Below are 72,089 nucleotides of genomic sequence, written 5' to 3' on the forward strand. Positions count from 1 at the left end.
TTATATAATATATATAATAAATAAATCTATAATCTTTCCTCAAACATTTCACCAAAATTGGACAAGTCTTTCTGTATCCGGGGGACCAATAGATTGCCAGGCCCCTGGACAAGATGGGGGTGTGTGGTCAGCTATGTGTCCCCAGAAGGTGCAGGGCCTCAGGAATACAGGAGGAGCTGGAGGTAACCCTCCCCTCCCAGGTAGTCTTCAGTGCTGCCTGGAGAAAGCCACATGGGGCTCCGAGTCTGGGGAGGTCTGGCTACCTCCAGTCACATCACCTTGGATCAGAAGTACAGGACAGAGCTAACAAAGGGAGTCTTTTAGCATTTTCTGATTCTGCTAAGCCTTCAGGATGATGAGAGGACAATGGTTGTACTCATTCTAGGGGGCTAGTAGCTTTGGCAGCAACATCCTGAACCTGTCCATGAATCTCACGGTGAATCTGTATTTGGGACTGGCCCCTGCAATATGGTAAGAAGGCCCAGTGTGCTCAAAGGCTTTTCTGTTACAAGCAGATTTTATAATGTAGGGAAGTCTTCCTGGCTAAGTGTTATGATAGTTCCCAAAATGAATGACTGCGATGGACAAGAAGAAAAGATTGACAAGAGAGAAAACAAAACACAACAGGGACCTAAAAGCCTAGTCATCCCGAAGTAAATGTTTACTTCCCTTCCACTGAATATTCAGCAGCAAGCAACTCTGGTGTAATGAAGCCTCAAATACCTTAGCTTGGAGGTTAGTTTAGACAGAGGTCAATTGTGTTAGTCAAATCGCTGATCTATTGTGTAAGCCTGTCAGGTCTGTTTTGGATTCTTTTAGCCAATGATGACATGATAGGCACACACGGCCCATCACAAAATTGATTAGGATAACTGACACACCCAAAATAACCTACCCTATTATCACAGGCCAAGCCACGCTGAATCTTCTAAATACTCTGGAGTGGGCTGGGACCACACAAAAGTGTCACCCACTTTATTCTGCAAAGGCACATATCACTTTTGCTATGGAGGAGTAGATTCTTGGCCTCACTCTACACCAGTGGTTCTCAACATATTTATCATTGTGCAGCCCACAATGTGTAGCCTGGGCTGCAGGGATCATGTAGCAGGGCAGTGGCTACCTGGACCCTAACCCACAACCTACTCTTGTGCAGGGCTGGCCACCAGCCACACCTCTAACCCTGTGGGGCCAGGCAGCAGTCCGAGACCCCCAACTCTGCAGGTTTGGGTAGGACCCCAAACTCCTGCCACATGTCTGCCCTGGACCCCAAGTGCATGGGGCTGCCCTATTGATCATTGACTGCACGGGGCCATTCAGCTGACCTGCCGACCTGGGACCTAGGACCACATGGGGCTGGCTGGCTGTCCTGCTGACCTAGGAACCCTGGCCAAATGGGGCTAACTGGCTGCTCTGGAGTTGGTGGGGCCAGGTGGCAGCCTCAGAGCCCCATCATGTGGCTACAATAGATCCTTACAGCTGGTGGAGCCGGTTGGCTCCCTGCTCCCTACCCTCCCTGCTCCCAACTGCAAAGAGCAAAGACTAGCTGCTGGAGATTCCCAATGTTCTTCATTGGGAAGTGGTTACCACTGTGGTGCTGGGAGTGTATCGGAGGCCGGGAGGGATCAGAAAGGTGGGCATGAGGAGCTCAATGTACTCTAGCAATGCCCAGCTAAGGGACCATGAAAGCTGGCATGGTTTAAAGCAGGTCCCAGGATGCTCCACTCTGTGCTCTGTGCTCAAGTCTCAGGATAAGGAGGGACAATCTCCCACCTTCCATGCCCAGCCTAAATTCAGTCATGTTTTTTCTTGGGTGACTAATCAAGGTATATAGAGCTCAACCTTAATCCCTGGCTAGAGTTCCTAGTGCCAGAAGGATAATTACAGTGCTTCCCTCAAGAGTTTCCACAACAGTTACAGCAAGAAGCTGCTATATGCTATGTCCTGGGATGTCTCACTCTTGAGTAAACAGAGATCAGACTAAGTGAACTGGGAGCACAGAAACAGGAAGTTAAGAGAGCTCTGAATTCTGCATGGGACTTTATATCACTAGCTGAAACATGGGCTGCCTTTTTCTTCCCTAGCATTAGTTGGATGAAAGTCAGTTATGGATCTTGAAACCCCAAAGGTCAGAAGTGTTTCTACCTGGTGTTTTGATTTTGGCCAATTCTTTTTCACTAACAAAAGTTGTATTTTTAAACAAAATGTAATTTTCCAGATTTACTTGTGTGATTAACCACAGGAAAATCAGTAAAATTACACTTGCAAAGGACATAGTGTGGAAAACAGAACTGTGTTAAATTAATACTTACCAGCTCCCTGAAGGAAAATGCAAAGAGGATATTAAGAACTTGAATAACAGCAGGATATTAAACAGGAGGCTTTTAATAACAGAGAAAATATAATGGCTCACTGAACAGAGACTGTGGCTGTATTTGGCTCAGACCCACCCACAGTAGAAAAAATTCCAGTTGGCTTGATATAGGTCTACATGAAACAGATGTTTGTCTAGCTTGTATCCTCTCTCATCTCATTCTTGAATGGTGCTGAGCACTCCTGCAAGATGCTGAGTGCTCCCAGCTCTTACTGAAGTCAGGGGGCTCACCACCTGGTAAGAGCATGCAGCAGCAGAACTGAGCCCTATTAAATGGTGATATATACTGCTTGTTTCACACAAGTCATCTGTTTCCTCTGTTTTGTTTGTTGTCAGTTTGTTAGCAAAGGAAAATGGTGTATTTCAAACATTTGCTGGGAAACTGACATGTTTTCCATCTCTCTCATTTTGTTATGCTGGGGGCACGTACTGGATTAATATTAATCACCACGGAGGCCAAACAGAACAAAAACAGGAAGGGCAGTTCTGTAAGCTACCCCCTCACCTCTCCCTATGAACAAGCCTCCCTCCTGACTAGGAGAAACAGCAGTCTCTGTAACTCCGTAATCCTTTGTCTCTTTGCTAAAATGCCATCAGGGCTGCTCAGTACCAGGGATACTAAGAGCTCTTTCACAGGGTACCTCAACTCTCTAAGGGTATGTCTACACTACCACCCTAGTTCGAACTAGGGTGGTAATATAGGCAACCGGAGTTGCAAATGAAGCCCGGGATTTGAATTTCCCAGGCTTCATTTGCATCTCGCCGGGCACCGCCATTTTTGAATGTCCGCTAGTGCGGACTCCGTGCCGCGCGGCTACACGCGGCACGGACTAGGTAGTTCGGACTAGCCTTCCTATTCCGAACTACCGTTACTCCTCGTTACTCCTAGTCCGAACTACCTAGTCCGTGCCGCGTGTAGCTGCGCGGCACGGAGTCCGCACTAGCGGACATTTAAAAATGGCGGTGCCCGGCTATATGCAAATGAAGCCCGGGAAATTCAAATCCCGGGTTTCATTTGCAACTCCAGTTGCCTACATTACCACCCTAGTTCGAACTAGGGTGGTAGTGTAGACATACCCTTAGATATTTGCCTAGGTTTACAACAGGCTACATAAAAAGTACTATTGAAGTCAGTACAAATTACAATTTCATACAAGGACTTGTTTATACTGCTCTATATACTGTACATTGAAATGCAAGCGGACTATGTATATTCCAATTGATTTATTTTATAATTAAATGGTAAAAATGAGAAAGTACGCCATTGTCCAGTAATAGTTTGCTCTCACACATTTGTATTTTTATGTCTAATTTGTAAGCAAGTAGTTTTTAAGTGAGATGCAACTTGTGGGTACTCAAGATGAATCAGACACCTTTTAAAAGGAGTACAGTGGTCTGGATGGTCGAGAGCCAATGCCGTAGAGGTTATAGAAGATCAGCTCGTCAGTTTCCTTGCTCCTCCAGCACACTTGCTTGAGCCTTGAACAGGACACATATTGTTATACTTGCATTTGCAAGGTGCGGTATGCTAGATTCATATGGTGTTACACCTTCTTCACTACAGAAGCCTCATACCACTATGATCACTTCCTGCATGTCACTGGGTATCTTGCTGTCATTTTGCTTGCGTTACATGCCTCAACTGACCTAAACTAATCTTTGGAACTGACTCCTGCCTTGGTGTGCGAGAGGCCAAGGGAGAAGTGCAGAGGGGATTCGCCCCCCCTTCCAAACAGCCAGTTAGAATGGCTCCCCAGCACACACAAATGCACAGGCAGAAATTCCTGGTTAACATTCCAAACCACATACCACATCTGAAAGAACTGAATGCTGTTGGAAGAGGGGGCTACGCAGTTCACAGGTGGCTAGTGGCTATGATGCAGTCAGCAAAAGTGCTAGCTGCAGCAGGTCAGGGCATAGTATACGCCTGCTTAAGAAGAGCACTAAAATGCAATCCAAGGTATATAATGTGGATCTTGTCAAGGGTATGTCTACACTTGCAGCCTATTTCGGAATAGAGCTGCAAATGTAGGCATTCGGAATTGCAAATCAAGCCCGGGATTTAAATATCCCTCACTTGATTTGCATCTTCCCGGCCGGGCGCCATTTTTTGAAATTTACAAGCCCGGAATAACTGCCCGCGTCTATATGCGGCACTGAAATGGACGTTCGAAATAAAGCCCTATTTCGAACTACCTGTTATTCCTCCTGCAATGAGGTTTAACAGGTAGTCCGAAATAGGGCTTCATTTCGAATGCCCGTTTCACTGCCGTGTGTAGACGTGGGCAGTTATTCCGTGCTTGTAAATTTCAAAAAAAAAAAAAAAAAAAAAATGGCGCCTGGCTGGGAAGATGCAAATCAAGCGTGGGATATTTAAATCCCGGGCTTGATTTGCAATTCCGAATGCCTACATTTGCCGCCCTATTCTGAAATAGGCTGCAAGAGCAGACATACCCTAACAGAGTTCCTGACGCAGAAGCACCTGCCGTGATCCTACTCATTCTCCCAGAACTGCTGCTCTCACCAGTCAGGATTGGGAGTTGGGTCCATTTTGAAATGTTTGGATGCAGAACTGGATCCAAATCTGAAGTTCCCCAATATATGGAGGTATTTGGATTCCACATTTTGGTTTGGTCCAATACAGAGAGAGGGCCCATGTGCTGAAGTTGCAATCCATATCTGGATCTTGGATTCAGTGACCACATTGAGATCCTGTTACAAATACCTGGACAGATAACATCTGGTTCTAGAGCTGCATATCCACATAGTTTGATGGGATTCAGTCTCAATGCAAGCCCATCCCTAATATGCTTGAGAACACATTGCCCAGACTATTAATCCATCAGTCCAAATATATATATTTATCTGGAGAGTTATTTTTAAATCTTGCAATTCCCATAGCACCTGCCTTTATTTTGTGGAAATCTCTTGAATTCACAGTGCTAACTGCACATTTACAGTCTTTTGAAGTGGGAGATGTGGCCAGAGCAACTATTTTCCTTAGATACCCTCTTGTGCATGTCACCCTCTGAAACCAGTGAACTTTGATGATGGAAAATATTTATGAAGAACACAGAGGGAGAACTGGTTGACTTCATAAGAAAGTAGGGCATCTCTTTTGCACAAGGCAACAGGGCAGTGTCTCTCATTTTAAAACTCATGCTCAAGTATTTTTTTCATGGCTGACTACCTTTTCAATTTGGTCCAATACTTGGGGTGATTGAAAAGAAACTTTGCTAATTGCAATTAGATTAAAATTCTAAAAAGTTTAAGTGAAGCATTCTACTGGCAAATTCACAGAGTAGCAAAAGATTCCCATTGGGTAAATACAATATTATCTAACTGGTTTTAATCAGGGTAAAAATGCTTTACTTTCAACCATGCAAAAACAGTTTTACTGCACAATGTAGCATCACTACAGAGCCTTACTGAGGCACTGAAAAATCTTATTAATAACTAATTGATTCAATTATGATGCTAGTGACACACCTGAAAGAATTGAGGGCATGACATTCAACTGTTCTACCATATGTTACTCTGTTAGAACAGAAAGCCAATGTGAAACACAAACACACTTAGGACCAAAAAACATCATTTTTTGAGGAACACGGGTTCTGTCGAAAAAGAGTTTGTTTTCGACAGATCCGTATCTAGACTGCTGCTTTTTGTTGACAAACTCCATGTAAAAAAAAAGCGGCAGCCATGTTTATGCTAATCTCTGCTTCATTAGCAATTTCGATGTGCCTAATCTGCATCCCTCTGTCAACAGAGGGATGGGGTCTAGACACACCCCGAGAGACTAACAAAAATATATAGGATAATGAACTTCCGTAGATAAGACCCACTTCATCAGATGAGTTGAAGTGAAAATGACAGAATCCAAGATACATATAACAGCAAAAGAAGTACCTGTCAATTGTAGGACCAGTACAAAGAGGTTTTGTTTAAAGTATTTATCTGCTGCCATTTCTCTAAACTCATATCTGTCATGTTAAAGAGAATGAGAAATGGGACAGATTTTTACAGCTCATAGGAGCTTTGACTGAAGATATATACCCTTCCTTTGGCAACGAAGGCTACAGAGTATTTTGAATGGATACAGCCCTTAGAAATCATTGCTCACAAGATAAATACAATAAATACAACAAAGATATTACCCATTAATTCAACACTGAATACAAATATTTGTATAAAATTGCTACCACAATTTATCTTACATTTTCCCTCCCATTATCAGGCCATAGAAACATATTAATTCCTAAGTGTAAACATTTGTCAAGTTCTATCAGCAATTTGCCTTTGCTGTTGCCTTCCAATGTTCCATATATCTCACTTCTGTATGTAACACATGTACCCAATTGACCACGGGAGGTTTTGTATGTGCACAGTATGGTTATCTGGCCAACTCCATGATTAGTTCAGTTCCACAGTTGAATCACTGGCAGTTAATTAGGCTGGAAAATGTCTGCACTTTAAGTCATTTCATTCATATATAAGCTTATTGACCATGTGGCTTTTGTGGAAAATTTGGATGTCAGAATAATGAACCAAAAAAAGCCATAGTCTTTATTTTCTAGAAAGGGTCAATCCAGTGAAGTATAATCATTATCATTTTTGGCTGCCAATAGTCTGATTGAAATTGGAGCTTTTGCCCCTTCCATTTAAAACACACACACCAGAAATGCTCCTTCTAGAGTGCAGATTGCAGTACCTATATATTCTATTTGGCTTTTTCTAGAAATATCAAGCAGATTCAGTAGTAACTCTCAGATTATCATCTCTGCTCATTGACTTTAGAAGGGGAGTCTTAGTTAAACCATCCATCCACCTACATGCCACTGCCTTAAGATTCATAATAACACTTTAAACTTAACTGATGGACTGTGTGTAGTCTAGTTCCAAACACAAGAATCCTGAAAAACTGCTAATTACAACTGAGCCAACACCTACCATCCAACGCATCTGCACATCTAGATGACTAGACTTCCCTGGAGGATAAGATACAAAGCATTTTTCATATAATGTTGTGATAGAAATACCAATCCTCAAAGCAGATTAAAATCTCAGTAAGAGGAACAAACAAGAAACTGAAGAAGTACTAGAAAATCCAACCAATAGGAAATAAGCACCCTTCTATGTAAATCCCACTTTCATTTTGTATTTCACATATAAACACTGGCCTTTGACATCAAATTAATACATGACATGTATAGGCTATTCTTGATTAAAGCTTTCACCTGCACATAATTTGCAAATGTGACCAAACTTTACTACTGAAGTTCAAGTTTAATAACCTGCACTTCATTTCCAGTACGGTGGCAGCTCTAACTACACAAAATGGGTCTACCTATATATATTTATATAGCTATATGTATATATACACACACACACCAACACACACAACAAAAACGCTTGTAACTGTCCACTCCTGCAGCATTCCATTCTCTGGTCTTCTTAGAATGTGAAGGCATACACCACTCCCACAACCACAATGTTTCCAATTGTTGCTATGATCGCAATCCATAACAATATGGCATCATTTGAGGAACGGGAGGTCTCTTCTTGCTGGTTCTGAATTGAAGCAGCAGCATGGACATTGGCCGATGAATTAAACAAGGAGTATTCTGTACCAAAGTCCTCATTGGGTGAGTCCATGAAGGCTCCTCCCATAACAGGAATCTGTGAAGAAGGAGTTGACAACATTAGATTAAAGTTTAAGGTCAACTTTTTATTTTTTTGGTCTTAATATACCTTTTCATACAAAGCACTAACTACCGGTCATTGTGACAAAACTGCACAGCTCTCACACGCATGACGTTGGGGATGCAATGATCAAATATGGAAGAATGTCCTTTGCCAGGCACACATTCCTAACATTAAACAATAGACAGTGGATCTGTCCATGGCTTGCATGATCTTGACGGGATCTTTGCACTTTTGCTAGCATAGGCAGATTTTAAATGTGCACTTCATAACGTTTCCATCAGCACTATTAATTTCATTTCAGGGGAAATGTGATATTATACATGTATATCAGAAAGATAGTTTGCTTTTAGTATAGGTGGGTATTTATATGATTCCCATCAATATAATTTCTGAATGGAGGTGGGTGGACTGTAAACTCAGGCTGTGATGGGAAATCAGGAACTTTTAAAACCAGGCCTGTATTTTAACTTCTCTCACGCAGGATAATCCTATGCTATTGAGTAGCTGCTCAGCTACTTTTTTAGGCTACTTAATTTTGCTCCTCTATTTGGTCAATCATGCAAAATAGGAGGGCTGGAATAGGGGAGCAGTAGAACAACCACCTGCTTCTCAGCTTTCACTGACTGAACAAGCCAACCAGCCCTTGTTACTAAAAGTTGATACTTCTGAGCAGGGATTATCAGGTGATTCCACTACCAGTGCAGAAGGAAACTATAAGGAGAGGAGGGATGCTTAGGGACAGACAACAGGAAGAAGTTGTTGCAGAGGCTGCAGAACAGCTGCAGTTAATATCCCTGCTGCAGCTGCCAAATATCCCTGACCTGGGTGGAGAAGGGGGAAAGTTTGGCCCTGGAAGCTAGAGGCCTGAAGAAGTTTAAGGACCAGAGAGAACAAATTCTTTTAGCCTAGAAAAATGCTCTAGTCAGATAGAGCTGAAAGAGGCCTGCCATTGCAGGGAAAAGCTGTAGAGAGAAAACTCAGGGGGAGAAGAGAATCTATAGCAATGAGTTTTGCATTGTATCTTAAGTCAATAAATTAGACCTTGGAAGAGTGGGCATTGTTGACCCAAAAACCAAAGCCCATGTGGAGTTTATTTAAGAAGCACTAGATGGGCAAAACTCAGGCAGGCAAGTATAGGCCATGAACAGGAACTGAAGGCTCTTTCACACCTCCAACAGTGGGGTTGTGCAATGGAAAGCCTAGGAGAGCTAGATTTGCTAGCTTTACATTTACTAGGGGTATCCCCATTACAGGAGCTAAGGGCAGTGCAAACAGAGCAATGCAGGCCAAAAAATATCTGATGCAGTGAGATAACACTAGGAATATAATCAAGGAGATCTGGCACCCATTCCATGTTCTAAATTAAAGTTAAATTCCAGGCACTTGGGTGTCAAAATATAGACAGTGGCTTACAAAATGGCTATCACTTCATCATGAATGAAAACTCAACACAAAGAAACCTGGCAGAATTGTGCTGCTCAGAGGAAATAAACTAGTAGAAGGCAGAAATAATGTAACAGAAAATGTTATGTGGTGTTCTTGCCCCACATGATGTATAATCAATGAGTGACCTGATAAATTACAGGCAATAAAAGAGAACACCAAAGTCCCTATACATTTACCATTCTTCTTTTGCCATGATAGCTACTGACAGAAGTTCAATGTTTTGTTGTCCTGAGAAAGAAACCTACAAAGCTTATTCGTATGCTGAACGCACCCTTGTGGAGACAGAGGATTCATAAATGCAAACAAGTATGCTGAAAATTCATTGATCAAGCTGCAGAAGCCTTAACTGATGATAGAGACAGAACCCTAAGATAGTGTGAATCTGAATAATAAATGGAATTATTTTGACATTCTGGCCCAATATGTTCAGAAACCAAATACGACTATTTTCTGCTGTCTGCTGAAAATACAAAGGAAGTGGGAAACTTCATGCTTCACTTTTCCTCCCCACCATATAGACATCCCTGATGCAGAAGACTGAGAGTCCCTTGCAATAGAGGTGTCAAGATTGTACACAGAGCTAAACAAAAGCACTCAATAAAAAGGCAATTATTCTGAGCATGATTCGAAATCTAAGGATATGAATTTTTCAAGTCACTCACTCAGCCTGGTAGTAAAGTTCAGAAGGCCGATTCATTCATCGCCTCCTTAACAACAATTTAAATCATATTCCCAAGCTTGCGTTAAGTCTTATAGAAGAAATTCAGCCACATCACCAGATCTTCCAACACATCTTTTGACTCTTCATTCATTTAAGAATCAAGTTACTGCTGACCTAAGGCCAAACTCTGAAGGCTTTGGGAAAAAAAATACCAGCAGAAAATTTAAAATGTTAGCCCAATTAAAATCTTCCTGTAGCTTTTTCGGAAAAAGGCGTGTGGACGCGGAAGAGAGTGTTTTTTCGAAAGAAGAGGCCTCCAGGAAAAAGCACAGGTGCCCTGGTGGCTACTCCATCCACAGTAATCACAAGTGAATTGTGAGATAGTGTCCAATTGTTGTGCTTTTTCGTTGTGCTTTTACTGTGTAGATGCTCTCTTTCAAAAAAAAATTTTCCGGAAGATCTCTTCTGAAAAATCTTCTTTTGAAAGAAGCTTGCAGTCTAGATGTAGCCCCACAGGGGAATTGGGCACATACAGAAGCTTCTTTCACTATTGTCTGGTTGTGTTTATAGCCCAGCTTGTTACTAAGGTAGGTACATGTAAACAGAAATGTGTTTTAATTGTTTAATAAATACATTAATAAACACAACTACTACATGACTGTGATTTTCACAGCTGCCTAGAGGACATGGACAGACAACTCCCATTTGTTTCAATAGGAACTATGAATCCCTTAGCCAGTTTTGAAAATCAGTAGCCATAAATCAAATTTCTTGAGTTAATTTCTTTTCTCTTCAGTTTGCTGGAATGCACTTAAACTGGTACAATCTGGGGTTACCAAGAATGGAACCGCATGTCCTTAGGATATAGAAACTAATCAGCCCCCTGAAGGTGGAATAATACCCTCTGCACACGCAGCCTCCCATGCATGTTCAGTAGAGAGCTGTGTGCTGCCTCAGTGCCTCACTCCTCCTTCCCCTAGATCTTGCAGAAAGCATGTATGTGTTTCTGGATCCAGATCTGGAAAAGTGGCAGGACAGGGATGAGAGGGTGGGAACATTTCCCGTAAGTAATTCCAGAGCTATGTACAGCCCAGCCTTCCTGTGCAGCTATGTTGCTAGAGAGCTGGAGGAAGCACAAAGGGCCTGTGATGGGGTGTACCAGCCCCGCACTGTGAAGGCGGAACTTAATCAGGCCCACCTGGCTGAAGAAGCCCTGCCCCTACACCTCTGCTGGGCATGCTCAGACTGCAGCCCTGGCATAAAAGGCTGGAGGGAGGCTCAGTCTGGGCTGACTATCAGAGGGGAGCTCCTGAGCAGCCCCAGCCCGCCAATCGGAAGGGCTTGCCTGACCAGCACCAGTCAGCCAATCTGAGGGAAGACAGCAGAAACTCGGGAGCCAGTTGGCATGTCTCCCCTGCAGCCTACGAGGGAGAAGCAGCCCCCAGGGAAGTAGAGGACCCGGTGAGCTCGTGGGATACTGTCTTGCCGGACCAGGTAGGAAGTGGCTATCCCACCCCGGAATCTTTGGTGAATTTTGGATGGATTCCCTACCAAAGGAGCGGTGAGTCCCCCTGCCACTCACAGGGCCCTGGGCCAGGACCTGGTGGAGTAGGGTGGGCCTGGGTTCCCCTACCAGGGGTGTAGCCCCTACCCTTGACTTTGCATATTGGCTCTGGCCAGTGGGCTGGTGAGCCCTGCTTAAAGGTCCAGCTGCTGACTGTATATTGACTCTGGCTGGGGGGCCAGCAGGCCCTGGCTTAAAGGGCCAGCTACTGACTTTGCATATTGACTCTGGCCAGTGGGTCAGCAGACCCTGCTTTAAAGGGCCAGTGAGCCTTTCCGTATGACCAGTTCTGGTTGAGCAGCCCGTTAGGCTCTAGAGTCGGGTCCAGGCTACAGCCTGGTGTAGAGTGTGGGGCGAACGGTAGGCCCGGGAGGGGGCGAAGGGAAGCCACCCCATGACATGGCCCCAGAACAGGTGCCATGGAATAAGTCCTCTCCATGAACTGATCCTTCGCATAACCCCAGCGTCTGCCATCAGTATCCCCTGCTCATTTCACAGGGTGGAATGGTCTGTTGCATAAGGCAAACTTGCTAATGACACCCTTGCCCTTAGCACTCTTTGGGGGAAGCATCATGAGGGGAGCCCACTGAGATGCCTTCCCTACCCACAGATCCCTCCAGTGGGTTTTGCTGTGGGAAGGCTGACTGATGGCAAAGCATCAAAACAAGATGTTCCTTGTGGATCAGACACTGCCCCATAGCCTTTACATACATTGCTGTACTAACAAGTTAGTGCACTGGGCAGTAAAAAGATCTATTCCAGAACTTTGTATATGTTCTGACCTAATAATCAGGACTCTGAGGCAGGCCAAGGAAAACACAGGGCAGCTTACTTGATTGGCAGCTGAAACAAACCATATGAATAAAAATACTCTTTAGCTGGTTTTCACTTCATTGCAAAGAAGCCAGAGCTTTAACTGAAAGTTATGAATAAAATGGTATTAGATGGGACCCAAAATTGAAAAACGGAGGGAATCTCTTAATATTTGATTAAGCCCTGAATCTGTACACCGCTTATGCATATGCTGAATTTTAAACAAATTAAGCATGTACTTACGGCTTCAAATTAAGCATGTGCTTAAGACTATAAGGATATGTCTAAACTACAGAGCTTTTCTGGGGTACCAGAGGTATCCAGAAAAAGGTCTGCTGCATCCAAGAAATGCGTTTGCTTTTCCGAAAGTCGGAAAAGCGTACAGGTTTTTTTGGCATCCCTGTAAGTCCTCTTTTATAAGGAAGAAGGGATGTTCCGAAAGAGGGTTTTTTCCTGACATTTGGCCTCGTGTAGATGGGCCAAATGTCGGAAAAGCCTCTTTTGGAAGAAAAGCAGAAAAGTATATGCAAATTGCATTTCGCAATTTGTGTATCTTTTTCCGGCTTTTCTTTGCAGTGTAGACATAGCCTAAAAGTCAGTGGCCTTAGAGGAAGACAACTTGGGTAGAATGTTTTCAACACGATAAAATATTTGAGTAGATTAGCTCAGCTAATGGATAGAAGAATGCAACTGAAGTGAGAGGACAAGTTTATGCAATATTAATTAGTGCCTAAATATTAACAATCAGGCCAAATATACCCTGGGGTTAACTACGAGGATGACAAACTAATTTTATCCCTGGTATAACAGGCATTTTTTGAATCCGGAGTTGACTTTATCCACAACTTCTCTCCTAGAGCAGCATGACATGAACTTTATGTATGGGATAAGGCTGAATAATATTAAAATGGATGCTTCTTCTTCCTGACTTGGGGAATAAAATGATCAATTAAAACCTTTTTTCTATCTAAGTACAGGTTGGACCTCCCTCATCTGGCACCCTCAAGGGAATTTGCCGGACCAAGGGAGGTAGGGTTACCAGATGGTTTCAACAAAAATACCAGACACACTTGACATCTTATTTAGAAAATACTGGACATTTCTATTTTCTCAATTTGTTTCCTGAACAGACAGCTCAACTACTGGACTGTCTGGTTCAAAACCGGACACCTGGCAACCCTAGAGAGGTCAGGCCTTCAGGCTCCTCTCTTGGTCCCCGGCCCTGGCCACCGCACTGCCCTGACCTGCTTGCAAGGGTTCCACTGCCTCTGGCCTGCTTGCTGAAGCACTATTGCCCAGACTCCCGCTGGCGGGGCTCTGGCTGCTGGCCTTGCTTTGGATGGTGGAATTCCTTGCCCCCCGCCACTGGTCCTACTCAGGTTGCCAGGCTCTGGCTGCCGGATATCTGGCTGCTGGCCTCGCTCTGGCTGATGGGGCTTCCTGCCCCCGGTCACCAGCCTCATTCCAGCTGGTGGGGATCCCTGCCTTTGGCCACTGGCCCCCTCTGGCCACCAGAGCTCTATTGTCCCTAGCTGCCAGTCCATCGTTGGGGCTCCTGCCAGACCATGGATGATGCGGGATCAGAGAGTCGCAGACCAGAGGTTCAACCTGTACTTTACATAAAATTACAGTTAATTAATCAAACCTGAGAGCACCACTGAAAAGGCAATTCAAATGTGTTTGACCATGCCACATTAACCATCTCCAAAGACAGTAAAATACAAACTACTGTCCCAGAACACATGGTTATGATTCAAAAGGATTAACATAACTGGGGGTATGTCTACACTACCCCGCTAGTTCGAACTAGCGGGGTAATGTATGCATACCGCACTTGCTAATGAAGCCCGGGATTTGAATTTCCCGGGCTTCATTAGCATAAGCGGGGAGCCGCCATTTTTAAATCCCCGCTGCTTCGAACCCCGTGCAGCACGGCTACACGGGGCTCGAACTAGGTAGTTCGGACTAGGGTGCCTATTCCGAACTACCGGTACACCTCATTTCACGTTCTGTGAAGGATGCAATAATGGATAGTTCTCTCCCTGTGCTCATCCTACTTCATAAAGGATTATTACTATTAGTGTCAAAGTCTCATCTTGCAAGGTGCGGAGAATTTCCCACTACCATCAGCTTCCAATGGAGTCATTAGGAGTCAAGGACACTCGGCATGTTGTAAGACTGGCCATATATAATACAACTCTCTTACTTCAGAAGAATGGAAACTTAGTAAAAGATGCTTTGCAAAAACATCTGAAATGAACCGAGTATTCCAAAAACAGCAATTTTTTTGTATTACCCAAAGAGCACCTAAAACTGATCAGCAAATATCCTCTAACCCTAAAATAAATGATTCACAAAATTCTAAATGACCATCAAGAGGTGCCGAAGCAGTCTGCAGGGGAGATCTGGTTGATCTCTGTTTTCCATGTGGAAGGGATCTGTCTCTGGGAGTATCCTGGCCCCTATTTATGCTCTGCAGCATTGTCACATGGTGCCCTTGGCCCTCACTGTGCACGTTCTCGCTCTTCTGTGCCACAGAGGGCTACTGCTTCTAGCAGTATTAACTTACATTGCCTCAAATGTCAAGTCCCATTCAACTGGAAGGGGAGCTCTTCACCCTCACCTCCTAGCTATGTGGATTTGACTTCTCACCTGCACAGCCAGCTACATCCCTCTTGTCTTGTACAGCTGAGCTCCAGAGAAGCAGCTTAGTGTGGAACAGCTACTTCTCCCTTGGCCCTCTATTCAACCTGCTTTGCAGAATTTGGCCCATCATTCATAAAGCATGATGGGGATTTTCTGAGATGAAATGTGTTTAATACAGGTAAGCTATGATCAGTAACACTCCAAGCTGTAAATGGCAGTCCTGCTTTCAACGTGGTCTGCTCTAAAAGTGGAACGTGGAGCACATTTGATTTTAATGGAAATAGCCACTGTAATGCTCATTCTACAGAGTAAGAACGAACTGTTGTGTGAGTGTGCATTTGTAATGCTATCTGTAGCACACTTCATCTGAAGGGCATGACTTTAAACCATTTTAAAGGGACCAGTGACTAGACTTAGATTATTCATTATTTGAATATGAGAAGATGCAAGGACCTGAGGACACATGTTGCTGCTACTGCCGTGTAAGTGTAACCTTGGGTGGGCTAGACTTCACTGCCCTTCTCCAGTGTCTAAAAGAAACCCCCACACCTCTGGGTACGGGAGACCCAGAGTTCAATCTGTAAGAAATTTCAGCAAAGATTGTCCAGGGTCAGCCTCCCTACATTCAAGGTCAGAAGACACTAAAGAAATGAATTTAATTAAATAATTTTATAAAATCTTATGAAGAAACAAATAATCTAATTCTTACAACAGAGCACAGCTATTTTATAACCCACAAATGTCTATAGTTACAGTAAACATAAGTAAAGAGAAAATTAAAAGTGAAATTTGAATAGTTGTCCACACAAACACAGTAAGAAAAGACTGAGCGGTCCCAAAAGCTTAGATTTAGTTTACCAAAGCCTCAGTTTGTGCCTCTGATATCAAATCTGCACCATATGCTGAGTCTGGATGGTCTCACCACTTGATTGTAGGGAATCCTCAGTTGGAGTCTAGGTAGACTCTTTCTCTGCTAGGGGCAGCTAGCTCACTGGTCAGTTAGCTCACAAGTGAACAGGCTTAAAAAAACCTGTTACAAGAAAATACAAAAACGGAGAACTACAAAATAGAAATGACTCTTTCCTCACTGATACATTTGAAGAGGAGCTGAAGAATCCCACTGAGAAAGTGAACTAGAACAGTTTGGCTAAAATCAAAACAGCTTTTAAAGCAGACAATTAACACAGAAGTTATTTCCCCTCCCAGGTTTTCCTAGCTCTAAGTAGCATTGCCCATGATCCCTGGTAGACAGTTAACAACATCACTTCGTGCTGCAGAGTGAGGAACAGCAGCCAGTTCTTTGCTCCTGGCTTAGCTTCTTCCAGCTCTCACAGGCCTTAGAAAAGCATCTGCCCAGCCTCCTTGCTCATGAAGTCTGACCCCAAACTAGGAGACCCAACTCCAGAAGCTTCTGGGTGGAGTGCTGAATGTGCACAGCAACAGTAACACTCATCTCACTCCTACCTCCCCCATAGGGATCTCTTAAAGAGATAGCTCCCTATTAAGTGAATGGATTACATAAGTACCAGTCACGGTATGTGGGCAGGGCAGACATGCACAGCACTGCAACTAATGTCAACTCAGAACCCTGCAGTACCACACAACATGCAAATGGACTGTTTTCAACGTCTGAGAGTAGCACATGGCACATAAGCTCATCAGACTGTTTGAAGGGCTTGCAGTGACCCATTATGAAGTGTATAAAAGATGAGGATTGGGAGAAGTAATGCTACATTTTTGTCCCCCTACTCCATCAATCTTTTTTACGTTTATGAAGGATCTTGGGCCCACCGGATTTCTAGTTCTTTTTCTGGGTCCTGAGAGAGAGGGAATGTGTTCATATAAACAAGAGATTCAGTAGAAATCTATAGAACACACATCACATTTCTTCTTCTATGTCATGTCCCTCTTTGATTCTGAAATATCTAAGGCAACATAAAGATGAAGGGGAAGGAAGAAAATAAATAGGGAAAGAAAATGCTGAGCTGAAGAAAAATGAGTTACAATTCTTATGAAAATCAATGCATCATTAGTGTATTCTTTACTCCTCAGTTCTTGCAGTGGGTCTGAAAACATATGGTTTTGAAGAAAATATCCATGAAGGAAAAAGCTGAGCTGTAATATACAATTTAATTTCCCCTTGAAACATTCTCTCTGAAAGCTGAATATTTTCTTTGATTCCTGCATCTATTTTCCCATGAGGGAATGAATATTTAGAATGATTTCATATATTGATGTTGTCAGCAAGGCTATACCATGATTAGGTCATTGCCCTTACTTTCTGGGTATATTTGTAGATATAACTCTTATGGCCGTCTCAGAGTTTCTGACAATGAGGCAGATATTTTGTGTCATTACTTACAGTAGTGCTGATGTGCTAGCAATTACTCCCCTCAGTAAGCAAATGTATCCCAGTCTGCCTTTATAATATGACCAACACTATATAAAATGCATCAACCAGATAGTTTGATAGCTGTTCAATCTGCATGGAATAGCTATATGTTTCTTTGCTGAAACAGAGCTAAGCTGTATTAGCTTGTTAGTGTGGCATCACTGAGGCTCAGCTGGTTAATGTTTTATGAGCAGTGCACTGAGTTTGAACTAACCTACAAGACATTATTATTCCTTGTACTAGCTGGTTCATACAATGGTCAACATAGGCTACACAGTGGGGTTTTTAAAATGTCTTTGTTTTAAACCCATAAAGATTAACTCTTTCTAGATTCCATTCGTTCAATACTTACCCTCTGAAATTCATCCAGCCTTTGTGAGAAGCACCAAAACTGCGTCAAACATCACCATTTGCAGTGGACAGATTTTTGTTGTTTGTTCACTCAACAATCCAATTAGTAATAAATTCTGGACATTTACTAATTAATTTTGAACTTCACCTGTGTTGAAATATATACATTCACTTCCATCTCTGCTAATGATAGCCAAACACTCTCATATTCTATTCAATGAAATAGCAATAGATTAAACAGCCTGTTAGGCACATAACAACATATGGGGTTAAAAAAACAAAGCTTTGATCTTTGGATAAGAATTCCATTAACTTCAACAATGCATTGGATCAGGCCCCAAATGCATATACAAGATAAATCCACTGATTTCAGGAGCCATTTGATGTAGCTTCACTCCGCCAGCCCTGCAAACCCTTCTCCTCTCTAATCCTTTCATTTCTCCCCTACCCTGTGTGGAAAAGTGAACCTATAAAAAGAGAGACTCATACTCAATGTTATAAAATATGTATGTACCAAGTCAACAATTATTAAAATCCTGGCACTACACCATAAGGAACAGTGAAAATCCATTATTGCTACATATTCGGGGTCCGTATGGGCGTCACCACTAAGACAGCCAGATTAACCCAATACATAACTATGTTGCATAAACACAACCTATATTCATTCCTAGATGCATTGTTCAGACAGCTGACAGCAGCAGTCCATTTCCTCCTCTTCTCACAGATTCTCTTGTTCATATACCATTTCCTTGCTGGCATGGTTCTCCTGCAGGCACATAGCCAGCATGCACTTGTAGCTCCTCTCCTAGACTGGCAAAGCAAAAGATGCAGAAGTCAGCTCTCTGAGCTGGCTAGTTCCCTTCACCTATTATGACTCTCATCTTTACATATTTGGACACTACTGCCGAATGGTGATCCTACAATTGCTGTACCCTAGTCCTGTTCACCATGAGGTTAATGTGACCTTGCTGACTGATCCAGGAGACAGCTGGCTCCATTAAGAAAAGGAGGCAGAAGGGCTCTGAACACATAGCCTGTATTCAAGGCTGACGGAACTGCTGGAAGAGGCCTGTGAAAACAAACTGCTTGTTCCACACCCTGAACTTACTTTTGTTTATCCTGCCTCCTCTCTCCTGTACTTGCAGCTGCAGGGACTGTAAAATCAAATCAAACCAAATGGTATCCTGAGCCACAACTCCTATTCTTGATTTAGCCCTTGTCTGGATCTGCCAGCTAGAAGTGCCATATTAAGGAGGCATAGTCCATTCATGGTTCCACCCAGCTGTAGGTCAGCTGTTCCATTTCCTCAATATATCCTCCTAAGGACTAGGTAGAACAAAATATGTGACTATCCCATGAGGAAGTTGAGCAGCCTGAAAAATCTAGTCAGACACCAAGATACCAAAAATATGTTTCCCAATAGGAAGGATCATGCCTCATCTCTAACTTTTTGGTGCTCCTTGCAGTGTTGTGGCACTGCTTACCTACAATGATGTTTTATTCTTTGATAGATCAGAATAGAGGAACATTAGAAAATGTTAATGTTCCAGGTTCCACATCTTTCGTGCCTATCAAGAAATGGATGCATTTAAGTTGTTGAACTCAACATAATTAAAATCTATCCAAAGTACTTTTAGAACATTTGAAAACGCACAATGTTAGCAACAGAGTTGCGAAGGAACCAGGATTTCCTTTTCTGAAAAAAACCTCTCAATTGTCAGAAAAACATAATTAAAATTTTTTTGGGTTGATCAGAAAAAAAGTAAAAGTAAAAAATAAGCAACATTCAGATCAAAATGCCACTTTGAAACAGAAAATGAGATTTTTTTATAATTAATTTTTAAAGTCTAAAATATTAAAAAATGAAGTTAAAACGTTTGACCATATCAATACCATTTTCCCAATTTTTTTAAGCACATGTTGTAATTGACATGTTTCTTCAGACAATGATATTTTCCAATAGTAACATGTTTTGTCAGAAAAAAATGTTTTGTGTAGTTAGCATTTGTGATGAAAGAGCAAATTCTGTATCACTGGCTAGTAAATGACTGTTCATAGAATCATAGAATCATAGAACTGGAAGAGACCTCAGAAGGTCATCAAGTCCAGCCCCCTGCTCTAGGCAGGACCAATTCCAACTAAATCAACCCGACCAGGGCTTTGTCAAGCCGAGACTTAAACACCTCTAGGGATGGAGACTCCACTACTTCCCTAGGTAACCCATTCAAGTGCTTCACCACCCTCCTAGTGAAATAGTTTTTCCTAATATCCAACCTGGACCTCTCCCACCACAACTTGAGACCACTGCTCCTTGTTCTGCCATCTGTCACTACTGAGATCAGCCTTTCTGCATCCTCTTTGGAACCTCCCCTCAGGAAGTTGAAGGCTGCTATCAAATCCCCCCTCACTCTTCGCTTCTGCAGACTAAACAGACCCAAGTCCCTCAGCCTCTCTTCATAAGTCATATGCTCCAGCCCCCTAATCATTTTGGTTGCCCTCCACTGGACCCTCTCCAATGCGTCCACATCCTTTTTGTAGTGGGGGGGCCCAGAACTGGACACAATACTCCAGATGCGGCCTCACCAAAGCCGAATAAAGGGGAATGATGACATCTCTGGATCTGCTGGCAATGCTCCTCTTAATACAACCTAATATGCCATTAGCCTTCTTGGCTACAAGGGCACACTGTTGACTCATATCTAGCTTCTCATCCACTGTAACCCCCAGGTCCTTTTCTGCAGAACTACTACTTAACCGGTTTGTCCCCAGCTTGTAACTATGCTTGGGATTCTTCCGTCCCAAGTGCAGGACTCTACACTTGTCCTTGTTGAACCTCATCAGATTTCTTGCTGCCCAATCCTCCAATTTGTCTAAGTCATTCTGTACCCTATCTTTGCCCTTAAGCGTATCTACCTCTCCCCCCAGCTTAGTGTCATCCGCAAACTTGCTGAGGGTGCAATCCATCCCCTCATCCAGATCATTAATAAAGATATTGAACAAAACCGGTCCTAGAACCGAACCTTGGGGCACTCCGCTAGAAACCGACCGCCATACTGACATCGAGCCATTGATCACTACCCGCTGGGCCCGGCCTTCTAGCCATCTTTCTATCCATCTTACTGTCCATTTATCCAATCACAATCCCTTAACTTGCTGGCAAGAATATTGTGGGAGACCGTATCAAAAGCCTTGCTAAAGTCAAGGTATATAACATCCACTGACTTCCCCATGTCCACCGAGGCAGTTACCTCATCATAGAAGCTAATCAGATTGGTCAGGCACGACTTGCCCTTCGTGAATCCATGCTGACTATTCCTAATCACTTTCCTCTCATCCAAGTGCCTCAATATGGATTCCTTAAGGATCCCTTCCATGATTTTTCCAGGAACCGAGGTAAGACTGACCGGCCTATAGTTCCCTGGATCATCCTTCTTCCCTTTTTTGAAGATGGGCACTACAGTTGCCTTTTTCCAGTCATCCGGGATTTCTCCCGATCTCCACGACTTTTCAAAGATAATAGCCAAAGGTTCCACAATGACATTTGCCAACTCCCTCATTACCCTCGGATGCACTAAGTCCGGACCCATGGATTTATGTACGTTTAGCTTTTCTAAATAGTTCCTAACCTGTTCTTTACCCTCCACGGGCTGTCCATCTTCATCCCATCTTGCGTCCCTTGGCGCAGAAGTCCAGGAGCCGACTTTGTCCGTGAATACAGAGGCAAAGAAAGCATTGAGTACTTCAGCTTTCCCCACATCATCTGTCACTAGGTTACGTCCTTCATCCATTAGGGGCCGCACACCCTCTCTGATCACCTTCTTCTTGTTAACATGCCTGTAGAAACCTTTCTTGTTATCCTTCACATAATTAGCCAGTCGCAATTCCATTTGCGCTTTCGCCTTCCTGATAACCCCCCGGCATTCTCGAGCTATACCTTTAAACTCCTCCCTGGTCATTTGTCCAAGTTTCCACTCTTTGTAAGCTTCCTTTTTGTGCTTAAGTTCACCAAGGATTTCCCCTGTAAGCCAGTCCGGTCTCCTACCATGTTTGCCTCTCTTGCTACGCGTCGGGATGGTTTCTTTCTGTGCCTTCAATAAGGCTTCTTTAAAATACTGCCAGCTGTCCTGGACTCTTTTCCCCTTCATGTTAACATCCCAGGGGTTTCTGCCCATCAGATCTCGGAGGGAGTCAAAATCTGCTTTTTTGAAGTCCCAGGTGTGTATTTTACTACTCTCTTTTCTTCCTTTCGTCAGGATCCTGAAATCTACCATCTCATGATCACTGCTTCCCAGGTTGTCACCCACCTCCACTTCCCCTATTAGTTCCTCCCTGTTTGTGAGCAGAAGGTCAAGCTGCGCACAGCCCCTGGTCGGATCCTTCAGCACCTGTGTCAAGAAGTTATCCCCAACATTCTCCAAAAACTTCCTGGATTGCCTGTGTACTGCCGAATAGGTTTCCCAGCAGATGTCAGGGTGATTAAAGTCCCCCACGAGAACCAGGGCCTGCGATCTGGAAGCTTCGCTCAGTTGTCCGAAGAAAGCCTCATCTACCTCATCCACCTGATTCGGTAGCCTGTAGCAAACACCAACCACAACATCAATGCTGTTGTTTGCTCCTTTAAACTTAACCCATAGATTATCAACCAGTTTTTCTCCCTCTTTATACTGGAGTTCAGAGCAATCGTAGTGCTCTCTTACATATAGTGCAACTCCTCCTCCTTTTCTCCCCTGCCTGTTGTTCCTGAACAGTCTATACCCTTCCATGACAGCGCTCCAGTCATGCGAGTCATCCCACCAAGTCTCTGTTATCCCAATTAAATCATTTCTTGGTCTGGGCCAGGGCCTCCAGTTCTTCCTGTTTGTTGCCCAGGCTTCTCGCATTAGTGTACAAACACTTCAGGTAACCAGTTGATCGTCCTATCTTCTCCATTCGAAACATGGGTCCTCCTTTCTTGCCCCTTCCTCTCTGCATTTCTTCCCGGTATCCAACTTTCCCACTCCCTTCAGGGTTTTGGTCACCGGCCCCCGATGAACCTAGTTTAAAGCCCTCCTCACTAGGTTTGCAAGCCTGCCCGCGAAGATGCTCCTTCCTCTCTTCGTTAGGTGGATCCCATCTCTTCCTAACAATCCTTGCACCCAGAACAGAGTCCCATGGTCGAAGAAACCAAAGCCCTCTGCGACACCATCTGCTCAACCACGCATTTACGTCCTCAATTCGACGATCCCTGCCCAGTCCTTTCCCTTCAACAGGGAGGATGGAGGAGAATACCACTTGCGCTACAAATTCTTGGATCCTTCTTCCTAGCGCTACATAATCTGCAGTAACACGCTCAAGATCATTCTTGGCTGTATCATTAGTTCCCACGTGGAGAAGCAGGGAGGGGTAGCAATCCGAAGGTTTGATCAGCTTGGTAAGCCTCTCAGTGACATCCTGAATGCGAGCTCCCGGTAAGCAGCACACCTCTCGAGATTCCAGATCCGGACAGCAGAGGGATGGCTCAGTCCCTCTTAGAAGGGAGTCCCCGACCACCACCACCCGTCGTTTCCTTTTGGGCGTGGTGGCCGTGGAACCCCCATCCGTAGGACTATGCATCCCATGCCTTCCAATAGATGGTGTTCCCTTCTGGTTTCTTCCTTGTGAGATCCCTTCTGTTGGGATGGCTCTGTTATGTAAAAAGAAACTGAAGGAGACACAATAAAAAGAACTAATTCTTCCAGCTCTTGCTAACAATCTTGTCCATATAGACAAAATAGAGAACTTCCTTAATGTCCTTCAGGCAATCATTTCAAACGGGAATACATCAAAACACTGAGTTTCAAACATAGGTGCCATCTTCCCCACTAGGCAGAATGTACTTGACCCCTCACTCCACTTCAGGCCCCATCCCTACCCCTTCTATACTTCTGCCCATACCATTTCTTTCCCTAAGCCCCTGCCCCTCCTCTTCCCCCCAGGCTGCCCCATTCCTGTGCCTCCCCTTCCCTCCTGGAACTTCCGAAACACAGAGAAACAGCTGTTTGCTGAGGCAAGAGGCACTGGGGGAGGGGGAACTTGGCTGCTGGTGAGTTCAGAACAGGGAGCACCCACTTATTTTTCCCCATGGGGGCTCCAACCTCACAGTCCCCGTGGAGTTGGCACTTAAGGTTTCAAAACATCCCTCAAACTTCAAGGATGTTTGCAATACCTCCTGAAGCTTCAGTTTTCCTTGTCCCCTAGTCTTTTGTCTGTCCTTTATGTTTTAGACTGCCAGTTTTCAGGCAGGAACCTGTCTTAATATACAAACCCTGCCACATTTTTGGGTGCTAATAGTAATACTCTGCCAACTTTCTAACTACTGAAAACCTGACATCCCAACCCACCCTTCCCTTTTCCCAGGTCCTGCCCGCTGCTCACTACTCTCCCCACCATCCCCTATCGCTCGCTCCTTCCTGTCCCAGCACTCATCTGCTTCCTGCAGAGCCAGGCTGGGAGGAGCTGAGGTGGAGCCTATCTGCCTGCCCAATCAGGGCACAGTGGGGTTGACAAGTGAGCTGGTCCCTGATGGGACTGTGGCAGGTGCAAAGCAAGGTGGGGAAGGCTTGTCCCTGGATCGAGGGGCCAAGGTGGCAGCATAGCAGGGCAGGGGCAGTCAAGGAGCTCCCTCCCAAGCAGTAGCAGCACTGGTACCTACCTCTCTGCCAGATAGGCAGGAGCTGGGTCCAGGCACCAGTCAGCCACTTCTCTCCCTCAGCAACTTAGCAGAGAGTAGGGTGACCAAATAGTAAGTGTGGAAAAATTGGGACAAGGTGCGGGTAATAGGTGTGTATATAAGAAATTGCCCCAAATATTGAGACTGCCCCTATAAAATCGGGACAGTTGCTCACCCTAGTGGAGAGCAGCTCCTCTGGGCTCATGCTCTTCCTGTTTCTCAGCAGGGACCCTGACTGCAGTTACCTCTGTAGTTTTTAATCACCTTGTCTCAAAGCCAGAGAGATATCCAGGCAGTTAGTGCTGGGTTGGCACTGCTGACCAGAAGCGGCTAGGTCTTCTTTTCAACCAGATTTTCCAATCAAAAACCGAATTCCTGGCAATCTGACTCCTATCTTTGTCATGAGCCAATCCAGAAACCAAGATCAGAACAACCTGTATTTTGATGGTGTCTGAAATCCTGATCTGAATGCAGATTCGAATCCTTTCGCATGAAGCCATCTGTGCCTTCATTAGAAATTTATGATGTTTTTTGCAGCATGGCTTGCTAGACAAAACTGGAAAAAAGGTAGGCAGTACTGTGGTAGCTGATGTGTGCTGGGCTAAGATAATGATATATGCATGTGGCACCAGTGGATAATTCAGAACTGATAAACGAACAGCTAGCATTTTCTCACTGCTCCATGAAGAATGCAACAATGATGTGAGCACTCAAAGGAGTCTGGCACTGATTGTTCTTTGAGCTGCTAGTGAGTTCGATGAATAATTACTGAAACTCAGACTGTTTCAGAGGAAAGAAATCTGACACAAATAAGTATATTCTTCTCAATGCAACCTCACTGCCTGGATATCTCTCTGGCTTTGAGACAAGGTGATTAAAAACTACAGAGGTAACTGGATTGTCCAGGCTGGTTAACCACTTTAAGAGCTGGTACTTGGCTACCTCAGAGTAGGAGGAAAGGGATGAGCATGAGGAAACCGGAATGACAAGAAGAGACTGAATTCAATTAGTGTAACTGACCTTTTTTTATTGCACATTGTCTCTTTAGCTTTGCCTCCACAGCTAATAGTTTAAACAAGCCATTTCCTTTCCTGAGCAAGAACTGGGAATTTATCATCAAAACAAATGTGCTTGATATATGGAAAACCCACTCTGTGTTCCAATTTGTCCAGAACAATATGGGCAGTCCACACAATATGTAGCAGGACTACGAGTACGCAGCTACAGGGCAGTGGACATTTTGGGGTCATTTTGAGAGGAGCAACAGGAGGTCAACAGCTTTCATAAGCATTTTGACATATGCATATTGACATATGCATAGGAATATACTAGTCATTAGCTTTCAGCATTTTTGCCAAAGAGATAACATTTCATGGTTACATTTAACAAGCAGGACTCTTTGCACTTAAATAGGCTACAAATTGAAAATGTTTTATTATGTGTTGTTATTGTTGTTATTGTTATTGTTATTGTTATTAACCATTATGTGAATTACCAGAGCACTTAGGAGCCCTAGTCCAGGATCAGGAACCCATTGTGCGAGGCGCTGTACACTCGCAGAAGAAAAAACAGTTCTTGCTCCCAAAGAGTTTATAATCTGGAGTACAAGACAAGAGATGGAGGCTGAAAGACAATGGGACAGTATAAGTCAACATAACAGACCATGGTCTTGGTATACTGACAGCTGAACTTTCAAATATTTTGTAGGCCTTATGACAGGGGTGCGTTTCAATGAGCGATTTGAAGGAGGAAAACGAAGCAGCTTTTGGATGGTTACGGGGCGCTCCTCCCAAGCCTGAGACGCAGCATGGGGAAAACAGGAAGGGGTGTGTTTGAAGATTTAACAGTGGACAATGGAGGCTGGCACTATTGGACAAGCAGAGGAGGAAGTTGGGATTTCCATGAAAGCTGATAGGTAGGATAGAGAGAGGTTGTGAAGGGCTCTGAAAATTAAAACAAGCAGTTTGTTTGTTGTGACAGAAAAGGGGAGGCTACTGGAGGAATGCGAAAAGAAGGGTGATATGATCCAAGTGACGAACGAGGAAAATTATTTCTGCAGCACCATTCAGAGTGAATATGAGAAGAGCAAGACTGCATTTGTCAAGGCTAGACATCTACAAAATCTTCATGATTTACACACAGCATAGATGTGAGGCCCAAGAAAGAGATCCAAATGGAAGATGACACCTATGGGTTTAAGGACAATCAGGATGATGTTGTCTGCAGTGACTGAGAGAGGAGGTGGAAGGGAAGGTTTGAGAGCAAAGATTAAGAACTCTAGTTTAGCTATGCTGAGCTTGAGCTGATGGCTAGACATCCAGGGAAAGATGTTAGAGAGCCAGGCCGAGATTTTTGTTTGGACAGAAGCCCGCCTTGAGTAAGACGGTAGAGCTGTGAGTCATCAACATATGGAGATGGTAGTTAAATTTGTGTTTACAGATGAGATTAATCAGCAATGATGTGTAAAGGGGAAAAAGCAGTATGGAATCCAGGCAAAAAATTGGGGGAGGGACAGAGAGGAGGAGTCTTTAAAGGACACACTGAGGCTACGTCTGCACTTCATCTGTAGCTTAAAATAAGCTACGCAATTTGAACTACACAAATTGCATAGCTTATTTCGAGTCAATTTTGAAATAGCACCAAATTATAAAATAAGCTATCTACTGCTATTCCGAAACCTTCCTTACTCCTCATGGAATGAGGTTTACAAGGATGTTGGAGTAGTGAGCCTGTTATAATGGGCTTGATGTTAAGATGTGGGATAGCTATTTTGGGATACTGGAGGTATCCCGAAATAGCACTACAGTGTAGACATAGCCCTACAGAGCAATTAGAGAAGTAGGAGGAAACCAGAATATGACAGTGATAGAAACCTAGGTATGACTTCACTGCAGAGTAGTTATCTCTTCTTGTGGTACCCTAGCTTGAGTTTAAATGGCAACACTGCAAAAATAACATTGGAGCAGCATACAGTGTTTGTACTGCCGGTATCCCCACTGCTTACAGGCTAGAGCATCAACTCCACTCAAACTTCAATCTACAGTCCTTGACAAGCCAGCTAGAGTTTTTAAGAGTTAGAGTCTATTTTGTATGGCTAGGAGTTGGGTCATGAGCAACATTCGAGTTATACCTTGAACTAACACTCCAGTGAAGTCCAGACATTTGTGGCAAAACTTACTGAATTCAAGAAAATATTATGCAAAAATAGATAGGGATGATAATATTGAGCCCAAACATTAGTTTCATCATGCAGGGAATGTTCCAATTTCTAATTAATCCACACTACATTAAAAAGAAACCACAAAAATAGCTATCAACAGCATAATATCTAAATCTCTGCAACTCTCTGGATATTCATGGACCATGTCAGAGGTGGATTCAAGGAGGTCACGGAATCATGAAATGGGGTTATGAGAAGGGACGAGGTGACCAGAAATACAGATGTATGGAATGGAGTGTGATTGCATGGAAATGTGATTCCATTCAGAATTAGGGTTGCCAACTTTCTAATCACACAAAGCTTTGCCCTACCCTTGCACCTTATCCAAGGCTCTGCCTCTGCTCGCTCCATGCTCTCTCCCTCCATTGCTTGCTCTCCCCCAACCTCACTCACTTTCACCATGATGGAGCAGAGGCTGGGGTGCGGGCTCTGGAATGGGGCCAGGATAAGGGGTTTGGGATACAAGAGTCAACTCTGGGTTGCAATTTAAGCCCATTGTTCATTGTCCTGTCATCAGGAATTAAAGAGGACAATTTTTCTCCCTCCTCCTTGTAACAATCTTTAAGATATTTGAAAGCTGTTATCATGTCCCCTCTCAGTCTTCTCTTTTCCAGACTAAACTAATCCAATTCTTCCAGCCTTCTCTCATAGGTCATGTTTTCTAAATCTTTAATCATTGTTGTTGACCTTCTCTGCATCTGCTCCACTTTGTCCACATCATTCCTGAAATGTGGTGTACTGAACTGGACACTATACTGAGGTCTAATCAGCGCAGAGTACAGCAGAATTACTTTTCATGTCTTGCTTATGACACTCCTGTAAATGCATCTGTGATGAATGGCACAGATACTTCCCTTTTCTGTACATCCCAATCATTCACTTAACTGCCTGTAAGTGTAACCCATGCACTTAATAACGAGCTATCTCTACGAGACCCCTGTGGGGGGAGGTAGGAATGAGTTGAGTGTTACTGTGGCTGGGCAGATTCAGCACTCCACCCCGAAGCTTCTGGAGTTGGGTACAGTAGTTCGGGGTCAGACTCATGAGCAAGCAGGTAGGGCAGATGCTTTTCTAAGGCCTGTGTGAGCTGGAAGAAGCTAAGCCAGGAGCAGAGAACTGGCTGCTGTTCCTCACTTTGCAGCAGGGTTTCTTTAAGTCTGTTCACTTGTGAGCTGACTAGTAATCAGTGAGCTTGGCTGCCTTGCAGTGACCATAGCAGAGGAAGAGTCTGCCTAGACTCTGAGGCTGTGTCTAGACTACATGGCTCCATCGATGGAGCCATGTAGATTAGGGTTGTAGGCAAAGGCAAATGAAGCCATGATTTAAATGATCGCGGCTTCATTTAAATTTACATGGCTGCCGCGCTGAGCCGACAAACAGCTGATCAGCTGTTTGTCCGCTCAGCGAGCTAGTCTGGACGCTCCCCTGCCGACATCAAAGCCCTTTTTCGGCAGCCCCGTTATTCCTCGTGGGATGAGGTTTACCAGGGCTGCCGACAAAGGGCTTTAATGTCGGCAGGGGAGCGTCCAGACTAGCGCGCTGAGCGAACAAACAGCTGATCAGCTGTTTGTCGGCTCAGCGCGGCAGCCATGTAAATGTAAATGAAGCCGCGATCATTTAAATCGCGGCTTCATTTGCCTTTGCCAAAAAAAGAAATAAACATGGCTCCGTCGACGGAGCCATGTAGTCTAGACATACCCCAACTGAGGATTGCCTACAAGCAAGTGGAGAGAGACTTCAGACTCAGCATATGGTACAGATTTGATATCAGAGGCACAAACTGAGACTTAGGTTTAGTTCACCAAAGCTCTTGGGACCTTTCATTCTTTTCTTACTGTGTTTATGTGGACTGAACTATTCAAATTTAACTTTTAGTTTTCTCTTCACTTACGTTTATTGTAATTATACCTATTATTTGTGGGGTATAATATAGCTGTGTTCTGTTGTAAGAATTAGATTATTTGTTTCTTCATAAAATGTTATAAAGTTATTTAATTAAATTCATTCTTTTGGAACTTGAATGTAGGGAGGCGGACACTGTGCAATCTTTGCTGAAATTCCTTTCAGACTGAACTGAATCTCCAGGACTGCAGTGGAAATGGTGTTTCTTCAGACACTGGAGAAGGGCAGTGAAGTCTAGCACACTCAAGGTTACATAAGGATTAAACAAGAGACAGTGAATCCCTGATAATCTCCAGAAAGTGTTAGCAGGGAGACAGGAGATCCAGTGGGAAGAGTGTGTAAGATTTGAATTGAAGCAGGATCTGCCTGTGGTAGTCTTTTGTGTGAGTTCAGAGTAAGAGCTGGGAGAGATGGACAAAGCCAGGAACAAGGCATGGAATTTCCAGAAATAGCCATGCCTAGGAAGGACTAAACCTTGGAACAACAGATGTGAGTAGAACAGGAATGTATAGTTAGATGTGATCAGGTTATTTTCTTTCTTTATTATTGGGGTTTGGTTGAACTTCTCTGTGATGAGCCCATGTGCCCCTCCCCTCCTTCACTGTAACTTTTAAACTGAATCCCAATGAAGCAATTCTCCAAGCTTTAACTTTTTTTTTTTCAGTTGCTTGATAACATCTAACAGCCAACTATGGTTTAGAAAGTCATCTTTGTTTGGTTAATAAAAATCACCTTTTAAAGACTATGATCTAATTACTGTATCTTAGAAGGCAGGAGGTTCTGTGTGCACATGCCTGAGACTGAAAGGTCAGATATTAAGAAATTACAGTTTGTTTCCAAGTTCTCTCCAGAGGGAGGGTTAAAAAGCTTGGGGGTACCTTACAGGAAGAAATTTTCATGTGCATCTCCCTGGCTTCTCAAAGGTATGTATTGTGTATTATTTGTTTGGTGGTGGCAGTGTACCACCCAAGGTCAGAAAATCTGTGAAATATTTGGGTTCTGCTCAAACCAAAAATGAAATCTGCTTTAGTTTTCCCAACAGAAAACTGATTTTTTTTTTACAAAAATCAAAAAATTTCCTATAGAAAATTGTACTGTTGTCAAAACGGTGTTTTCCATTAAAAAAATCAATTAGATGGAAAATTCCCAACCAGCTCTAATAAGCTGTTTCTAAAATGATCCATTAATTAATGAGGAGAGAATTTTCTAGGGGAAATATGTAGCTCTGTGGCCTTTCTTTTCGTGCCCATAAAAATGCACACAGAGGTGGCTGTCCTTGCAAGGTGTCATATGTCATTGCAAACAGATGTTAGCATGAAGTGTTCAGAGCTCAAAGTTTGGTGTATTGCAGTCTGATGTTTTTATCTAGTACAGCCATGAGGGAAAAAATGAGGATCATTAGCTAATTTGTTTAATAAGTTCAGTTTTCCAGTTCATCATATAACATCCAGCATTCATGACTGGGTACAGTGCTAGCAAAATGCTGATTACTTGCTTACTAGTTATGAAGCTTCTGTTTTTTAAATCTTGGTGTACAAATGATTCATTGCATTTACCGTAAATTAGCGTATACAACTCGCGGGTTATACACGTTTTTACAACCTCCCGCCCCCACCCCCGTGGGGTATACATGTCCGCGGGATATATACGTTTATTTTTACTCACAAGGCTGTGGCTGTGCGGGGTTTGGGGGCGAGTGCGGCTCCCCTCCTGCAGGCCGGCCATTCCCCCCGCTGGCAGCTGGTATGTGCAATCACCATGAATTTGAATTAGCATATAGAACCCGTGGGTTATACTCATCCACAGGTTATCTAAGACTTTTTCTACACAATCAGGAAAAGCCGCGGGTTATACTTGAGTGCGGGTTCTATATGCTAATTCACAGTACTGATTATTCAGGTTCAGGGAGTTAAATTCAGCGGGAAAGCAGGCAGTCTGAAATAACAATAATGCCAACTCTCCCTCCCCTAAGGAAAAAAAAATGTTGAGTGCTGAAGGCATAATGTATGTGACCAGACCTGGTGATTAGCAGCAACATGCATGCTCAATATCTACTCATGACCCCTGCACAGTTTACAAACCCTGCTGTATGTTTTATGCATGTGACAATTATAACATGTCTCACTGGGCTCTTTTTCTTTTGGAATGTGTAACTAGGTCTGCACACGTGGAGCCCATTCCTGTTCCCACTAGAAGCCTCAGGCTAGTTTGTGCTTGCAGTTAGGGGTGGCCTGGTACTGGGAAAGTCCAGGGGCAGCCTGAGGCTTACTGTGCATCGCTGGTGCTCCCCTATGGCTCTTGGGAAGAGGCAGCACTTATTTTATCTTCTGCAAGGATGCAGCTTTGTTGGCAGCTGTGTGGGGTTGGTGGGAGGCAGAGCTAAGGCTGCACCAACTATCCCCACTGACAACCCGCTTGCTCCATAAGGTAAATCAACCTGCATGCCAGTGGTAACAGCATACAGGGCATGAATATATGCTATTTGCTGTGGCAAGAGCCAGGCTGCGTCCACAGTGCAGTGTGTAGCTAGAGACGGCAGTGAAAGGCTTTTGCTGAGGGGAGGCAGCAGAGAAATATTCTGGCAGAGCAGGAGTTGCTGGAGTCTTTCTCCACTGCCTCCCCCTGCCAGAACCTGGCCCTGCTACAGAAATCTGCTGGACTTTTCCTCCGACCGGAGTCTTTCCCTGCAATGTGAAAGGCTCTAGCAGCTCCCTGTGCCTGGAATGGGCTATAGCAGCGACACTATACTGCTAAAAGAGTTGTGTGGCCTGTGTGGTAGGGAGAGGCACTGCTTGGGTGTACAGAGGGCTGTGTAAGGTACATACTTTAAGCCTATGTCTACACTAGACATCTTGCAGCAGTGTGTAGGGTATGTGTAGCTACCTGCCACAGGGAAAAGCAGGCTGCATCTACACAGAGTTCTATAGCATTGAACATCAGTGAAAGACTCTGGCAGAGAGAAGGAAGCAGGGAAAGGCTTGGCAGAGGGGACCTTTCCCCACCACTGGATCTCTTTACCATTATGGCAGGTCCCTGTGAGGGGAAAGACTCTGGTAGCTGGACGACAGCTACAGGATACTACACTGCTAAAAACAGCAGTGTCAGAGTGGCATTTCTTTGGCTTGTAGAAAACCATGAGCCCCATCACCTGTGGCCAAACCTGAACAGTGTACCTTCCCTGGGGCCATTGTAGCAAAAGGACCCTGGGGAATTGTTCTGCAGGCTACCCCATACGCCAGCTCTGGCTTTGATAGGCAGAAAATTTACCACTGTAGCACAGGTGGTTTGACATTTTTATACCATGTTGGGGGGATGTTACAGAAAGAAAAAGGTGGAGAATCCTTGCGCTAGAGCACAAAACTTGTGTTGGGAGATAAGAGCAGAAAGTCTGAGAATGCCAGGCAGACTTGTAGGACCCTATTCTCAAAGAAGATGTTCATACAAAGGCACGGGGTAGAAAGGAAGGCTATAGGACAGGCCTAGAAAATGCTAACGGTATTAAAATGGAACTCTGGCTCTGTAGAACAGCCTTTCTCGCTCTGGTCCAACTGAGCAGATATCCTACTTCCACTTGAAGCAGAGTCTACTGTTGGTGAGTGAGCGATCCCCAAATCAACAAATCACTTAGGGTACATCTAGACTACAGGCTTTTGTCGACAGAAGTTTTGTCAACAGATACTGTCGATGAAGCTTCTGTCGACAAAGAGCGTCTAGACTACTTCCAGTTCTGTGGACAAAGCAAGCCACTTTTTCGCCATGACAGTGTAGACGCAAAGGACAGTATAGATGCAATAACGCCTTCTGTCGACTGAACTCTGTCAACAAAAGGCGTTATTCCTCGTAGAATGAGGTTTACAGCCGTCGACAAAACTGCTGAGTTCTGTTGACGACAACAAAACCCTGTAGTCTAGACACACCCTTAAGCATGTGCCTCACTTTAATCACAAGAGTAGTCCAAGGGATTGCTCATGAGCTCAAAGTTTGGCAGATAGAATCATAGAAGATTAGGGCAGGAAGAGACCTCAGGAGGCCATCCAATCCAACCCCCTGCTCAAAGCAGGACCAACCCAATTAAAATCATTCGAGCCAGGGCTCTGTCAAGCCTCACCTCTAAGGATGGAGATTCCATCATCTCCCTAAGCAACCCATTCTAGTGCTTCACCACCCTCCTAGTGATAGTTTTCTCTAATATCTAACCTAGTTCTTCTCCCCTCCAACTTGAGACCCATTGCTTCTTGTTCTGTCATCTGCCACTACTAAGAACATCCTAGCTCCATCCTCTTTGAAGGATGCTACCAAATCATTCTTCTCTTCTGCAGACTAAATAAGCCCAAATCCATCAGCCTAGCCTCATAAGTCATGTGCCCCACCTCTCTACTCTAGGGATGTAAGCGACTAGTCACTTCTCCCTCTCCCTCGCCCCTCTATTAGAGGCAGCAAGGGGGAAGAGTAGGAGCCAGTGCTGGGGGAGACGGCTTAAAAGCCAGTTCCCCCCCAGCACCGTCTCTGTGGCAGGCAGGAGAGGTGAGAGGTAGCGAAAACCGTGTGCTAGTCGGGAATCAACTGATTCCCAGCTTGCACCCAGTCTCGAATGCTGCACTTCTGCTTTTTAAATGTATTAATAGCCTGCCAACTCTTAATACGTTTACAAGGCAGAGCCACAGCGAGGTTAGCTTCCAGGGCCAGGAGCTAACCCTGCTGTGGCTCCCTCATTTATCAACTAGTCAATGGAAACTCCATTGACTAGTCAATTAGTTGATTAAACTAAATTTAACATCCCTACTCCACTCATTATTTTTGCCCTCCACTAGGCTCTCTCCAGTTTGTTCACATCCTTTCTGTACTGGGAGGTGGCCCAAAACTGGACACAGTACTCCAGATGTGGCCTCACCAGTGACACATACTGGGGCATAATCACTCCCCTCGATCTGCTGGTAATACTCCTATTAATGATGCCCAATAGGTCATTAGCCTTCTTGGCAACAAGGACACTCTGGTGACTCATATCCAGCTTATCATCTGCTGTAATCCCCAGGTCCTTTTCTGCACAATTGCTGCCTAACCAGTCAGTCCCCAGTGTGTCGCATTGCTTGGGATTCTTCCATTTTAAGTATAGGACTCTGCACTTGTCCTTGTTGAAGCTCATCAGATTTCTTTTGCCCCAATCCTCCAATTTCTTTAGGTCACTCTGGACTGTATTCCCCATCTTAGTGTCGTCTGTGAAAATGCTGAGGGTGCAAACCAACCCATCATTCAGATCATTAATGAAGATGTGAAATAAAATCACCCTGAAGATCAACTCTTGGAGAGCCCAAAGCTCTAGCCAGCTTTCTATTCACCATAGAATCCATTCATCCAGGCCATACTTCTTTCACTTGCCAGCAAGAATACAATGGGACACTATATCAAAAGCTTTGCTAAAGTTGAGGTATATCCCATACTGAGTTTTCCCCATATCCATGGAGCCAGTAATATCATCACAGAAGGCAATCAGGTTGGTTAGGCATGACTTGCCCTTAGTGAAACCATTAAAAAATAGATATTTCCATAACTGTCATATCCTGAAACCAATCTCACAGCTGCTCCGGTAGCTATTGAAAAGCCACAAATAAAACCTATTCCAACACAAAAGAGGATGAACAGCAACAGCCATGGTGTATCTGTGCAGTTGTGATTCTCAATGAGAATTACATGTTTAAGTATCTCACTCAATTGGCACCATAGAACAGCTGCAGAGAACAAAATCCTCTGAATTTTCAGCATCAGATGCTTTTCTTGGAAACTCTTATTTTGGGAGACTCTTTTTGATCTGTCTCATTCTGCTATTCCGCCTCATTGCTCCAAGCAGGCACGTGCTGCAGGAGAGTTGCCAACCTTCCAGTAATGTCCTGAGGTACGTCTAAACTACATGCCTCCGTCGATGGAGGCATGTAGATTAGCCAGATCGGCAGAGGGAAATGAAGCCGCGATTAAAATAATCGCGGCTTCATTTAAATTTAAATGGCTGCCCCGCTCTGCCGATCAGCTGTTTGTCGGCAGATCGGGGCAGTCTGGACGCGCCGCGTCGACAAAGAAGCCTTTCTTGATCGGCACAGGTAAACCTGGTTTCACGAGGCATACCTGTGCCGATGAAGAAAGGCTTCTTTGTCGATGCGGCGTGTCCAGACTGCCCCGATCTGCCGACAAACAGCTGATCGGCAGAGCGGGGCAGCCATTTAAATTTAAATGAATCCGCAATTATTTTAATTATAGCTTCATTTCCCTCTGCCGATCTGGCTAATCTACATGCCTCCGTCAACGGAGGCATGTAGTCTAGACACACCCCTGGAGTCTCCAGGAATTAAAGATTGATGTTCAGCTAAGATTGTCATGTGATGAATCTTCCAGGAATATGTCCAACCAAAACTGGCAACCTTAGCTGCAGTGCTCTCCACAGGTGGCTTTCTTTAATGATCTCTTAGGTCAGTGATGGGTAACCTGCGGTCCACAGGCCATATGCAGCCCACTAGGGCTACACCTGCAGCTCACAAATGTCCTGGCTGACTCTCCATGTGCCTCTTACACCCTGGGGCCCCAGACTTTCTACACCTCACCCATCCCTCCCGGAACTTTCAGAGGAGTCGCAAATCACCTGATTTGCACTCCATCCCTGCTCCCGGTGACCCGTGTGTGAGAGGCATGGGTGGGAGACAGACAGGGAGGCTGTGGGGTTACAGGTGGACCCTCAGTGGGTCGCAGGTTGCTGTGGCCCACTGAGTTGAAGGAGGGCCATTCACACCTACAACTATTTGTGGCTGCTGATCTGTCTTCTGTACTTCCTCCTCCCCAGTACTAAACACGCTGCTTCTCAAGTACAGCCAGCTCCTGGCAGCTCCCAGTTCTTACAGCTCAAACCCAGCAGGGTAGTGAGTGCTGTACTGATGCCTGACTGGTGGGCTTGACAGAAGATAAATAATGTTGCAAGTGTTGTTGTTTAAAATGCCAAATTAGATGTTTTCCCTTTTTATAACATTATATAGGATGATTCTAGCAAGGCTCATGCTGGGCCCCTCTGATTACAGCTTCCATTGCCCTCTCAAATCAATCAGGAACACCTCAGCTTGATGCAAAACCAGGGCCCTTTCTTTATAGTTTTCCCACCATCACTTTCCACCTATCTACAGGTTTCACAGACAACTTTGCCAAGAGCAGGCCCAGCCAGCAACAGACCAGAAGGCTCTCACCTCCCAACCTTTTGGCTTCTTCCAGATTTCATAGCCCGTGGCTATAAAAAAATGATTTTTTCTTAAATAGGCACCTATTACCTCCTATCCCATCCTGATTTTTCACATTATCTCTTTGGTCACCCTACATTATAACCACTTCTTAGAAATAAGCAAAACAGCATCTTCCGTAGCAGGAAAAAAAACAGTTTGGGGGTAAAAAATGTACTATGTGATTATTCAGCAGACAGATCTCAGCTTGAGAAATAAGAAAAGACACTGACCTGCCTCTGCCTCCCAACATCTGTGTCTAACAGCCTTCCACTCATCAGCAGTGATTGGAATAACAATTTTTTTCTAGCTAGCTGGTTCTTGGCAGATTCAGAGCCTGGCAGCTAATACGAGTGCAGAATTTAACACTGAATATCGAGGAGCAGGAAGAAGTGTGGTTTCAAACTTGCCGTACTGGGAGATGCGCATAAAAGGAGCTGCTGTGTGTGGGTGTGCATGAGCTTCTGTGTGTGGGTGTACGGTAGCTGCAAGTAATAAATCAAATTCTAGCTGCCATGCACCCAGACTCTCATGCCAGAGCATTTGCAGGCACCAAGACAGCACACTAGAGAAATTTTCCTCTGCTCCTTGTTTTCCACCAAAACCATGGAGAGCAGATTCACCAAACATGCAATGCCAGTCATCTTAAAGCCATGTGCTAGGGTTAGAGGGAAGGGGTGTGACCCATACATTTATGGGTTAAATTCACTCTTCTGCAGTGAGGGCAGAGCAAGGTCTGTACATAACTTAACTCTTCAAAATGCACCCTTGAGTGCATTTGACCCTGGCCCCACAATGAGAATTACAGACACCCCAGACAGGCAAGCTATGTTGCTTCTGGCATGGACAGCATGGTGGCCAGAATCCCCTTTCACTAATGCCAGATTCACAATGGTGTCATTCCACTGATGCCAATGGAGTTAGTCCTGATTTAGCCCTGAGTATGAAAAGAGAATCAGACCTTTAGTGAATGGCACAAATGTTGCTGATTTCCAGCTGCTTTGGAGGGAACTCCACTGGGACAACAGTGCTTGTCTGTTGAAAGCACTTTTTAGGAGAAACACTGATATGCCATTTCTATTCTAAGGCACCCATTTTACATTAAGGTCCATGTAAGGCACTTGGGGTGTAGTTCCAAACTTTGTTCCTTATGCCCCCCAGTGCGACCTGCCTCCAGATGCAGGGTCGTGGCTCCAGGAGGGGTAGAACGGACAGAGGTAATGGTCCGAGGCTGGGGCCACAGCCTGGGGTAGGGGCGGGGGGAGCCCTGTTGTCAGATGGAACCCTGTGCTTGGAGTCCGTAGCCAGGATCTCTGACATGGTGCTGGGAGCAGAGCCCAGGTTACAGGGCCGGCAGCCCCAGCTGCACCCACACAATGTTACTCCACTTGCTCCTAAAGAGGTGTGCTCCCACCGTTTGGGTACCTCTGATCTGGGAGTTAACACTGGTTCTTTTTATCCTATAACACTCACTTAGATAAGGGACTATGTGAAATGACAACAGGGCCAGCACTGACCCATTGGGGAACCTATTTGTGCCGTCCCCAACACATGCAAATCAATAACAGGCCCCCTTGAGTTATTTGAGGCCCTAAGCCAGTGGCTCTCAACCTTTCCAGACTGCTATACTCCTTGCAGGAACTGGATTTGTCTTGCATACTCTCAAGTTTAATCTCACTTAAAAAGTACTTGCTTACAAAGTCAGACAGAAACATACAAAAGTAGCATAGCATGCTATTAAACAATTTTTCAGTATTTTTCATTTTACCATATAATTATAAAATAAATCAACTGGAATATAAATATTGTACATACATTTCAGTGTAGAGTATATAGAGAAATATAAACAAGCCATGGCATGAAATTTTAGTTTGTACTGACTTTGTTAGTTTAAAAAACAACAAATGGTCTGGTAGCACTTTATAGACTAACAAAACATGTTAGTTTATAAAGTGCTACCAGACCATTTGTTGTTTTTTCTGTACAGACTAACTCAGCTACCCCCTGAAGCTTTGTTAGTTTAGTTTGTACTGACTTTGCTAGTGGTTTTTTATGTAGCCTGTCGTAAAATTAGACAAATATCTAAATGAGTTGATGCATCCCTTGGAAGACCTCTGTGACCCCCAATGGTATGTGTCCTGTTGATTGAGAACCGCTACCCTAAGCATTCTTCGTCTGCTTATGCCCAGGGCCAGTTCTGAATGATATATGGTGAACACTGATGAATCTAGTTGGCTTAGAAACATATTTTACTATGTTCACTTAAGGAGATTTTCTGTCATGAAACTCCTTGAAGATACACTGAACAAAGATACACTGAATGCTAACAACGTTGGTCATTGCTGAATTTATTTCTGCTACCATTCTAATTTTCTACATTATAGTGCCTTTCATCTGAAGGATCCAAATTGGGGGTTTTAAGAAACACTATGATTTGATTAGACGCTAATGTTCAAACAAGCAGTAGAACGGACTCTCGTTTCGTAGCACTAAGCCTCATACTAGCGATATTTTGAAATAATTCAGTCTGCATCTACACAACAGGCAGTTATTCTGAAATAATGTCAAAATACTGTCAAGCTGGAGGGCTTCTTACTCTGACTCCAGTAACCTTCACTGTATGAGAGTAAGGGAAGTCAGAGGAAGAGTGCTCTATTTCGAAATAAGTGCTGTGTAGATGCTCCCAATTTCAAAATAAGCTATTTCGAAATAAGCTACGCAATTGACATACCCTAAGTTTTGCTTTGGTTGCGGTTTTTGGAGGGGGGAAGGCAAATAGTTTGCTTTTTAAAAAATGTTGCCATTGGGCTAAACTCTTCTAGGCAGAGTGTTGCCTGGCACAGGAATTGGAGAAAGTGCATCAAGAGCAGCAACTGGCTCCCTAATTTTCAGCCCCATCTACAGCCTGATTTAAAGTTTTTGCCAGGCAGTTTCTTCCACTGGCAGAGTGGCCTTAGGAGGGATGCTGTGGTGGAGAAGTGATGCAAAGGGAGCGTACGCCATCCCCGGAATCTTGTCCATTATCTACAGTAGCCATGCAAAATTCTCAAGAAAGTGCATCAGCATATGACAGAGTGCTGGGCAACAGCAGCTACACCAGCATTCTGGTCACCAGCAGGGCTGACAGCCTCGCCGGTCCCTGGGCAAAGTGGAGGGAGGGTGGGAAGATCCTGCTCCGCACACTGGAAAAAATAGGGCCTTTCCAGCCACTGCCGCTGCTGCAGTAGCAGAGGTTTCTGGTGGGACGCCAGGCCACTTTTGAAGCACTGGGTCCTGGGGCAATTGCCCATTTGCCCCTCTCCCTATTAGAGAGCCTGCTGGTCACTGCAGTGCTAATTCCTGTACTTACCCCTGAGCAGACTTCATTAAGAAGAGCTGGGCCTAACTGATGGGCTGAGAAAAACTGAAAGGGTAATTAAGGTCAGGGCTCTCTAGGTATAAGGCTGTATCGTGTACTAGAGTGGTAAGAAAACAGCATTTTAAATAAACTGCACCAAGTATTTTGCAAGCAGAAAAGTCTTTGAGCTGTTTGTAGACTTGAGTAGGAGCAGGAGCAAGCTGGTCTTGCCATATGGCCCCTAAAAGATCCTAGTAACAGTGGCCATTATAATTACAATGACATTTTTCTAACCTACAAAGAATGTTACTTGCTAGTAAAGCTGGTCAGTTTATTCATTCTTCATAAAGTGTCTGTCTAATTTAGTACAGTTTAAACTTTATCCCTGCATTATGAAATTCAGTCTGTCACTGATGGGCAACCTAGGCTAGTGAGGGGGCCTCATGAGTGGCCCTCCTTTATCTCAGTGGGCTGCAAGATTGTCGTAACCAAGACAATGTCAGGATAGGGTAGTTTTGCTAGCTGCTTTTGATACCTGGATGTGCCAATTGAACTGTAGCAGCGCTTTCATTGGATGCAGAGGAAGCACATGGCTCTCACAGTCAATGTTGTATGCAATTAGCACACACCTCACTTCACATGCCGTTGCTTTAGGTGCATGTCACTTAAATAATACTGGTAAGAAAAATATTATGCAGAAAGAAACCAAAGGAATCAGGCAACCACGTGCATTGGCAATAGTAAACAAACTATCTCACAAGCCACACTTAAAACCCCAGTGTTGCACATCACTCATCTATGCCCATTAAAAAGGAGGTTGTATAAAATTCAGGACTAAATTTTCCAAAGGATACATGTTGCATCTCTGCTTATGTACATTTAGGACCAATAATGTAAGAATGGAGGGAGTATGCCAAGAATTCCCTTCTCATTGATTTCAAAGTCGTTGATAGTGCTCAGCCCTTTTAAGAGTGCCAGAATTCTACAGTAAAGGCCCCAAAGAGCAGGGCAAAATATACATTTCAGAACACACAGTAAATTCAACCAGTATATGGTGCTTCAATTTGGGTTCCTCTCCCCACTTCCATCTCGTGCAATTTCCTCTTCACAATGGGACCCCAACAGAGTTCCTGTTATAACAAAGCTGAGAAATATCCCCTTTTTTAAAGGAGTGTTGATGGATGATCCCAATATCTATTTCCAAACATTTTTATACACTTCATTTTTGCACTAGCAGGAAATTTACAAAAAGACTCAGATACTAATTGTCAAAGATTCAGAATGTAGTGACTGGGGATTTGGTGATTCATAAGAGACTCAGAAATAAATCCCAATTGTAATGCTTAATAAAATTAAATTATTAGCTGATTGCCACATAAAACTGACAGCAAACAGGGGCACAGATCTCTGCATACTCTGTGTGTGCATGTACAAAAACACACACACATTAAAGAATGTGAAACCCAGGAGTCCACATAAAAGTGTGTGCATACACAAAGACTCTCTTTTTCTCTCTCTCCTATCCACCTATCTTTTCTTCCCTTAAAAGATATTATTAATTTCCAGTGAGACAAGGTGGGTGTGGTAATATCCCTCTTTGGACCAACTTTTCTATTGGTGAGAGAAACATGACAGAAACAAAAAGCTCTGTGTAAGCTTGAAGGCTTGTTTTTCACAAAAAGCTCTTCAGCTCTGTGTAAGCTTAAAGGCTTGTTTTTCACCAAGGGTACATCTAAACTACATGGCTCCGTCGACAGAGCCATGTAGATTAGTTTACTCAACAAAGGGAAATGAAGCGGTGATTTAAATAATCGCCGCTTCGTTTAAATCAAAATGGCCGCCACACTGTGCTGATCAGCTGTTTGGCGACACAGCGCGGCAGTCTAGACAGGGATCTGTCGACCCCAGAACCCTTTGTTGGCAGATCCTGTAAGCCTTGTTTCACGAGGCACTAAGGATCTGCCGACAAAGGGTTCTGGGGTTGGCAGATTCCCGTCTAGACTGCCGCGCTGTGCTAACAAACAGCTGATCGGCACAGCGCAGTGACCATTTTGATTTAAATGAAGCGGCGATTATTTAAATCGCCGCTTCATTTCCCTTTGTCGTCCTGCCTCATCTACATGGCTCTGTCGACAGAGCCATGTAGTCTAGACACACCCCAACGTTATGTCTACACTGCAGGGCTTAACTTGAAATGAGCTACGCAAATTGAGCTACATCAATTGCGTGGCTTATTTTGAAATAGGGAGCATCTACCCAGCACTTATTTCGAAAGAAAGCACTCTTCCCTCTGACTTCCCTTACTCCTTGTACAATGAGGGTTACAGGAATCAAAATAAGAAGTCCTCCAGCTTGACAGTATTTTGACACTATTTTGAAATAAATGCCTGCTATATAGATGCGGACTAAGTTATTTCGGAATAGCGCTAGTTATTTTGAAACAGTGTTTCAGTGCAGACGTACCCCAGTAGAAGTTAGTACAGTAAAAGATATGTTACCCGACCCACCTTGTCTCTTTAATGTCCTGGGATTAACAAAGCTACAACATCACTGTATACAGTAATTTCCAATGGAATATTTATCACTGATTTTTTTTATAGGAGGAAGAAACACACAATTGCTCACATTAATTATTCCTTCCAAAACACCTAGTCCCAACTGTAGGATAGTCTTGGAATATGAGATGAAGTACCTCTGTAACTGTATTCTTCCCCACACTCTCTGATAGATCTTGATCCCCTAAGGTCCTGAGCAAAGTTCTTTATCATGTGCTTCACTATTAGCAGATGAATGACACCTCCGCCCTATTGACATAGATGGGGTCACTCATGTGAGGCTAGCACATGTTGCTGGAAAGGAGTCATAGACTTCTCAGCATCTCCCAGGATCAATCCCATAATCGTAGGACAAAGCAGTCTCTTCCAAAGATTTCACAAAACAAACCAAATCTCTGCAAAATGAAGTGCAAAAACTTACTAGCATGATGATTCTTCTATTTGAGAAGCAACATGAGATTTGGAGATGCTGTCTTGGTCTCCGCCATTTCTACAGCTAAAAATATTTCCTTTATTATTCTGCCAAATGCATACGGGATCAAATCCCAAACAGGCCACACCAAGACAACACACACCAGAGCTCTAAGCAGCAGATAGCCTTTTGTACAGTAATTAGCTCCAACAAATATATTGGATCTGAACACAACGGATTTCTGTGTGGAGGGAGCATGGGATGGAATTTGATCTGTATCGAAATTTTACAACTGACTCTTGTCTCTAGGGCAGGCCATATCAAAACCTCTGATCTTAAAAGACCTCCCTGAACTTTGAGAATTTGGAACCTGGATCTGGATCTGAATTTGCAGCTTGGGCCCATCTCTGAACTTTGGTTTCCCAATAGATTGATTCAATTTACTATGGGTCAACACAATCTAGAGCTGTATAAATGAAAGGATGCCAATGACAATTACTTCAACTTTTGGAAACTCATAAAGCTAGCAGATGAATTTATGGTGCCTTGTTATATTGTGTTTTTGAAAGTCTGTATTGAACTGATTATATTTTCATTTAAAGGAAGGTCTACATTCAGTTGGGTAGAATTATTAATGTTGGATGCTACAGATCAAAGAGGATTTGGCTTTTAAGTCTAAAAAGCTGACTTGTAATACTCATGCATCTTTAAACCTCCTTTTCTAGTTTGTTTTCTTCTGTGTCATATACTGTTTTGAAGATCAGAACGTTCTCCTGAACTTGTGCCAAACAAAGAACAAGTTCCAAAGTGTGTACTATGCATTCCTGACTATCAGACATGTACTATCACACATACTCAAGGTATCAAGCAAGTCTGCAGGGTCTGACTCTTTAAGTTGACTCTGAACCCAGGTTTGAACATGCACATCTAGACTCAGTAGCCAAGATTCTGCCTTATGCTGGGACCACGTTATACTGCTCTAGTGGTGTAACAGGGACATAATTTTTAAAAAGGCCCCTATAAAATAAACTCATTGTTGGAGTATCTCCAAATAGCATAATATCTTTATAACAGCTCTACACTGGCATCATCTCCTAGACCCTCTGGTTGAGCTAATTAGGGAGATGGACATATGGCAAGATCACACTACAATCTGGCTATTCTGTGCTAGTGCAACAGTCCACGGAGTAAATTAACGAGCTAGCACAATTTAGAGCCCCGGAGATTCTCTAAGTTGCAGTGGGGATAAAGAACATATTCCTGTGAAAAGGGTGTGATCCATGCCTATTCAAGTCAATGGAATGGAATTAAAACATAATTTGATATATTATTTTAATGTGTTTCCTTAACCTCCACAGCGCACTGTTGAGCTGCACTTTAATGTCTGCGGGGGACAAGGTATAAAATGTGCCTACTCTTAGCAGAAATTAAAGGTTAGAAATCTTGCTTTAGTAACATCAAGCATTTGTACTTAATCTGAGCAAACTTAAATTGCTGCCCTAAGAGTTAACTTTTACTTGACCTCAGATTCTCAGATGTTGTACAAAAAATATTTTGAACTAGACAGAACACAAAAATAATTTAATTTTGAAAATTACACTTTATGCTTATGAACTCATTTAGAACTTCCTTAAAATGATTCCAAAAAAATACCTTTTAGAAAAATACCTATTTGATTTTAAAATTATCAGTGATGGAGAATCCATCACAGCTGTTGAGACTAATTCCCTCAAAATAAAAAGTGTACATCTTTTTTGCATTTTGAAATCGTCTAGCTTCATCTTCCCGCTGTTGGATAGTATTATACCTTTATCTTGTGGAAGAAAACATTGTCCTCACTCTGCGTTCGTAAACAACAAGTAGTCAGAGACAGTTTCATTACAAGCTGCAGCAAGGGAAAAACTGATTCGGGCGAGGGGGAGAGCCCCCCTCCCCCGAAGCAGATCTTCAAATACAAGCAATTATGAAGCAGTTTATATACTGTCCGTTAAATATAATAACAATAACAATTAGTCTCCTTCCCATTACAAACACCAATGGCTAACAGTTATTTTAGTTCCACCCATATGCTCCTTATCTCAAGGTCCCTACCAGAGTCAGCATTCTATCCTTATCTCTTTATGGAGGCAAGAGGTGAAGGCAGCGTCTTATTACAGCTCTCGTGTTGTCAGGAGTCAGAATTAGCCTTATTCTTTCTCTCTTGCTAACAAGACTAAGATGGCTGCACACAAATTCCCTTTTTCCTGCCTCCACAATCTTAGACTGAAGAGCTAATTACTAATTATTTGTTCTCCATATTGGTACTTCGACTGTAATCAAATCGCCGCTTTGTTAAGCTAAATAGATTTAGTTCCCTGTGTCTGTTATTTCAAGGAATGTTTTCCAATCTTTTAAACATACTCATGGCTCTTGTCTGGACCCCTTTCAATTTATCAACACCCTTCTTGAACTATAGACATCGGAACTGCCCTCAATCTTCCAGCTATGGTTGCACTGGTACGAAATACAGAAGTAAAATAACCTCCCTTTTCTCTACTCAAGATTCCCCTATTTATGCATCCTAGAATCACATTAGCTCTTTTGGTCACAGCATCACACTGGGAGCTCAAGTTCAGCTGATTGTGTACCGTGCCTCACCCAAAAACCTCTTTTTCAGAGTTTCTTCTTCCCAGGAGAGAGTCCTTCAGTGTGCAAGAATAGCCTACATTCTTGCTTCCTCGATGTACCTTTAGGCCATCCTTGCTATAAATCCAAGATACATTTCAAAAAACGTGGACTTACAGCGAAACAACTTAAAGTGGGGAATATTTTTCCCCGTGGCAGACTTTCATTTGTGCATATTTTTTGTATGTGTGCATGACTTAAGAGCAGGGAATGGCAGAACTTATAAAGCATCAGTTCCTGCAAGTGTCACTGACGTAAGTGCGGAATACATGTATACCGGGGCAACTTATAGCAGGGACATCCTGTATTTACATTTAGCTGTATTTAAATATATGTTGTTTATCAAGCAATCCAGATTGCTGCGAATCCTCATCACTGTTTACCTCCCTCCCAATTTGTATCATCTGAAACTTACCCAGTGATGATTTTATATTTTGTTTTGGATCAGTGATAAAATTTCAAATAAGTTGGGCCTGTCATGGCTCCATCCCCACTCTGACATGATAAATGCAGAAGTGGAGGCCAGCAAAAGTACCCCAAAACCTTATCTACCAAGCTTTGGTATACAATTTCCCCCCAAAATCTTAAAACCCTAGATTTTGGGAATAAAATATCCGCTGTCACCACCCAAGTATTGATGTGAAAAATCAGGGGAGAGATCACTTGGGAAATCTCACCCCTGAAGCACAAACCAGGACACTACCATTAACCAATACCAGGTTAATAAAACGAAAAGAGAAAACTTGTATTATCACCACAATATTCCTGTTGCAAGCATAATGACTAGATGGAAAAGTAACAAAATATGCTCATGGAGAAACTCCATGGGCCTAGAACTTAGTTACAAAGAAAAGCCAAAACATCTTTTAAACAATGCACAGACAGCAGATCCCATACCCAAACCATAAAACAATAAAACCTAACAGATTTATCTAAATTTTACCCTACTTACAGAAAGTGAAGAATTGTTCCTTGGAGAGAGAGACATATCTGTCTCCCTCAGAAGCTGGAGGGAACTCTCCTCAGAACAAAGAAGGGAAAAACCAAAATGTCCTTTGTCCCAGTTTGAAATTCCTACCTACATTCCTATTGGCCACTCCACCTGGCTAGGTAAGGGACATAGTTAACCCCTTAGTCCCCATGCTGCTGGCTAACTCTCATGATCATGACAGGGCCATGAACTGATTTCCACAGGACCCCTTGGGAAACACATCTGCTTGATAACAGTTCTCCATTTACATGTTGAGATTCAACAGTTTTTAATCTGTTTCATGTATGACATGTTTCTGTTATATTGTTTGAATTTTTTTTAATCACAATGTCATGCAGTACAACTTCAAATGACTTACAGAAATCTAAACAAACAATGAAGGTGCCAATGGTTCTTGATGTCTATAAAATCTGTTGTTAGTACTCTACCTCTCCCAAATGCAAACTAATGGTTCTTATCAGCCTCTTTTAGCTATCTAGTATTTAAAGTGCTAATAGACTATCTGTTTTTCAGGTTTTTTTGTTACAGACTGACTCAGCTTTCCCTTTGAAACTTATCTACCCACTGCCTCTTTTTCTCCCCCCCCCCTCCAATTTTTTTTTCTTCCCCCATTTGTTCTTGGTTTTGGACATCCAACACTCCGGTCATCTGAAGAAGTGGGCTCTGCCCACAAAAGCTCATAATACCATCTACATGTTTTGTTAGTCTACTAATCTATTTGTTGTTTTCTAAGTTTTTTTAAAAAATATTACCTTTATTACTCAAACTTGCAAAATGGTTAAAAATATTGATTTATTTTGACAGTCTCCATTTTCTATATGCTGAATTTCATTAACACGCTCCTTCTTTAATTTTATATTAATCATTGTGGGTGCGGGAATAAAGAGGGTCTCAGCACTGGATCTGGCCTACAGGGGGCTGAAGGCAGGGATCTTGGCATAAGAGCCTGCCTTCATAATTATCTGCAGAAACCCAGCTTGGAAGCAAGACGACCCTCAGATGCATGGGGGGGCCCCTGTGTAACAGGAAAAAGAGCAACACAAGGGTTACCTCAGGAGTAGCGTCCTCTCCTAAATTAAGCCCCAAAGTTCCCCAATTTGGGGCCTTACCGTAAATTAGGCCATCCAGTTACCCAATCTACTGCCAGTAAAATAAGGCTTCAAAATGCACCATATAAGGAATCAATAAGTAGGATCCAGGGAGAGGTAGCCTCTCCATATTAGGAAGCAAAGAGGTCGGGTCCGGGAAGGGGTGATCCTCACCATATTAGGAAACAAAAGGATGATTCGGAAAGGGATAGGGCGGGTACCGAGAGAAGGGTAGGGATAAAAGATGCTGTAACCATAACACAGGGCTCACTCCATTGGTCGCAAGGTGGAGGGGAATGAGTGGTCTAGATGCTGTAACTGAATAAATCACCTCTTACCAGTCCACCCGGCTTCGGCTTCAGCCTTCATTCGGCCCTGCAACAATCATGTCCAATAACAGCTATTCTAATAGCTTGCCTAAGATCAGTGTCAGGCTGACAGGCCTAGCCAAGTGATCCCACTTATCCAAAATTGGCACAACATTTGACTTCTTTCAGTCTTTCTGAATTTCCCCAGTGCTCCTAAACTTTCTGAAAAATCAAAATAAAACTGCCCTTTGAGTAGACTTGCCAGATGGTTTCAACAAAAATACCAGACACACTTGACATTACATCACAATCTACATTACATCTTATTTAGAAAATATCAGACATTTATATTTTCTCATTTATATTTTCTCAATTTGTTTCCCGAACAGAAAGCTCAAATACTGGACTGTCCAGTTCAAAACCAGACTCCTGGCAACCTTATGGATAATGTTACCATTTCCATCTACTAACAGTATCACTCTCATTATTTTTAGTTCCTAATATATTTTAAAAATCCTTATAGTTTTTAACTCTGTTGGCCATATATTTCGCCTTTTGTCCTTTTTCACTTCCCTTATCAATTTTCTACAGTCCCTTACTTATGGTTTATATTAATTATGATCAATTTCCTCTTTCTTCTGTTAGCTATAAAAATTACAAAACAACGTTCACTTCCCCTTCAAATATGCAGTCAGAATTCAGGGCTCAGACCTGCATGTCTTCAAATCACATTTAGCACTGAGCATGTTCAGTACCTTACAAAACGGGGCTGTTATTCGGAAAGAATGAATCTCTATGTAAAATAAAGAGAAGCCCATTTTCTTTCTGAGATTATTTATAGTACAAATGTGCTCCCAGGAGAACACACAGCACAGAAAGATAAAATATGCATTCTATAACATAGCTCAACACTAGTATGCCAACATATCTTGCATACTGGTTTTCAGTGGTACAAAACTATATTCTTCAAAATCCATATTATAATGCAAAACCTTATTAGCATAAATCTTCTTACTGAAACTAAAGGGAGTACTTGCAAGCATAATGACTGTTCAGTGCTGTAAAAGTGGGGCCACAAGTGAACACACACAATAAGAAAGCATGGATACAGCCTCACAAAAAGTGTTTTTTTTTTTACAACTGTGACATAGCTGTTGTGATCAAAGATAATACTTCATAACATATTAATAAATGCAATAGAAACAACTATTGGTGTCTAAAGTTAAGCACCTAACTCCATATTTAGGCACCTAAACAAAAGTAGTCAGATTTTCCGAGTCTGAGCATTCCTATTGATTTCAGTAGTTTGGGTGCTGAGCATTTCTGAATACCGGGCGACTTTTATACAGATGCCTAAATGAGAATGCAAGTGTTTAACTGTAGATGTACAAGTTTGTGGATTTTGGTCAACAGAACTGTTGCCTCTCAGATTTTCCAAACATCAGTGGAGTGAGTTTTGGCTTGTGCACCAATACTGAGGTATTGTGAACTGGTGTGGATATGTGCCACCATGGCACCCAATTTATTAACACATACACATTCCCAGCGACTGGAGCAGAACCTGCTCACCCCCGATCATGTGGCAGGTCCCGTTCCCAGTCACCAGAGCAGAACCCCACCCTGCCATGTGGTATGTCCTGTTCCCAGTCATCAGAGCAGACACATACACACCTGGCCATGCAACAGGTCCCATTCCTGGCCCCAGCTACCAAAACAGGCCATCGGAGCAGGACTTCCCCTCTCCCCACCACATGGCAGGTCCCAGCCCCCTGCTCCAGCGGCTCTCACCATGCTGTCTAAGCTGGCCCCACTTGCCGGAGCAGCCACCTGCCATGCAACTGCTGCTGTGTGGCTCCTCAGAGGAGGCGGGCGAGGGAAGAATTTTTTGTGCACGGCTGTGAAGGCACACCCCTTAGCGGGAATATTGGTCAACAGTGTATTTTAGTAAATTCACTGGAGCCTGAGTCCTGGTCTACACTAGGGAGTTAGTTTGAATAACCCCCCTTATTTTGAAATAATAAGCGGGATGTCCACACTATTAAGCCCGTTATTCAAAATAACAGGCTGCTTATTTTGAAATCTATACTCCTGCTTTCCTTGGGGAATAACACCGTTCCCAAAATAGTTATTTCAAAATAGTAGTAGTTTGGATGCTCTTAGCTGCTATTTCGAAATAATTACTCCCCAGAGTAATTCGAAGTAATTATTCCCCAGTGCTTCCTGGGGCTATAAGTTGAGGTAGCATGTCCACAATAATAGAGCCTGCTGCAGACCAATTTTAAGGTTCCCCGATAGTGGGGATACAGCAGGGGTGGATGAGAGTTTTGTGGGGCCCCAGGAAGCACAATTTCGTGGGGCCCCTCTTTCAAGAAAAAACAGAAAAAAGGCGTCAAATGCGCAAATTGAAGGCTATTTTCATATTAAATGTGAATTGGGTAAATTTGATAGAAACCTAATTTAGTTGGATTATTTTTATTTTAATTATATTGTAAGTCATTCTTAAACAAAATTCTGCATTAATAATTAAAAATTTTCATTTGTATTTGTCTCCTCCCCCTCCTGCCTCACTCTCTCTTTTTCTTCTCCTCCTCCTCCTGCCTCTCACTCTCTCTTTCTCTTCTCCTTAGTCCTCCCCCTCCTGCCTCTCACTCGCGGAGCCCAAATGGCCATTTGTGCCGCTTGCTGCTGCGAGGCGGCCTGGCTGAGCGGCGCAGAACTCAGCCGAGTGCCACGGCAGGAGGCAAAAGGGGGCGGGGCGGTGACATACATGGCCAGGGGGCGGGACCTGGAGACTCTGTCACAGCCTTCATCTCCCACCGTGGCGCTCGGCTGAGTTCTGCGCCGCTCAGCCGGGCCATCTCGTGGAGCAAGCGGCGCAAGCAGCCGTTTGGGCCCCACACGGCGGCTCGGCCTGGGGCCTATTGCAGCGTGGGGTGTGGGGCAGCCATCCTGCTCGCCCTGCCCTATATCCGCCCCTGGGACACAGTATTTTGATGAATAAAAGGTGATTAATAAAAGGTGATTTTATTAATAGAACAAAAAGTTATACTTGGTAAAAACATACTTGGTTGCTAGGTGTTATAGAACAACTGAGGGGGAAAAAACAGATTAAAACATAGAGAATGTCTTTCCTGAGATTCAAGTTCAGTTACAGTGTTTGGGCATGGGCATACACAGCCTTAGTACAGAGGAGTTTAACCAAACAAAACAAAGAAAATAACCTGATCACATCTAACTAAAAAATATTCCCTATCTACTCACATATCTGTACTGAAAAGATTTAGGCCATTTTTAGGCATAAGTATTCCTTTTCTGGGCCTGGTTCAATTAATCTGCCCCCCGCCAGCTCCTAGTTTGAATTCCTCCCCATCAATTCAAATCTCAACACTTTCTTTCCATTGGTTCTCCTGGCTCACTGCCAACACTTCCTGGGTTTAACTGTTTAGTTATTGAATACTGGGATGTTTATAAAAGGGCAGCACTCCTCCCATCCATCACACCTAGGGTATGTCTACACTACCCTCCTAGTTCGAACTAGGAGGGTAATGTAGGCATACCGCACTTGCAAATGAAGCCCGGGATTTGAATTTCCCGGGCTTCATTTGCATAAGCGGGGAGCCGCCATTTTTAAAACCCCGCTGGTTCGAACCCCGTGCAGCGCGGCTACACGGGGCTCGAACTAGCTAGTTCGAACTAGGATTCCTATTCCGAACTACCGGTTCCATGAGGTGTACCAGTAGTTCGGAATAGGAATCCTAGTTCGAACTACCTAGTTCGCGCCCCGTGTAGCCGCGCTGCACGGGGTTCGAACCAGCGGGGTTTTAAAAATGGCAGCTCCCCGCTTATGCAAATGAAGCCCGGGAAATTCAAATCCCGGGCTTCATTTGCAAGTGCGGTATGCCTACATTACCCCGCTAGTTCGAATTAGCGGGGTAGTGTAGACATACCCCCTACTGACAAAGAAGTGGGGCTGGGCCAAACTGCAATGTCTTTTTTGACGAGGCACATGGGCTCCTGATCCCATGATGGAACCCGAGTCCATGGGAAAGCAAAACAAAGGCAGATGGAACAAAAGAAAAAGACAAAAACATCATTCAGAGTTATACTTTATTTTCATTTAGTAAGGGGTCTCTCCGTAAATTGCATAACACCTTTCTGGTGATTGTTCAAGAATTTCTTTTCACCCTTGTAACAATGAACCAGACATGAAAATTAAGCATCCACCCACTCTCTGTGTTATATAATTAATGGACAACCTCTAATCCCCTGTTCTTCTGCACGCTGGAAAAAAAAGTTTACAGAAGATTTGTTTAAACTTTTTAAAATTTAATTAAAGGTTAAGCTATAAGGGGCTCTCATATTTAAAATACTGCAGTTTTACACTCTTAGTACAAATTAATTGTATGGTCAACATGCTATAAGTAGCAAGCATCTCTGAGTTTTGCAATATGGAGCCTTTATGCAGTAAAATAGCAAACACAGTCTTATTGGATTTCCTCCTGTCCTCACACATTCTCTCCCTTAATCACCAACTCTTCCCTTTTGTTGTCAAACAGGGCCAATTTAGTGCCCCTTGATACCACACATGCTCTGGACACAGATGGCGCCAGCCACACCAAACAGATTGAAAGCCAAGGGGTTGTTTAAAAGATGAGGAGTTGCGTAAATACAGTACGCTTTGTGACAACAGCACTAAGCACTGGCACCCTAGGATAATGCCATTCTGTCAAACAGACCGAATCTTGGCTTTGAATTAAAACAACAGCAGGAAAAGGAGGCTAGAAAAAGAAGGGGAACAAAACCTAGAGATGCATGTCTATCTGTATGAAAATCCACTTGGGGAGAAAGATGATGAATTAGGATTGTTTTTTCAGAAAGAAGACAGAGTAAGAGGTGCTGAGGTAAAGGTCTAGTGACAGCTGGATGGGCATTTCTACTAAGCATAGCAGCCTAAGCATAGCATTTGTCCCTGTCTCGGTCCACTCAATCCTCCCCTCGTCTGCCCAATCTTTACTCCATCCCCGAGAGGACCCTACACTAGCAACTCTCCCTTCAGAGGATTTACATAATATGCACATAATACTCCATATCATCCCCTCCTATGTGACAGGGTTTTATGGAAGGAAATCTGTACAAGGATCTCCTCACTGAGTTTTTCCATTTCCCCCAATGGGCACATCCCTTGGAATTCATTTGGCTCCTGGGAAAAGCACAGAAGGTCCATAGAGCCCTTCTGCCTCTACACAATGGTGCTGGCCCCTGGAAGCATTGCTGTGGAGCTGCACTCCATGGGACTCCTGCCATGGCAGTTCCCAGGACCACAGAGCTGGTGAGGGGCATGTGGAAATGATAATACAGCTTCAAGTTGTTTAATCTTTTCCTCCTACGGTCCACCAGGACACAAGAGCATTTGTCCCTGTCTCGGTCCACTGAATCCTCCCCTCGTCTGCCCAATCTTTACCCCATCCCTGAGAGGACCCTACGCTAGCAACTCTTCCTTCAGAGGATCCAGGCAGAGATGTAGGTAAATAGCATTCTGGAGGCAACAGACCTTCACCCTCTTTTCATTACAACAGCGGGGAGAGTTGTATATACTCAAGTCTGTGAAGGGATGATCTGATTCTCTTTTTAGCACTCACTGCAGCAGGATATTAACACCACAAATAACTGACTTTAAAAATAGTCACACATTCATACAAAGAATAGATTCTGATACTTCATCAGGTAGGGCATTATAGAGACTATTCTTCTTCATATTTCAAGCCCTAAAGTTGGAGGATCAGGAAGAAAATGACCCACACACTCCTACTGCATAATATAGTGCATTAGGAAGATTTTACATCTTATACCTATTACATTTATTAGTAGGGTATGTTAGTGGAAAAAATATGGCCATGGCTCTTCACTTTTGTGAATATACTGAAGATGCAAAAAACAGGATTTTTGGAATAATAACAGTAAATAGCAAGTATAGTGCTACAAAGGGAATGCAAGTGGTCTTAAGGCACAGCTTTTGGGCTCCAGAGATGTTGGCTTTATTTCAGGTTATGCCACAGACCTTCTTTGTGACAATCACTTCTGCTGCTGCTGCTCTGGTTGCCCATCTGTAAAATGGAGATGATACTAATTCTCTGCCTCACAGTGATGCCATAGAGATTAACGCATCAGCAATATTGAGGCAACCAGAGGTTATGGTAATAGGGACCATAGAAAACTAAAACTAAATAACTATATTAGGTACATTTGACATCGATTAAGAATGTTAAGTAGCATCTAATTAGCTAATCAAGTAGAATTTCAGCTAACCCCACTGCAGCTCTGCAGTTTAAATGTAGTAAGAGCTGGGCATGCAGGCAGCCCGGCTCCTACTACATGTAAACTGCAGAGCTGCAGAGGGGTTAGCTCCTGGGGATGGCATGAGCCAGGATTGAGCAGTCCCGGCTCACACTGGCTCCAGGACCGCTGTGCGTCTCCCTTTTAAATGTAGTAAGAGGCGCTCACGCCAGGTCCCCCGCTACACCTCTGTGTCCCCACCCTCCCCCTCCCAGAGACAGTCCTGGGGGAACCAAAGTTGTCTCCCTTCCAGCACCAGCTCCTTCTCTCCCCACTTGCTGCCTCTGATACAGAGGCAGCAAGGGAGGGGGGAAGTGACTAGTTGAGTAGTGACTTGAATTCCTGATAAGCCTAGACTTATTGGGTAGTCGACTACTCAACTAGTCACTTACATCCCTAGTATGTAGGACAATTTTCTTTGAATAATTCAGCATGGGACCCTGATGGAAAAACAAGAGCAGATTATATAAACCACTGATTTTTTTTCCCCGGTATGACATTGCTTAAAGAATATTCTTATGGATATTACCACTAAATACGAGGGACTACTTAACTTTTGGGCAATGAGGTCAGCCCTCCTTTAGGAAGACATAGCCCTATACCCACACCAACAAAAAGTAGGCTGTGAGGACTGCATACAAGAGAACAGTACTGTCCCATTTATGAAATACAGTGCAGTTGGGACTATATTTTGCTCTGGTACACTAATCAAATGCAGTTGAAGCCAGTGCCCAGGCTATTACACTGATAAATAAAGTGAGATCAGAATGTGGCCGTTAGTATATTTCTAAACAGAGATGGGCTGAATCCTTTGGCAAAGTTCTAGATCCAAATTTTGCAGATCATATCCATCTCTCTTTAAAAATCAAGACAAACAAACAAAAAATTGCAAAGACACTAAAACATCTTAAATTAACCCAAAAGTACAGATTAGTGAAGATGTCCTGTTGGCATAAACACCTGTGTGTTTCCATAGCCTATCTTAGATACAGCTTTGCTCTTAAAACCAAACCAAAACACATCAGAGACCCACCCAGATCACAGAGATTTCTTGGCCTTGCAGATATCTGGAGCCACTGAATTGCTCTTGCAAGAATGAATGTTTCTTTCATTGTACATTTATAAGGCTACCCCACAGAACTTAGTTGATAGCTTGTTATTCATTTGCACGGGACATATACAGAAACAGTTTTCAGAAGCAGAAAATAATGTATGTAAGCACAAAGACATGCACAAACACAAACTTAAAGAGAGAACAGATTGTATGCTGTATTCCCATTAATATTTCAGGAGATAAAATAATCTCTGGCTCTGAGGGGCAAAATGCTGTTCTCACTCAAATTTGAAAACAAAATAAATATAATACAAAACAGGGATGAGGAGATGACCATTGATTTTGTACAACCATATTTCGGCCTTGGAGGCATGTAGCAGACTTAGCACTGGAAATATTTCATGCCTGCTCCTCCTTTAATACAACATAATCCAATTTAACATCAAATCATCTGGCATAAACTTGAAGCGCAACATAATCAAAATGAATGGTCTGGCAGCCAGCTGAGTACCAACAGGCAAGTAAACAATAAGATTTTTGCTTCCAATGTTGCTGTTGTGCCCCTACATGAATATAAATCCAGCAGTAAAGAGGCAATTGTGAAACTATGGATAGAGAACAGCAGCTCCATTTTCAGAAGTGCATCTCCCTTCAATGTAAACAGCTGTTCAAATCAAGTGCTGTATGCTGATATGTGCACAGGAGCTCTTATTAACAAGGTGGTGCCTACCGATTTCCTGGAAGGTTTTAGGAAAATAAAACAACTGGATTAGGTATTATTAATGATTGTTATGAAACTGACTGTGACTAATAGTATCTGTGATCAAGTCAAAAACAACTTTTTATGTTTGTGAAAGGCTGTCCGCACTGAACCTTGCTGCTTTCCTTTCCCCAAGGAACACCAGGAGAATCCTTTCTTCCCTTAGTCAAATAATGACAATGTAAATGATCCATAGTATCAAGTGCCCTTTAAAATAGATCAGAGAAGTGAGCATGACTGTACTCAGAACTCTACTGCCAGCTGTTTGGGTCAGCGCTGGCCTCTCTTTCTGTTCTAAGCAGAGCTTCCGAGTCACTAGCAGGAAAAGACCCTCCCTGCTGGGCAGGGAGTGGGGGGAGATCAGTTATCACAAGGCATCCGCTCTTATCCAGTCTCCCTCGCTCTGTGACAATGCAGCAGCCCCTGGCGTGCACGGGGCCAGCCCGGAGCCTCAGGCACAAGCAGAGGGGAGAAAGCCTCTTTCTGTCGCACCCCGCGCCTCTTTCGGGCTCTCTAGACTGGAGGCTAAGGGCGAGCAGCCGCTGGAGGGAGTGGGAGGGGAAGGGAGAGGCTACCGAGCACTGAAATCGGGTGCCTATGGCGGGACTGGCCCCTTACCTGTGCAGCCATGAAGGAGAGGTCCATGGTGCTGCTGCTGGTGGTGCTGCTGCTGGAGAGGCTGTCGCTGCTGCCCGGGGTCGGCCGGTCCCGGGGGCGCTGCGGAGGAGGAGGAGGAGGGAGCGGATCCTCCCCCAGCAGCTGCCGCGGGCGCGTTAGCAGTTCCAGCTCAGTGCGATCGCGGCGCCCCGGTAGCAGCCCGGCTCCCCGCAGCCTCCTCTCATGGTCTGCGCGGGCAGCGGCTCAGGCGGCGGCAGCTCCCCGCACAACCTCGGCCGATCCAGCCTGTGCTGTCATGTGATCCCCCGCTCCCCGCCCGCTGCTCGGGCAAAGCCCCGCAGCCCTGCCCGGGCTCTCCCTCGCTCGCCTGCCCAGGGGACAAGCTCGCTCTGCTGCCGAGCCTGTCACTGTGATTAGCTCCACGCCGCGCCTGCTCTGCGGGCCTTCTCTTCTCCGATCCACGGCCCCCTAGGGCTGGCATTGCGCCCTCCCTGTTCCCGCAGGACCCCCAGGGCATGGCCACTGGCTTCACCCTCCTGCCAGGCTCGGCAAAGCAAGTCTTCAGACCCGGGGAGGGAGGGAGGGAGGTACTGCCCTCTAAAGCAGGAGCGGGAAAACCTTTTGGGGTCGGGTCGCAGAGCCACAGAAAAATCAGTGTGGGGGGAGGGGGGGAAGGGAGGACGCAAACACAAGTGAAAAGCAAAACAACAAAAATCAAAAACTCATAAAAACATTAAAAAAAACCAACCAAACCAAAACCTCACTGACATGGCCCCCAACTGAGGGTTCGCCTACGCTGCACGGCTATTTCGAAATACACTATTCCGGAATAGTTATTCCAAAATAGCGTATTTCGAAATAGCATGTCTAGGCTGCAGGGAAGCTTCAAAATTTATCGGAGGCAGGCTTCATTAATGTAGATGTGCTATTTTGAGTTAGAGCCCCAGGAGGCACTGGGGAGGAATAACTTAGAATGGCCCTGGTGAGGGGCTACTTCAAAAGAGAAGCACTGGAGTGTCTACACACGCTTTATTTCTAAAGAGCTATTGTGGAATAGGCATTATTCCTTGTAAAATGAGATTTACAGATATTGGAATAAGCCCTCCGTTATTTCCAAATTATTTCAAAATAATGGAGCGGCTGTGTAGACGCTCGCATTGTTATTTTGAAATAACATTACTTATCATGACACTTACGTATATATAGTAGCCCAGTGTCTGAGTCTGTAACACCGAAATGCTGGCTGTTCCCTCTGTGGAGCGCTGTTGCTGAAATGCTGGCTGTTCCCTCTGTGGAGCGCTGTTGCTGAAATGCTGGCTGTTCCCTCTGGGCGGTGCTGTTGCCTGAAATGCTGGCTGTTCCCTCTGGGTGGCACTGTTGCTGAAATGCTGGCTGTTCCCTCTGGGCGGTGCTGTTGCCTGAAATGCTGGCTGCTCCCTCTGGGTGGCACTGTTGCTGAAATGCTGGCTGTTCCCTCTGGGCGGTGCTGTTGCCTGAAATGCTGGCTGTTCCCTCTGGGTGGCACTGTTGCTGAAATGCTGGCTGTTCTCTCTGGGCGATGCTGTTGCTGAAATGCTGGCTGTTCCCTTTGGGCGGCGCTGTTGCTGAAATGCTGGCTGTTCCCTCTGGGCGGCGCTGTTGCTGAAATGCTGGCTGTTCCCTCTGGGCGGCCCGTGCTGCATGGGGAGTGCGGGGCCCAAATGGCCGCTTGCTCCCCCACTGCGGCCCAGCTGAGCAGCACAGAAGTGACGTGCGGCGTGAGAGCGGCTCCAGGCCCCGCCCCCTGGCCATGAACATCACTGCCCCACCCCCCCTTCGCCTCCCACTGTGGCGCTCGGCTGACTTAAGCACCACTCAGCCAGGCCACTGCGTGGGAGCAAGTGGCACAAGTGACCGTTTGGGCTGCATGCTCCCCATGCGGCACGGAGGGTGCGGAGCCCAAACGTCTGTTTGGGCTCCGCGGTCCCCGAGTGAGAGGCAGGAGGGGGAGGAGAAGAGAAAGAGAGAGACAGAGAGAGCGGTAGGAGGCGGAGGAGAGCTGGGGGGGGGGAGGCAGGGGGAGGAGGAGGAGGAGGAGGAGAGAGAGAGAGAGAGAGCGAGAGAGACCAGAGGCTCAGGAGAGAAGACCGACGTGGAGGAGAAACCTGAAAATCCCATCTTATGATGGGCTATATCATATATATAGTAGCCCATTGTCTGTGAGTCTGTAACGCCAAAATGCTGGCTGTTCCCTCTGGGCGGTGCTGTTGCCTGAAATGCTGGCTGTTCCCTCTGGTTGTCCCGTGCTGCATGGGGAGTGCGGGGCCCAAACAGCCGCTTGCTCCCCCACAGCGGCCTGGCTGAGCGGTGCAGAAGACAGCCAAGTGCCACAGCGGGAGGCGAAGGGGGGCGGGGCAGTGACGTGTGGCATGACAGTGGCTCCAGGCCCCGCCCTCTGGCCGTGAACGTCACTGCCCCACCCCCCTTCGTCTCCTGCCGTGGCGCTCGGCTGACTTCTGTGCTGCTCAGCCGGGCCGCCTCGTGGGAGCACATGGTGCAAGCGACCGTTTGGGCTCCGCATCCCCCATGCAGCACAGGGAGTGCGTAGCCCAAACGGCCATTTAGGCGCCGCGGTCCCCCGAGTGAGAGGCAGAAGAGAAAGAGAGAGACAGAGAGAGAGGCAGGAGGAGGAGGGCGAGGGGGAGGAGGAGACCGGAGGCTCAAGAGAGAAGACTGACGTGGAGGAGAGACCTGAAAATCCCGTCTTATGACGGGCTAATTGGCTAGTCTTGAAATAACAGTGTAATGTAGACACACCCTGAGAAGCAGAACGACACTTCCTACATTCCCCTCACATACCAGAGCCTAGGCCCAGCTTAGTAGATTCTGAGTGGGGCCCTGAGCTTCGGGGTCCAGATCCAGGCAGCTGGGAGGGTTCATATGGCCCCCAGGCGTGAGGTTCCCCACTCCTGCTCTAAAGGGATCCCTGTAAAAAAGACTCCAATCCCAGAAGACTATTAGTACATGCAATGCCTAGCCCTTAGGCCTGAAGGGAAGGGTAGGCCCCCCTAGCTTGTGGGAGACCAAGACCTCAGCTTTGCTTAAAGTAGCATTGTTCTCTTTCCCTATCCAGAAAAAATAACCACCTGAAAGCTACCGATTAGAAATTACCTATCACTCCCCTGTGTTGTACTGTAGGGTAATGATAGCTCTCAAGCTGCAAGCTTCCTTCTCCTCTGAAAGCCTTTGAGGTGCTAATATACTTAGAGGCAGGTTTGAAAGACCATAAGATTGCCTGACACTTCCCATCACAAGACCCTATTTTCAGTTGCTTATAACTTTGCCAAACTTATTTGGACTAAAAATGTCTATGCAGAGTCCTGCTTCAGGCTGAAATATTTGTGGAAAATTTCAGCCCAGATGGTCCAGCTGTCTCTAAGAAGGAGGCACATGTTGTGCCCATGTAAAAAAATTGAGAGCTTGCCTCTGAAAATGCTCTAATACCCCCTTGCTTGGAGCAGGGACTTAAAATTGGACATGTGGACAGTTTAGTGTCAGGAATTATTTTCATGTCCTTAAAAATCCACTTAACTTTGTTTCAGAGAGAAACCTTTTTAAAAAATCACAATTTGCACATGTTCAATAGAGACTTCCTAGAGTTTAACAACTAAAATATCAGAAGATTCCATCCTCACTGCTCATGTTGTATGGAACAGACTTAGAATCATAGAATCATAGAATCATAGAATAATAGGACTGGAAGGGACCTCGAGAGGTCATCGAGTCCAGCCCCCCGCCCTCAAGGCAGGATCAAGCTCCGTCTACACCATCCCTGACAGATGTCTATCTAACCTGTTCTTAAATATCTCCAGAGAGGGAGATTCCACCACCTCCCTTGGCAATTTATTCCAATATTTGACCACCCTGACAGTTAGGAATTTTTTCCTAATGTCCAATCTAAACCTCCCCTGCTGCACTTTAAGCCCATTACTCCTTGTCCTGTCCTCAGAAACCAAGAGGAACAAATTTTCGCCTTCCTCCTTGTGACACCCTTTTAGATATTTGAAAACCGCTATCATGTCCCCCCTTAATCTTCTTTTTTCCAAACTAAACAAGCCCAGTTCATGAAGCCTGGCTTCATAGGTCATGTTCTCTAGACCTTTAATCATTCTTGTCGCTCTTCTCTGGACCCTTTCCAATTTCTCCACATCTTTCTTGAAATGTGGCGCCCAGAACTGGACACAGTACTCCAGCTGAGGCCTAACTAGTGCAGAATAGAGCGGCAGAATGACTTCACGAGTTTTGCTTACAACACACCTGTTGATACAACCTAGAATCATATTTGCTTTTTTTGCAACAGCATCACACTGTTGACTCATATTCAACTTGTGGTCCACTATGACCCCTAGATCCCTTTCCGCCATGCTCCTTCCTAGACAGTCGCTTCCCATCTTGTATGTATGGAACTGATTGTTCCTTCCTAAGTGGAGCACTTTGTATTTCTCTTTATTAAACCTCATCCTGTTTACCTCTGACCATTTCTCTAACTTGCTAAGGTCATTTTGAATTATGCAGATCGGATTGAGGAGCTGGAAGGAGGGAAGAGACTGGGACTGTCTTGAGAAGGAGAAGGGGACAAGGAAAGGGAGAACTGACAAGGAGCTGGGATGCAGGGAGAGAAGTGGGACTGAAAAAACTGGGTAAGTAAGCAGGGAGTGGAAACATAGGAGGCACATCGGGGAGAGGAGCTTGTCAAGGGATATTGAGAGTGGGGACTAGCGGGGTTAAGGAAGACATTTCAGATGGAAGCCAGGAGGGGGGAGCAGGGACAGGAGAGGCAATGATGTAAGTGTAAGGATAAGGCCTTTTTCTGTAGCCATATGATGAGGCATAATTAAAGCCCACCGCCTTCATATGCAGCCAGATTGAAAGGGCAGCAGACATTAGCTGAGAAGCAGAAAGTCACCTCCTCTCCTCACATTCCATCTAACGTACATTAAAATGGTGTAATATCAGGCTGTCAAGAAGGGGGCCCCAAGAAGGCTGTCGTAGTGGCACCCAATATCACTAGCTAAAGAAACAGACGTTAAGATGCCTAAAGAAAACTTAGTTTGACAGCATTGTGTCTGACAGAAAACTACTTACCAATAGTTGGGGTTATGAAATCCTCATTTCTTTATTGTTCTGTCATTGTGCTCTCCACCTCTCTATTGTTTGTCTGTGTGATCTCTGTCAGGTTCTTTAATTGTTTCTGCCTGCTGTATAATTAATTTTGCAAGGTGTAACCCAGTTAAGGTGGTGGTACAGTGTTCCCTGTAAGTTGAGCACTTGTGTAGCCACCTATGAGAGATTCTCATGTTGTCCAGCTGATTAGCAGAGCACCCACAGTGCCCACAGCATGTGTTTCTACTGGTGGTGCACAACCGCACATGCCTCAGTGCACATAAAATTTATTCTGAGAGTTTCAGTGTGCAGGAGAGGGCTGCAGGGGAGTGGGCTGGAGGTGAGGGTGCAGGGTCTAGGTGGGAGGTAGGGTGCAAGAGTGGGCTGGGGGTGCAGGGTCTGGGCGGGAATGGGATAAGGAAAGGGGCTGAGTGGGAATGCAGGGGCTGAGTAAGAGAAGGGATGTGAGAAGGGGTTGGGAGTAGGCTTCCAGAGGGGGTAGGGGACTGAGGTGCCTTTCTGGCACAGCTCCCCGGGGGCAGAGGTGGCTCCACACCACTCTACACTTACAGGTATGTCACCTCATTGCTCCTGTTTATCATGATTTCAAGCCAATGGGAGTGACAGGATGCAGCCTGCAAGGCACCATGCCATTTTTGGGGAGGGACAATAGTAGCATCCAATGTTGCTTCCTCCTGCCAGCCAGGTAGAGTCTCTGCGCCGAATCCCGCCCATGGGCTGTAGGTTCCCTAACACTCATCTGAAGTTTTTCATTGTTTTGTTTATGAATGCATTTTTGTACATAATTTGTACAAAATTTACATTGTAAATTTAACTTTCATAATAAACAGATTGCACTACAGTACTTACATTAAGTGAACTGAAAAATAAAAGTTTATTTTTACAGTCCAAATATTTATAATAAACATATAAAGTAAGCATGGAACATTGCATTCTGTGTTGTAATTGAAATAAATATATTTGAAAATGTGAAAAACATTCAAAATATGTGTATAAATGGCCTTCTACTATTGCTAAAGAGTGTGATTAATCACAATTAATGTATTTAATTGCTTGACAGCCATACTTATTTGCATTGCTGTCACCTCATCTTAACCCTGTGCACATCTGTTTGTTTCATCCATCTTGCAACATCTTCAAGATTCTAAGCTATTTAGGGCCGGAGCTGGGTTTTTACTGCTTCATATCTGTACACAGTCTAATGCCCTGGGGCCCTGATCATGGTTTATAGATGATACCATGATACAGATAATAAAGTAAGAGCATACTAATGGTATCAGGATCTAGGGAACCAGCTTTACAATGATCCCAGCAATTGGGATTTTAAACTGTGTTTTTCCTCTCTCCAATCAATAGACATATCTTATACTTATTTTTTTTCAATATAATTATGTTCAGTTTTAGAGAGAGTGGCTATGGAAAGAAGATGATGTATTTATAAACCAATTCTCAGTTACTTGAATGCTTTTTTGTTTGTGTCTCTGCCAAAAATTCTCCTACGTGACAAAAGTGCCATTAACTGGAAAACAAACAAACCCCATGACAGAATCTTAATGAGGCTCCCTCCTTGTAAGATGTTAAATAATGGAATGATGAATAATGGAATGGTCTTTCTTTGGGAACTCCTCCAAAGTCTTAAAAGGTTTAAAAGGTTGTTGACACCTACATCAGAAGTCATAAGGTAATTTCAAAGCAGTTGCAATAATTAATTGTCTAAATGAACTTTGCATGCATGTATTGCCATCCTTGCAGGGCAAGAACTGCAATAAGGTTATTTGGCTGCCTCCACAGTAAAAAGCTTATAGCAGTATCACTTCAGTAGGAAAATAAAATAGCAAAGGCCCTGATTCTGCAATTACTTACATACTTACTTAGCTTTATGCAGCAATCTCATTGAAGTCAACTGGTTACTCACAGTGCATAAGATTAGGTACATGCTTAAGTTTTTTTTCAGAATTGTGACCTAAAGGAAGATGTTATTTGATTTGTGTACTCAGTGCTTTGCAGGGGCATGGCTCTGGCACTGACAGTCTGCATTAATCCTGTGAAAGACGGTCAGAAATCTGAAGTAAGGAAGGAATATAGCTTAACCTATGGCTTTTCTGTACAGTTTTGATTTTAGAAAGGTGCAGTGAATTTTCTGCAGGTTTATTGCAAAATAATATGATGTTTAGGTGGTTAAAAGGCAGTCATTCAATCTGCTCATCAAAGTCTAAAGGATTTTTTTTTGATTACTCACCACCAAGTGGTGTATGACTATCATATTAGAGCCAAGTTTGCGACTTGGCTCTAGCATCAAGCCTTGCTGATACACTCTTATTTATTTTTTACTTGCTTCACACAAAATAGGTCCAAGTCCAGAATTCCGAGACAAACCTATGTAAACTAAGATCAGGGAGAATACAGCTGGTTGAAAATGTTCAAGGTTCAAAATATTCACTTCCATGGTGCATATGCCTTGCAGCACAACTTCTGATTTAAACTCTTGCATGTGACACTAGAGTTTTAATTTAGTAGAACTATTTAATATAAACAATTTTTAACACTGCTGTGCTTAGCTCAGAAAACAGAAACTCAGTTCCAATCTATTCCTACTCTGAACCCCAAATGCTTAGTTTCATTTCTTCTTCACTTCCATAGTTTGGGCGCAGAACTTTGCTTATATTTGATTTTCTACATGTACTTCTATAAGCTGAGAAGGAAAGGTGTGGGGGAGGGAGGGATTGTCCCATAGCATCTGTTTCCATTGGAATGGAGTACCAGTATTAATATGTCATTGCTGGTGTCCATTCATCAGTTATACAGCAAGTAAATGACATTTTTTTATTTGCTAAGCACTCTAGAAGCTTGACTGTATTGGCAGACTGAAGAATAATAATAAAGTAATTTATTATTGCAGGTGCAAGATGTACACCAGTATGGGATCTAGCTAGAAGCAGCAGTAAAGTCAGTGGTTACCAGTGCAAATTACTTGCTGAATGGCTTAACTAGAGCTAGAACTTTGTCTGTCCAGGCCCCTTTCCCTGCCAACACAGTTTAGGCAAATTATGTTTTATGAGAATAATACCTGGGCAGAATTTGCTTGTGTAGCCCAGGAAAAAACTGCCCAAAAGAAATTTGTAACCTTCACCTTCCTTATTTACCACCAGGGCAGTTACCATCATTCTTTCTTGAAAGAGGTAAATGTATTGGTTTTGTTCTAAAAGCAAGTATTAATCTCCACATTTTAAAAACCAAAATGTCTTCAACTTTCAAGGCCTTAGATGATTTAAGTAAAAAAAATTGACAGATAATTTTCTTTTTACAATTTATGCTGTTTTCTTACTTTTACATTTCACTCAGTTTATGCAATGGAAATAGACTAGAGTCAATTTTCACTTCTATTCATTGTCAACTTCTCTTCCTTGCAACAGCACAGTGAAGTAATGTTTGAATTGCAAACACTATGCCATGAAAATGAACTGCTTTCATTCCAATAATTTATTACAAGAGAATTTATAAACACCTCATTTTTTTCCCTTACACAAAACTAAATTTTGCATCTAAACAATTCTATTGTATCTTTCAAACTCTTTAATTTCTACCATGGGCTACTTCTGTCTTCTATTAATGATAATGGATAGTGTGAGCAGAGATCCAGTAGCTAGCATGCCAACCATATGTCACAGGGTCTCAGAAAGTAGACTGATAAATTTAAAGAGAGTTATGATTTATTAGTGCATGCCTTTGACAAATACAGCATAAAATACCCAGCTTAACATGCAAATGCAGTTGTGTACCATTAATGTATTTCTAAAAAAAGCTACGATAGCCTAACACGCTTATTAATTTGCTTTTGAGCTGTTTATTAACAAGACCACATTTTTCAGTGCGGTGGAACATAAGTCAATTAGAGAACAGTTTGGTTTGTCAGATTTCCTGAGGCATAGTAGGAAATCCTTTGTTACACTGAATGCATGCATAAGCTCTGTTTTTGCTTCACAAAGCAGACTTAACAAAACTTGACAATTGAGTCTTGACACTGAAAAGTCTTTTAAGTGTGCTTATAACTGTACAGTCATATTTACTGTGTGTTCCATTTTACCTCCCAAAGCAGAGCAGTAGCATTCCCACTTCTGGCTCCCTTTGATCTCAAAATTTACATTTACATAGATAATATTTCTCCATGTTGGAAACAAGGAGAATCATAGATTTCTTCTGAACCTTAGTTTTAACTCACTTTCTTTTCACTGAACCCAGCCTAGTTCATTCACAGCTGCAGTTGGCAATTAGTTCTCTTCAGGAGCAATCACTCAAAGTGATGTGTGGAACTCTTCCTGGAGACTTGAGTATATTGTCTCAGATAGATTCCTGTTGTTACAATACATCATAATTTAAGCTGGCCAGGAATTCTGAATTTTTAATACAGAGCCTGATTGAACTGATTTACCAAAGGATAATTCACTTAGAAAAGCTTTCATTTTATCATTTTTGGTGCCATTCGGGGAACTGAACACTTAATCAGTAAGGAGAATTATGTTTGAGAATGTAATGCTGGCAGGCCGCAGTCATCTTCTGGCAGAATTGAACCTCTGATCTCCGGAGTTTAGTGAATGAGCCTCTAGCTCCTGAGCTAAAAGCTAAGCTTGTAGAGCAGGCACATTATTCTCTCTATAAGTGGTCTCAGTGCCACAAAGTGGGACAGCACACCATACCCAGAAGGTGTGTAGGTTACAGTAACACTTTACATTTATAGATTAACACATTGTAAAGCCTGTAGGTACCACTTTGATAATCTATACTGACCTCCTTCACAACATAGATCATAACATTTCACCTAATAATTCCTAAATTGAGCCCAGGATTTATGATTGAGCTAGAGTATGTATCTTATAGAGAAGGCATCCAATCTTGATTTAAAGATTTCAAGTGACAGAGAATGTGCCGTATCATTAAGAACTTGTTCTAATGGATAATTACCCTTGCTGTTAGAAATGCATGCCTTATTTCCAGTCTGAGTTTGTCTGACTTTACTTTCTGGCTATTAGATCTTGTTATGGCTTTGTTTGCTAGATTAAAGACTGCTCTACTTCAGAAATCTTCTCCCTGAGGAGGGACTTATTAAACTACAAGTTATCTCTTAACCTTCACTCCTACAGCATCTTACATAGGAGGGGCTCAGGCATTTACTAGCTTTCCTCTTCTCTGCACCACTCTGGCCTCAAGCCCTGGGAGAAACTGCACAGGGCGGGAGTGAGGAAAGCAGTGTTGGGAGGGCAGAGGGAAACCCGAGTCCCTGGCAAAAAGTGATGTGTAGAACTCTGCCTGGAGACTGAGTATATTGTCTCTGATAGAGGGGAAGGGGAAGTCTTGAGCCCTGGGCCCCTGGCAGAAGCCATGTGGGGATGAGGGGGAACCCCAAGGCCCATTGCTCTGGGCAGAAACTGCACAAGACTCCCAGGAGAAATGGCACAGGGGGACCTCTCAGTTGCATAGAGCCCCATGTTCTGTAAGGATGGCCCTGCTTTGAACAGTGACTACTGGTATACTTGATTGCTAAATATTGTGCACCCGTCTGGATGGGCAGTTCACTTACCAAATCTCAGGATGTACAACTTAATGCTGCATTGAGAATTATTACTTAGAACATGAAAATCAACATCCTTTCAATGGTTGGCCACCCTGGCCCGTCTGTCCCACCCATGATTCCCTTATACTCATGGGCTGCGTCTAGACTGGAGAGAGGAGAAAATGCAGTGCAGGAGTTAGCAGCTTTTCTATCCATGGGTATGTCTACACTAGAAAGTTAGTTCGAATTAACGGACGTTAGTTCGAACTAACTTTCCTAGGCGCTACACTAGCGCTCCGTTAGTTCGAACTTAATTCGAACTAACGGAGCGCTTAGTTCGAACTAGGTAAACCTCATTTTACGAGGATTAAGCCTAGTTCGAACTAGCTAGTTCGAATTAAGGGCTGTGTAGACCCTTAATTCGAACTAGTGGGAGGCTAAGGCTTCCCAGGTTTCCCTGGTGGCCACTCTGGCCAACACCAGGGAAACTCTATTGCCCCCCTCCCGGCCCCGGAGCCCTTAAAGGGCCACGGGCTGGCTACACAGTTTGTGCCAGTTGCAAGGCTGCAAGCACCCGTGCCAGCAGACCCTGCACCTGCCAAAACATGAGCCAGCCACCCGATGACATCCAGCCCTCCACTGCTCCCCAGGACCAGCCTGGCGGCTCCCAGGAGCCTGCCTGGGGGTGCAAAAGGCGGGCGCCCGCCTGGTCAAGTGCGGAGATCGTGGACCTCATCGAGGTTTGGGGGGAAGCCTCCAATGTCCACGATCTACGCACTAGCCACCGGAACGCGGCCGTCTACGGCTGCATGGCTGCCAGCCTGGCCGCCAGGGGCCACCAGCGCAGCCGGGAGAAGGTCCGCTGCAAAATTAAGGACTTGCAGCAGTCCTACTCCCGGGCCTGCCAGCCAGGGGCCGACCCGGAGGCCTGCCCCCACTTCCACGCCCTGGACCGCCTCCTGGGGGCTCATGCCGTCCCTGCCCCCCAGGACGTTATTGACCCCGGGGCAGAGGGACCGCTCCTGGAGACGGAGGAGGAGGAAGAGGGCTCTGAGAGCCAGGAGCCTGCCGCCAGCCTGCCCAGGACATGGGACCCCCGAGGCACGCCACAGAGCCGCTCGCCTGTGTCGTCTGAGGCCAGGGAGGCGTCCACCTGTGAGTACCCTCATGTTCCCCTTATGTGTACGGGGGGCTGGGGCGAGAGGGAGCCCCGGGACCGTGCGCCTGGGCCTTGCCCACCAAGGAGCAGCAGCTGGGGATCCTGCAGGGGCCCTGGCCTTGCAGAGGGGAGCTGGGTTTCACACACCTGGGCCCCTGGGGAAATTGACCGCTGGTATTGTTGCACCACAGCCGCAGCACCTGGGACTGCAGGGCGCACCACCCCGCCTGCAGCAGCCGCCCGCGCCCGGGCAAGCAGGACAGCCAGGAACCAGGAGGAGTACCAGAGGCGGCACCTCCGGTTCCTGGATCAACAGCTCCGTCTCCAGGACCACTGGGTCCAGGAGGACCTGAGGCTGCGCCGGAGGAGTCTGGAGGCCGTGGAGGAGCAGGGCCGTGCCCTGCAAGGCCACCTCCAGAGCCTGCTCGACCGCTTCCCATTTCCTCCTCCCCCTGCTTCCCCTGCTCCCCCTGCTTCTCCTGCTCCCCCTCCTGCTCCCGCTCCCCCTCCTGCTCCCGCTCCTGCTTCCGCTCCTGCTTCCTCCACACCCCCTGTCCCTCCTGCCCCCCCCCACAACCATTTCCCACCGACGCCCCCGGACCCGCAGTGTGGCAAGACGGGAGAGGCAGCCGGACTCCCACCCCTGAGCTTTCCTTTCCCTTCCTCCCTTCCCTCCCCTTCCAGCTCCCTTGTCCCAGGTTTCCCCCTCCCCTCTCCAACCCTCATTCCTCCCTTCCCGCACCCAGTTATGTTAAATAAACAGACGTTTTTGTTTCAAAAACAGGTGTCTTTATTTTACAGTAGATAGGGAGGGGAAAGGGGATGGGGGGTAGGGTGGAAGAAGGCCCCAGTGGGGCATGCAGGGAGAGGTCAGTCCTCCTCCTCCTCCACCAGGAAGCTCTCCCGCAGGGCTTCCCGGATCCGGACGGCCCCCCGCTGGGCTTCCCAGATGGCGGCGGTGCGGGGCTGACCGTAGTGTCCAGCCATGCGGTCAGCCTCAGCCATCCAGCCTGGCAGGAAAGCCTCCCCGTTTCGCTCACACAAATTGTGGAGCACACAACATGCCGCCACCACGGGAGGGATGTTGTGCTCGGCCAGGTCCAGACGGGTGAGGAGGCATCGAAAGCAGGCTTTCAGTCACCCGAAGGCCCCCTCCACCACGATGCGGGCCCTGGTCAGCCTGGCATTGAAGGCCTGGCGGGAGGGATTGAGGTGCCCCGTGTAGGGCTTCATGAGCCAGGGCTGCAGTGGGTAGGCGGCATCCCCCACCAGGCACAAGGGCATGTCCACGTCCCCGACCCTGAGGTGGCGGTCGGGGAAGAAGGCCCCGGCCTGCAGCCGCTGGCACACGGAGGAGTTGCGGTACACCCGGGCGTCGTGTGCTTTGCCGGACCAGCCCACATTAATGTCCGTGAACTGTCCCCGGTGGTCACACACGGCCTGCAGGATCACGGAGAAGTATCCATTTCTGTTGACGTACCAGGACGCCTGGTGTTCCGGGGCACGGATGGGGATGTGCGTCCCGTCGATGGTCCCCCCACATTGAGTGGACCCTGAACCGAGGTTAAGGATGGCCGGAAGCAGTGCCGGCAGGGCATCAGATTAGGACTTAGAGTGTGGAGCTGCTGCCTCAGGCTAGCTGAGGGCTGTGCTTAAAGGGACCCGACCCCCACCCCGGACAGACAGTTCTCAGGGGTTCCCCGCTCGCTTGTCTAACTCGATGAAGGACAGCAAGCAGTCCTGTCTTGGAGTGCTCTGAGTACCCGCACTCGGCACATCACAGCACTCGGCCATCAGCCCAGGTGCACTTGCCGCAGGCTGCCATCTGGGAAGGGTGTCAATTGGGGGGCTGCAGGAGAGCTTCCACCCCGAGGAGCCCACAGAGCCACCCCAGTCCTCCCCATCCGGGGCTCTTACCCCATTCTTCCCTCACCTCCTTCCACTTACACCTCCCTAGCCCCCCTTCCTGATGTACAAAATACATCAAAATAGATGTGTGTTCAAAAATAGAAACTCTCTTTATTGAATAAAACTCAGGGAGACAGGGAAAAGGGGGTGGGAGAGAGAAAGAGAGAGGATGGGAGAGGGGAGGGCAACTACACTGATCAGGGCTTTGGAACAGGTCCCATATGAAGAGAGGCTAAAGAGACTGGGACTTCTCAGTTTAAAAACGAGGAGACTGAGGGGGGATATGATAGAGGTCTATAAAAGCATGAGTGGTGTGGAGAGGGTGCATAAAGAAAAGTTCTTCATTAGTTCCCATAATAGAAGGACTAGAGGACACCAAATGAAATGAATGGGTAGCAGGCTTCAAACTAATAACAGAAAGTTCATCTTCACAAAGCAAAGAGTCAACCTGTGGAACTCCTTGCTGCAGGAGGCTGTGAAGGCTACAACTAGAACAGAGTTTAAAGGGAAGTGAGATCAAGTCATGGAGGTTGGGTCCATGGTGTGGTATTAGCCAGGGGGTAGGAGTGGTGTCCCTGCCCAAAGTTTGTGGAAGGCTGGAGAGGGATGGCACGAGACAAATGGCTTGGTCACTGTCTTCGGTCCATCCCCTCCAGGGTCCCTAGGGTTGGCCGCTGTCGGCAGACAGGCTACTGGGCTAGATGGACCTTTGGTCTGACCCAGTACGGCCGTCCTAAGCTCAGGGCTCAGGGTCGGGGGTCTCACTGGACCACCTTGATTTTCATGCCAACCTGCTCCTGGGTGGCCAGGCTGGCAGATCTCCTGCCCTAGATGGCCACTTTCCTGTGCCTAGTGCGGAGGTCATGGATGAGGTCCACGATCTCCACACTAGGCCAGGCGGGCGCCGCCTCTTGCGGCCCCGAGTAGGCTCCTGGGAGCCGCCAGCCTGGTCCCGGGAAGAGGCGGAGGGCTGGGTGGCAGCGGGTGGCTGGTTCGTTCCGTGCCAGGTGCAGGGTCTGCTGGCTGGGTGCTGGCAGGCTTGCCGCTGGCACGGGCACCGTAGCCAGACTGTGCCCCTTTAAGGGCTCCGGGGCTGGGAGGGGGGGCAGAAGAGTTTCCCTGGTGGTGCCCAGAGTGTCCAACAGGGCAAGCTGGGGAGGGCTAGCCTCCAA

General features: G+C 44.9%; 1 protein-coding gene across 1 annotated transcript; it reads right to left on the bottom strand.

Annotated features, from left to right (window-relative positions):
- Nucleotides 1-4,778: 4,778 nt before the first annotated feature.
- C4H14orf132 (chromosome 4 C14orf132 homolog) lies at nucleotides 4,779-57,637 on the bottom strand. The gene is made up of 2 exons (XM_075926629.1): nucleotides 57,140-57,637; nucleotides 4,779-8,053 (listed from the first exon to the last, which is right to left on the bottom strand). The coding sequence occupies exons 1-2, from the start codon at nucleotides 57,164-57,166 to the stop codon at nucleotides 7,829-7,831; spliced, it is 252 nt and encodes an 83-aa protein (XP_075782744.1). The 5' UTR covers nucleotides 57,167-57,637; the 3' UTR covers nucleotides 4,779-7,828.
- Between the last annotated feature and the right edge of the window lie 14,452 nt (nucleotides 57,638-72,089).

The sequence above is a fragment of the Pelodiscus sinensis genome, chromosome 4 (assembly GCF_049634645.1).
Source record: "Pelodiscus sinensis isolate JC-2024 chromosome 4, ASM4963464v1, whole genome shotgun sequence".
Taxonomy (NCBI): Eukaryota; Metazoa; Chordata; order Testudines; family Trionychidae; genus Pelodiscus; species Pelodiscus sinensis.

What these genes read in the sequence shown, in the direction of transcription:
- C4H14orf132 (XM_075926629.1), bottom strand. Translation starts at nt 57,166, where the DNA reads ATGGACCTCTCCTTCATGGCTGCACAG. An exon ending in TCTCCTTCATGGCTGCACAG is followed by an intron (nt 8,054 to 57,139) that starts GTAAGGGGCCAG and finishes CCTTCTTCACAG; the next exon opens with ATTCCTGTTATGGGAGGAGC.